Genomic DNA, 72,089 nt, shown 5'->3' with positions numbered 1-72,089 from the left:
ATTTTTTTTTAAAACTGATCCTCTATTAGAAATGACATGAGATTTGTTCTATGATTGATCACTAAAAAAAAAGTTGAAAAATACTAAGAATATTTTATTTGTGTTGATAACTGCTTGAAAAATCTGTTCTTTTTATAAAATTGCTTTAATCATTTGGTTCTATTTTAAAATTTGCATTTTAATTAAAAAAAATTTAGTCCATTGAAGAGATGCAAAAGTATTACCGTATTTTTCGGACTATAAGACGCACCGGACCATAAGACGTACCCTGGTTTTAGAGGAGGAAAAAAAGGAAAATAAAATTTTAAGCAAAAAATGTGGTCATGACACACTTATGGGACGAGGATCTGCTGCTGACACTGTTATGGGGTAATGTCCTGCTCATATACTCCCCAGCCTGCTCATATACTCCCCAGCCTGCTCATATACTCCCCAGCCTGCTCATATACTCCCCAGCCTGCTCATATACTCCCCCGCCTGCTCATATACTCCCCAGCCTGCTCATATACTCCCCAGCCTGCTCATATACTCCCCAGCCTGCTCATATACTCCCCATGGTGCTCATATACTGCCAATGCTGCTCATAATAAACCCATATCCTGCTCATATACTCCCCATCATCCTGGTGTATGGCCGCATCCTGTGGCACAGAAAAAAAAAATAAACGTTCATACTCACCTTACCTCACCTCACTCCCTGCAGCACCACTCTTCTTACAGTCTATGTCAGCGGCAGTGCCTCTGAGTGGAGCCGTCCCCGTTCCCCTGCAGCATCGCGATCTCCTCCTGTCTGTGCCGGCGACTGCGTGTGTACACGTGCGCACAGCGATGACGTCATCACTTAGCGTGCCGCTAGTCTCAACGCAAGTCAGCTGAAAGACAGGAGGAGATCGTGATGCTGCAGGGGAACGGTGAGTAATGTGTACTGATTCACTGCACCCCGCGCTGATGATGATGCGTGGGGGGCAGTGAATACTGCCGCACATGATCACTCCAGGCTGCAGTTGCCAGGGGTGATCATGCGGGCCGGCTGTTTATCCCTCGCCCATCATCCCACCCACCTGTCATCACCAGCTTCAACGCTGAGAGATGATGGGCGGGAGGATGGGCATGCATATTAAATGAGCGGGTCCACGTGGTCACGGCAGGCTGCTACAGCTTGCTCGTGCCCACAATGACCCGCTCCACCGCAGCACCCTCATTCCCCGCAGCCCTATATTCAGACCATAAGACGCACCCCCCACTTTCCCCCAACATTTGGGGGGAAAAAAGTGCGTCTTATGGTCCGAAAAATACGGTAATTTTGTTTATAGTTAATGTACCAGTTTAACATGTCTCTATTGGGCAAATTATTTTCTAAAAAAATCTGCAATTTTACAGTTTATTATGCAACATTTATGATTTAAAAAAGAGAGGTGTCCGTTTTGTCTTATTAGTTTTTCTTCTTCTGGGTTTGGCCTAAAAAACTTTCTCAAAAACAACCCTTGAAATTCAAGTCATGTTCTTGGTTATACACATACTTCTTGTAGTTTATCTGATAGGCAGATGTGGCCTTCAGAGTTGTCTAGAATTTAATTTCCTTTGGATTCAGGCTCTAGCTCGACAGTCAGTAGTCTATCTTTTGTGCTTTTTAAAGTCTCTATATAGCCTTGTTCCAAGACTAAGAGGACGGATGGTAAGCTCAAGTATGAATAGAAGAAAAAATTACAATAATTTATATATGCACAAAAAATAAAAGTGTGCCTTAGCCATACAATGTTCCTATCACCAAGCAAACATGAGAGGCAAATCTGCATATATAATATATATATATATATATATATATATATATATATATATATATATATATATACACCGTGTGCAGAATTATTAGGCAAGGTGTATTTTAGAGGATTTTTTTTAATATTGATCAACAACTATGTTCTCAATCAACCCAAAAGACTCATAAATATCAAAGCTTAATATTTTTGGAAGTTGGAGTGGGTGTTTTTTTTAGATTTGGCTATCTGAGGAGGATATCTGTTTGTACAGGTAACTATTATTGTGCAGAATAATTAGGCAACTTAATAAAAACCAAATATATTCCCATCTCACTTGTTTATTTTCACCAGGTAAACCAATACAACTGCACAAAATTTAGAAATAAACATTTCTGACATGCAAAAACAATACCCCCAAAAATTAGTGACCAATATAGCCACCTTTCTTTACGCTGACACTCAACAGCCTACCATCCATAGATTCTGTCAGTTGCTTGATCTGTTTACGATCAACATTGCATGCAGCAGTCACCACAGCATCCCAGACACTGTTCTGAGAGTTGTACTGTTTTCCCTCCGTGTAGATTTAACATTTTATGAGGGAACACAGGTTCTCTATGGGGTTCAGAACAGGTGAACAAGGGGGTCATGTCATTATTTTTTCATCTTTTAGACCTTTACTGGCCAGCCACGCTGTGGAGTAGTTGGATGCATGTGATGGAGCATTGTCCTGAATGAAAATCATGTTTTTGTTGAACGATACAGACTTTTTCCTGTACCACTGCTTGAAGAAGTTATCTTCCAGAAACTGGCAGTAGGTGTGGGAGTTGAGCTTCACTCCATCCTCAACCCGAAAAGGTCCCACAAGTTCATCTTTGATGATACCAGCCCATACCAGTACCCCACCTCCACCTTGCTGGCGTCTGAGTCGGAGTGGAGCTCTCTGCCCTTTACTGATCAGCCTCTGGCCCATCCATCTGGCCCATCAAGAGTCACTCTCATTTCATCAGTCCATAAATCCTTTGAAAAATCTGTCTTCAGATATTTCTTGGCCCAGTCGTGACGTTTTGTCTTATTTTTCTTGTTGAAAGGTGGTGGTTTTTCAGCCTTCCTTACCTTGGCCATGTCCCTGAGTATGGCATACCTTGTGCTTTTTGATACTCCAGTAAAGTTGCAGCTCTGAAATATGGCCAAACTGGACGCAAATGTCATCTTGGCAGCTTCACGCTTGATTTGACTCAATTCATGGGCAGTTATTTTGTGCCTTTTTTGCCCAACACGCTTCTTGCGACCCTGTTGGCTATTTGCCATGAAACGCTTGATTGTTCGGTGATCACGCTTCAAAAGTTTGGCAATTTCAAGACTGCTGCACCCCTCTGCAAGACATCTCACAATTTTGGACTTTTCAGATCCCGTCAAATCTGTCTTCTGACCCATTTTACCAAAGGAAAGGAAGTTGCCTAATAATTAAGCACACCTTATATAGGGTGTTGATGTCATTACACCACACCCCTCTTCATTACAGATGTGCACATCACCTGATTTACTTAATTGGTAGTTTGCTCTCAAGCCTATACAGCTTGGAGCAGGACAACATGTATAAAATGTATCATGTGATCAAAATACTCATATGCCTAATAATTCTGCACACAGTGTATATATATATATATATATGTATACAGTGTACAGTGTACAGTATACAGTATATATATATATATATATATATATATATGGGGGCGGGCCATTTATATGGATACACCTAAATAAAATGGGAATGATTCGTGATATCAACAGCCTGTTTGTTGCTCTTTAGTATATGGGAGTGGGGGGAACCTTTCAAGATGGGTGGTGACCATGGTGGACACTTTGCAGTCGGCCATTTTGTTTCCAACATTATTTTTTTCAATGGGAAGAAGGTCATGTAATACATCAAACTTATTGAGAATTTCACAAGAAAAACAATGGTATGCTTGGTTTTAACTTACTTTTTCTTGAGCAGAATATTTATTTATATATATATATATATATATATATCTTTTTATATATATATATATATTCTTAAAGTAAACATTTAAGCAAATTAAATAGTTGTGGTTCTGTTTGTCATCCTAAAAAACATTACTCCACATGTGATAATCTGTTTCCCCCTATTTAAATGCATATACAAATGTATTATCAAAAGATTTTACTAAAATATGTGATTAAATACACTTTTTTTATGAAATATTCATTTATTTTACCAAAAATGTTGATTTTGATCTACCTGTTTAGTATAATATACTGTAGTTTATGAAATATATTTTATATTAAAAATATAACGCCTTGTCCACTTACCTTTAAAATAACATCAGTGTTGATGTGACGTAGGATAATTTACCAGATGCAAAGAGGAGCAGTGTAGAAAATATATTCTATATTGAGACAATCATCGCCTGGCGATTAAACAGTTAAAATGACTCAATAGAGCCTACTATGCTGCCTATCACTGTTGTATTTTAAAATAATTTTTACCCTGATTTTTTAAAAACTATTTTTATTATTAGCATTTCATTTTTATAATATGTAATAAATAAATACATTTTAAATGAATAAGTAATTAAATATATTTCCTAAAAAAGCGCACTGTCTGTAATATCAGTTACATTTGTTAATACCATGACCATGTTATTTACCCTGCAAGAAAAAAATAGAAAAAAACATTTCTGTTCTCCCCTCTTCCTAATAAATGTTCTATAGGCTAAAGTGATATAACTGGAATCTATCGGTAACAAAACAAACAAATAATATAAAAAAAATATTTTTTTTTTAAGTGGAAATTAGCAAAACATAAACAATTGTGCAGAGAAAGAGAAAGATAAAATTACCCAGTAAAGATGAAAACCGACCCTACCAGTCTTGTGCACGACTATCCTACTATGATAGGGATAGTAAAAAAAATCATCTAAAATAAATATACAAAACATATAAGAAAGTTTTTCATGTTTTATTTTCTAAAATGGATAATCCTTTTATTTTACATAAAAAAATGTACATCTCAATGCTTGTATCAGTGGGATAAACTACTTCTTTTCCTCATTTGACAAATAGGAACAGCAGTAATTTTATTTTGAGGTTATGGAAAAACCAAGAAACCATGGAAGTGACCGTATAGGGAACATACATATTCATGGAAGATGTTCTTCTTATCACATGTAGAGCTGAATGAGATTTGATTTAGACAGATTCACCTAAGTTCTGGGAGTAGGGATAGAGGAAGATTCAATTCGAATCTAATACATTTGACACATATCAAATCTGCTGAGAAGGGATTTAAAAAAATATTAAGCCCTCATGCGCAAGATACAGCATAATCTACCCTGTCCTCTTAATGATTGTTCTTTGGTGAATCCCAATGATTAGACTGCACGTGGACATATGAGATGTGAAGCACATCATTCAACATCAATAGTATATTTATGGTAAGGCAAGTGCCACACTTGTGAGTGACTCAGTAAGTCTCACATTGGCATCACCCGAGCCTCTCTTGACAGGAGCAGGTTGGCTGCATGTATTTCTAAGCAGCTGAGCCACTCCTGTCCAGAGAGTGTGTGGCCATGCCAGGTGATGCCGATGCAAGACTCGCCAAGTCACTCGCAAGTGTGACTCCGACCTAAAACTTTCACTAGTCACATGTAGAGTTAAGTGAATCTCCTGAAATTGTATTCTGGTGTATATGTGCATTGTGCTGAGTCAGTAGTGGAGCCCGAAGTATGTGAATGATTATGAAGTGGTGAGTATAAGAGTTTATTATTATTTTTTCAGACACTCAGAATGCAGGAAAATGCCATCTATTTGCCCTCTGCATTGGTAAATTAAAGTAACATTGAATCGCCCAAAATTTCATTTGTTGGTATCCACATTTTTGAGGAAAATTCATATTGAATTAGATTTGATAAAAATTGATTAGCTTATCTATAGTCACTTGTTAGAAATTTAATCTTTATCATTGATATGTCAGCAAGACTACTTATCAAAAAGATCCTAGACAGATCATGAGAATTTTTGCAGACAATTGTCACCATTACCATTCTTGGTCACTCTTACTCTGTACATGTGGTTGTTATCAAACAGATACCTTTTCATTAGGGATGATCAAATACTTCGATTATTCGGCTTTGCGAATATTTTCCGATTACCCCGCAGCTATTCGACTATTCAATGCACAATGTAAGTCTATGGGAAGCCCATATAGTTCCGAATAGTTGTTATTTGGGTTTCCCATAGACTTATATTTCGCATCGAATAGTCTCAAATAGTCAAATATCAGTGAGGTATTCAGAAAATATTCGCGAAGCCGAATAATCGAAGTATTCGATCATCCCTACTTTTCATCTGATTACAGTGAGAATCCAGATGAGCCGCAATTCCTCCCCTCACTTCAATTTTCAATTCCTGATGTAGTTTCAGGTATCAACACGCCTTACCTCTGATGTTCAACAGCCATGGATCAATTACTCTGTATTGTCTGCAGGTCTTATATCTTGTTCAAAAACCACTGAATAGTCTAACACCTGATGTCTCTTTCTCTCCATGGACAATTACCGATAACTCTAGAATTTGTATTTTTAGATCTTTACTCCCATTGCAGTAATGTGATTTTTATTAAATTATATCCAAGGAGTCAATTATGCAATTTGTACACTTTACACATTTTAATTTGAAAAGAGAAGTTATAAACCATATAGTGTTGGCAAATTCCATATTAGGATTATTTTGGGGTGATGGTAATGGGGTATGTAATAGCTAGGCATGAATTTTTCTCCATGGAACATGGAACATTATACTTTGCTATACAAGTCAGGAGACATTTTTTCTTTTATTACCAGGATTTCTTACCCAACTACAACAATACTACAAAAACAAACATTGAAGTCACTTTTTAAATGCGGGTTGTAAAACTACTACAACTTCTAAAAATGAGTTGGAGAGATGAAGTCGTTAGATTAAACATGGGTGAGTCTTTGAAATTCAAATTCACCCGGTTCATCAAACTTTTCTATTTATTATCATACAGTATTTTTTGGTGAAATCTGGTGACAAATCGGCATTAAATATGGGATTCAGTTTTGGGCTCCGTATTCTAAAATGTTTTTTTGGAGAGCTAGAGAAAATTCAAAGGCAGGTTACTAAATTATTATAAATCCATGAAAGGATTAGGCTTGTTCAATTTAGAAAAAAATACAACAGGCTATAAATATTGTACAATTGACTGCAAAAAGTCAAACTTTAAAACCTTATATCTTGAAGTGACTAGCGAATATGAAGAAATTTGAATTAAAAAGTTCCCTTGAATTTAGGAAGGAAATCCGATATGTTTTTAACATATTTGATACAAATTGAGACTGTTTAAATTTCTCTCTGGTTTCTTTTTTTGAGTGTGATGACCAAGCCAATTTTGACCTTAATGACCAAGAAAAATTTTGGAAATTGACCAGCGTCACTTTATGTAGTAAAAACTCTGGAATGCTTCAAGAAAGCTAAGTAATTGTGAGAACATTTTTTCCCTACTGGTAATAGATTTAGGAGAATATTTTTTGGCGCTTATTTTTGAAAATAATAGAATTTTGGGAAAAGTTTTGAAAATTTTGCAATTTTCAAAATTTCAATTGTTCTATCCATAAACCAAAATCATACTGTATAAAATAATTAATAAACAACATTTCTCATATGTCTACTTTACATCTGCATCACTTTTCAAGTGTCATTTTATTAGGATGTTAGAAGGGTGAAAAGTTTAGCAGTAATTTGTATTTTTTCCAAGAAATTTACAAAACTGTTTTTTTTAGGGACCTATTCAGATTTAAATGGAATTTTATAGGCCGAAATATTGGAAATTCCACAAAAGTGATACCATTTTAAAAATTGCACCCCTCACATACTCCAAAACTGCTGTCAGGAAATGTTTTAACCCTTCCGGTGCTATACAGGAATTAATGCAAATTCTAATAAAAAAAATAATAATTTCTTCTCCAAAATGTTGCTTTAGCTGCAATTTTTTCGCTTTTACAAGAGATAAAACAAAAAGTGGACCCCTCAATTTTGTTACCCAGTTTCTTTCAAGCACGCGCTTACCCCACATGTGGTTTGAAACCTCTGTTTGGACAAACAGCCTGGCTCAGGAGGTGAGGAGCACCATTTCAATTTTGGAACCCAAATTTGACTGAAATAGATTATGGGCACTGTGTCACATTTGCAGAGCCCCTTAGGTACCTAAATAGCAGAAACCACTGATAAGACACCCCATTTTGGAGACTAGACCATTCATGGAATTCATCTAGACGTGTGCTCAGCATTTTGAACCGATAGGTGCTTCACAGAGCTTTCTAAAATGTGGATGTGACAACAAAAATTACAGTTTTTTGCCACTAAAATATAGTTTTAGCCCCAAATTAGTAATTTTCCCAATGCATAATAGGAGAAAAAAGACCCTATAATTTGTCAGGAAATGTCTCCCGAATGTCATGATTCCTTATATGTGGTTCAAAACTATAACATTTAGATGTGAAAACAATTTTTTTAAATTTTTTTTTGCTAAACTACTGTTTTAGCACCAAATTTATCATTATCAAGGGGTAGTAGGAGAGAATTGACCCAAAAATTTGTTATGCATTTTCTCTTGTACACAGTGATACGTTATAAACTAATTTTTTATCACATGCGAAACTCAGAAAGCAAAAAGTGCTATTTAATTTTTAGAAAGAAAATTTGACTACTTTATTGCATTTGTGGAGCCACTGAAGAGCCAAAAAAAGCAGAATTGTTGCAAGCTTGTGTTTCAGGAGAAAAATGTTAGATTAAAGTCACATGATCGTATAGCATCTGATGTGAGTGCACCCGATGTGATATGCTAATGACCCTCGACTCTCACTGTGCTGCCAGCATGAGCTCAGTGTTATACAACTGTGATCCCATCCTGCAATTGGATCACAGCTTTGGAGGAGAGGGCAAGAGTTGAGAAGAGGAAGGGATTGATGTCGCCATCTCCTCCTTTGCTATTTGGATTATTTAATTTTAGGAAAGGAAATTTGACAACTTTGATGCATTTGGGGAGCCACTGAGGTTCCAAAAGAGCAGAAAAACCCCCAAAGTGAGCCCAATGTACAAATTAAACCTCTTCAGTAAAATCATTTATGGCTGCAGTGACTATTTTGTAATATCCATGCCATATATTTTTTCTGGAAAGTTGCAAATATTTCAGCCTAGTGCCCATACATTGTGCCCAGCTTATGCTTTTGGAGGCATGCAACTCGCTAAATCCAGTGTCCTCAGTACAATAATGCCACACATATGGTTGCTTACTGCACAATGGGGTTCAGAAGGAGGCGTGATTTGGACTTAAGAACACTGATTTGATGGGATTTTATTTGGGGGTGGGAGCCATGTCACTTTTCTAGAGCCTTTGCTCTACCAGTAATATGGAAGCCTTCAATATTTTCAGCAACAGATGGCGGACCAGAGTGAGGGCTGTTTTTTTGTGGGATAAATTAAGGATTTTATTGGTAACATTCAGTATAAGGCTGGGATCACATTCTTTTGTTCTATGCTGAGCACTTACATTGGGGTTTCTGTGTAAATCCTCCAAAAATGTGATTCTAACAAAACCCCCGATAGAACCACTCACTATAATGAGGCATTTGGAGACACTTTGGACTTCATTTGGTATCTATTCTGGTGGTGTCCATAATTTTAGGCATACACAGAATGTGGTCGTACACACTTATGTGCTAAATAGTTGTCTAGAATGATGGGACAACCTTGAACAGACACCAGAAGGAGTCCAAAGTGTCTCTTTCTGCCTCATTGGAGTGAGTGGTTTCTTTGAGGCTTTTGTCTGAATTGCGATTTTTGGGACTCAGTGGAGAGTGGAGGATAAAAGTTATCTGAGCACTGTACTGGTTTTCGGAGGTACGATGATCAAATAGACAGCAGTACAAGTATAGTTCTTATTTCTATTTTTGTATGCTTCACCATGTGATATTGTGATAAAACTGCTTTATTCTTCTCGTCAGTGTGATTACATCGATACAAGATTAATATTGATTTTTTCGTATGCTAAGAAAAAATGCTTTTTTATAATAAAATGTTTTTTCCATATTCTAACTAGAGATGAGCGATGTTCAAGGTTCGAGGTTCACCAATTTCATGTTCGAGTGATTTTGGGGGATGCTTGAGATCAAACTCGAGCTTTTTGCTAAAAGCTCGACAGTTCGAGTTACGTTCAAGAACGGTTCGATCACCTTAAACGTGGCTTTTTACAGTAAGGGTTTGTGCACATGTTGCTATCTGCATGCGTCCTGCGTCCCAAGCACAATCCCTCTCCCTTTCCTACTCACCGATCACGGGCGTCTCGCTCCACGTCTGTCACAAATCTGCGGTGTCTTTTCCTCTTTAGAAAATGGCTGCCGCTTCATTAATCAATTAGTTATTCTGTGCTTTCCCAACCCACCGGCGCCTATGATTGGTTGCAGTCAGACACGACCCCAAGGTGAGTGACAGCTGCCTCACTGCAACCAATCACAGCCGCCGGCGGGCGGGTCTATATCGTGCAGTAAAATAAATAAATAATAATAAAAAAAAATGCGGTTTCACCCATATTTGATACTAGCCAGGATAAAGCCACACCGCTGGAGGCTGGTATTGTCAGGATGGAAAGCGCCACGGTATGGGGAGCCCTCCAGCCTAACAATATCACCCAGCAGCCGGCCGGAATAGCCACATCTATTAGATGCCACTGTCATGGGGGACTCTACCCTGCTTATCCCGAATTGCCCTCGTGCGGTAGCAATTGTGGTAATAATGAGTTTAATCATGCCAGGCGTCTCCCCGGGATACCGTCTATGATTAAACTTAAAGTGAAAGTAAAGAAACACACACACCAAAAAATCCTTTATTTGGAAAAAAAGACAAAAAAATCACCCTCTTTCACTCCTTTATTAACCCACAAATACCCCTCCAGGTCCGACGTAATCCACACGACACTGTCAGCTCTGCTACAGAACACGAGTGCTCTTAGTTATCAGCTCCACGTAACAATAAAGTGAATCACGTGGTCAGCTGACACTTCAGCAATCCAGACTTCAAGATTACCAAATTACTGCCTACCTTTATCATAAGAGGCAGTAGCTGAGGGGATAGAGTGCTTGCCTATGAAGCACGAGGGCACGAGTTCTAGTCCTGGTGAAAAATGTCTTTCTTTTTTTTTTGTTTTCATTTTAATTATATTTATATTATATTTATTATATATTTATAATTATAATTTAATTATGCACTGAGGGGAGGAGCTGGAGATCAGCTGTGAGCTCTCTCTCTCCTTTCTCTATTTCTCTCCTTTCTCTCTCCTTTCTTTCTTTCTCTCTTCTCATTTTTCTCTCTCTCCTTTCTTTCTCTCTCTCCTTTCTCTCTCTCCTTTCTTTCTCTCCTTTCACTCTCTCCTTTCTTTCTCTTCTTTCTCTTCTTTCTCCTCTCTCTCTTCTTTTCTCTTTCTCTTCTTTCTCCTCTTTCTCTCTCTTCTTTCTCTCTTTCTCTCTCTTTCTCTCTCTTCTTTCTCTTTTTCTCTCTCATCTTTCTCTCTCTCTTCTTTGTCTCTTTCTCTCTCTCTTTCTTTCTCTCTTCTTTCTCTCTTTCTATCTCTTCTTTCTCTCGTTCTCTCTTCTTTCTCTCTCTCTCTTTCTCTCTCTTCTTTCTTTCTCTCTCTTTCTCAGACCTGGCGATGATCAGCTGATGTGGTCACCTGACGGCATCACCTGACACTATAAATCAAGCGGTGAGGCCGGCTTTTTACTGCCCGGCCGGCTAAACTATCAGCTGATGCCGTCGGACAGGAGTCTGCACTGAAGTGTGTCATTTTTTTTTTTTGCACTGATGCATCAGCTGATTGTATAAAAGCAGTTTATACAATCAGCTGCTGTGTCATGTGATTCAGGCCCTTGAACCTGACACATCATCTGATCGCTTTGCCTTCCAGCAAACCGATCAGATGATATTGGATCTGGATTAGATGGTGCGGGACCCTTGACCCAAGATTACTGCAGAGGGGGGTTCTTTATTTCAATAAAGATGGAGTCACTAATTGTGTTGTGTTTTATTTATAATAAAAATATTTTTCTGTGTTGTGTTTTTTTTTATCGGTACTAGAAATTCATGGTGCTCATGTCTAATATTGGCATGAAACCATGAATTTCGGGCTTTGGGCCAGTTGATAATGTACAGCTAGCCCCAACCCCATTATTACCCAGCAAGCCACCAGTCACCAGAGCAGCTGGAAGAGTTGCATACAGCGCCATAAGATGGCGCTTCTATGAAAGCGCCCTTTTCTGGGGCGACTGCGGACTGCAATTGGCAGCAGAGGGGCCCAGAAAGCTCAGGCCATCCTGTGCTGTGGATTCCATTTCCCAGCTGCCTAGTTGTACCTGGCTAGACACAAAAATATGGCGAAGCCCATGTCATTTGTTTTTTAATTATTTCATGTAATAAGTGAAATAATTAAAAAAAATGGGCTTCCCTATAATTTTGGTTCCCAGACGGGTACAAATAGGCAGCTGGGGGTTGGGGACAGCCCGTAGGTGCCTGCTGTACCTGACTAGCATACAAAAATATGGCGAAGTCCACATAATTTTTTTGGGGGGCAAAAAACTCCTGCATAGAGTACTGGATGGAGTATGCTGAGCCTTGTAGTTCTGCAGCTGCTGTCTGTCTGTATGGAGGAGAGCAATTTTATTGAATCTTTTCATAATTTTTTAGACCATCACCAGAGACAACAAGTCTGACACATAGTCAACGGCTGGAGAGGATGATACAGGAGTATCTCCAAATGAACATCGATGCAATGACTTTGCAAATGGAGCCTTGCTCATTTTGGGCTTCAAATCTTGAAAAATGGCCAGAGCTCTCAACTTACGCCTTGGAGATTTTGTCATGTCCAGCTGCCAGCGTTGTCTCTGAACGTGTCTTCAGTGCAGCTGGGTGTGTGCTGACAGATAAGCGCACACGTCTGTCCAGTGACAATGTAGAGAGACTGACGTTCATCAAAATGAACAAGTCATGGATCCAGAAGGAATTTACTACCCCTGTGTCATCCTGGGGAGAGTAAATGCTTGTGGATTTGGAATGTGCTTGATGCAAATCAAAACATCCTGTTTGCAACTAGGGCACAAGTGCTGCCACTGATGGGGTGTCTGTGTGGCCCAATTTTTGGAAAAAAGGGAGACTCCACTTGGAGTAACCCTTGCTTGCTGTGTTTTTTAAAAGGAGCCAAGATGAACAAGTCATGGTTCAGCAAAGACTTTATCTACCTACCCCGGTGTCATGCTGGGGACGGTTAATTATGGCGTATTTTTGAATGTGCTTGATGCAAATCTAGCTGGGAAGTGTACAACTGGGGCACAACTGCTGCCACTGAAGGGGTGGGTGTGTGTGTGGCCCAATTTTTGGAAAAAAAGGGAGACTCCGCTTGGAGTAACCCTTGATTGCTGTGTTTTTTTAAAATGATCCAAGATGAACAGAGCTGGGATCAGGAAAGACTTTGCTACCTACCCTGGTGTCATCCTGGGGACGGTTAATTATGGCGTATTTTTGAATGTGCTTGATGCAAATCTAGCTGTGAAGTGTACAACTGGGGCACAACTGCTGCCACTGAATGGGTGGGTGTGTGTGGGGCCCAATTTTTGGAAAAAAAGGGAGACTCCGCTTGGAGTAAGCCTTGATTGCTGTGTTTTTTAAAAATGATCCAAGATGAACAGAGCTGGGATCAGGAAAGACTTTGCTACCTACCCCGGTGTCATCCTGGGGACGGTTAATTATGGCATAATTTTGAATGTGCTTGATGCAAATCTAGCTGTGAAGTGTACAACTGGGGCGCAACTGCTGCCACTGAAGGGGTGGGTGTGTGTGTGGCCCAATTTTTGGAAAAAAAGGGAGACTCCGCTTGGAGTAACTCTTGATTGCTGTGTTTTTTTAAAAGGAGCCAAGATGAACAGAGCTGGGATCAGGAAAGACTTTGCTACCTACCCCGGTGTCATCCTGGGGACGGTTAATTATGGCGTATTTTTGAATGTGCTTGATGCAAATCTAGCTGTGAAGTGTACAACTGGGGCACAACTGCTTCCACTGAAGGGGTGGGTGTGTGTGTGGCCCAATTTTTGTAAAAAAAGGGAGACTCCGCTTGGAGTAACCCTTGATTGCTGTGTTTTTTTAAAATAATCCAAGATGAACAGAGCTGGGATCAGGAAAGACTTTGCTACCTACCCAGGTGTCATCCTGGGGATGGTTAATTATGGCGTATTTTTAAATGTGCTTGATGCAAATCTAGCTGTGAAGTGTACAACTGGGGCACAACTGCTGCCACTGAATGGGTGGGTGTGTGTGGGGCCCAATTTTTGGAAAAAAGGGAGACTCCGCTTGGAGTAACCCTTGATTGCTGTGTTTTTTAAAAATGATCCAAGATGAACAGAGCTGGGATCAGGAAAGACTTAGCTACCTACCCCGGTGTCATCCTAAGGACGGTTAATTATGGCGTATTTTTGAATGTGCTTGATGCAAATCTAGCTGTGAAGTGTACAACTGGGGCACAACTGCTGCCACTGAAGGGGTGGGTGTGTGTGTGGCCCAATTTTTGGAAAAAAAGGGAGACTCCGCTTGCAGTAACCCTTGATTGCTGTTTTTTTTAAAATGATCCAAGATGAACAGAGCTGGGATCAGGAAAGACTTTGCTACCTACCCCGGTGTCATCCTGGGGACGGTTAATTATTGCGTTTTTTTTAATGTGCTTGATGCAAATCCAGCTGTGAAGTGTACAACTGGGGCACAACTGCTGCCACTGATTGGGTGTGTGTGTGTGGGGCCCAATTTTTGGAAAAAAGGGAGACTCCGCTTGGAGTCACCTTGCGGTGTTTTACATGATTTTAGAAGGGCGTGCCATGCCTATATCTGTGTGTCCTCCTCTTTTTCCTTGTCCTGCTCTTTTATTTTTGCATGAGTATATGTCCTTGTCACATTCCCATGTGTTTGTGTTGTGAGTTGTTTGTCACCTTTTGGACACCTTTGAGGGTGTTTTCTAGGTGTTTTTATGTGTTTGTGAATGCCTGCCATTGTTTCCTATGCGGTTCGAGTTCGGTTCGTCGAACGTTCGACGAACCGAACTCGAACGGGACCTCCGTTTGGCGAACCGACCTCGAGCCGAACCGGGACCGGTTCGCTCATCTCTACTCTTTACATCAACATCATTTTTTAAATGTCATTTTATTAGGATGTTAGAAGGGTTACAATTTTAGCAGCAATTTGTCATTTTTTCAAGAAATGTGCAAAACCTTTTTCTTTAGGGACCTATTCAGATTTAAAAGGAATTTGAGGGACCTGTATATTGTAAACTCCCCCAAAAATGATAATATTTTAAAAACTGCACCCCTCACATACCTCAAAACTGCTGTCAGGAAATGTTTTAAACTTTCAGGTGTTACACAGGAAGTAGTGCACAATAGAATAAAAAAATGATTTCTTCTCCAAAATGGGTTTTGGACAAATGGCCGGTCTTGGGAGGTAAGGCGCACCAGTTGAATTTTGAAAGACAAATTTGGCTGAAATAGATTACGGGATCCATGTTGCATTTGAAGAGACCCTAAGGTGCCTAAAACAGCAGAAACCACCAAGTGACCATAATTTTGAAGCTAGACCTATCAAGAAAGTAATTTTGGTGTATGTTCAGCATTTTGTACCCACAGAATGTTTTAAAATGTGGCTATAAAAACAAAACATATGGTTTTGCCAGTAAAATGTTGTTTCAGCCCAAATTATTAATTGTCACACTTCATAAGAGGAGAAAACAGACCCCAAATTTTGTTAGGAAATTTCTCCCGAACATGATAATACCTTATATGTGTTTGAAACTGCTATTTGGGTACATGGCAGGGCTCAGAATGGAAAATGAGCTATTTGATTTTTGAAGCCTAAATTTGTCTGGAATAGATTGTTAATGCTTTGTCACATTTGCCCCTCACATGCCAATACAGCAGAAACCCTCCATAAGTGACCCAAATTTTGAAACTAGGCCCCTCAAGGAATTCATGTAGGAGTGTAGTGAGTATTTTTATCCTACAGATGATTCACAAAAGTTTATAACATTTAGATGTGAAAACAAAAAAAATACATTTTTTCCCACTAAAATATTGTGTTAGCTCCAAAATTATAATTTACACATGGGGAAATAGAAGAAAATTGACCCCAAAATTTGTAATCCATTTTCTCCCATACACAGTGATACCTCATATGTGATCAAAAACTAATGTTTGTGCACATGCAAAACTCAGGAAGCAAAAAGTGCGATTTAATTTTTGGAAAGCAAATTTGACTACTGTGTTGTATTTGCGGAGCCACTGAAGTGCCAAAAAAGCAGAAAAACCCCAATGTGACCCCACTGTACAACTTACTCGTCTCACTAAATTTATCTACAGCCACAGTAAGTATTTTGTAATATCCGTGCCATGCCTTTTTTTCTGTAAAGCTGCAAATATGTCAGCCTAGTCCCCATACATTGTGCCTAGATTGTGCTTCTGGAGACAATCAACTGGTAAATTGTAAAGTGCGGTCTCCACTCTACAATAATTCCACACACATGGTTGGTTACTGTGGCTTATGCACAATGGGACAATTAAATGAGGGGGCATTTGGATTTGAGAATGCTGATTTCCTTGAATTTTTTTGAGGGGGTGGGAACCACATAACTTTTCTAGAGCCTTTGCTCTACCAGTAACGTGGTAGCCCTCAATATTTTCACTGACAGATGACGGACCCGAGTGAAGTCTGCTTTTTGTGATATAAATTAAGGGTTTTATTGGTGACATTTTGAGGTGCAGAACTTTTTTTATCACTTTCAGTATAAGGGTAAGTTCACACAGTGCGTTTTTCGCAGCGTTTTTGCGCAGTTTTCGGGTGCGTTTTTGCTCAGAAAACTGCATGACTTTGCTTCCCCAGCAAAGTCTATGAGTTTTCATTTTTGCTGTCTGCTCACAGCGTTTTTTTTCAGCTGCATTTTTGTGGTGCCACAAAAACGCAGCATGTCAATTATTCCCGCGTTTTTCACTGCGCTTTTCATCCATTGAGTGCAATGGGATGTTGAAAGACGCAGTGAGAAACGCAAATAGGTGCGTTTTGGTGCGTTTTAGTGCGTTTCTAAGACCAAAAACGCAGGTATAAATGCAGGAGGTGGGTAGTAAAGTGACATGTACAGGAAGAGGATTCCTTCTGTCAGTAAATACAGAAGCGTGAATCCTCCCGGTACAGTCACCGCCGCTTCCACCTCCCGTCCTGTGCATGTATGCTGCCGTGTGGCGCCATGTCTGGGCGGGAGGTGGAGGCAGCTGCGAAATCAAAAGTGAACAGTAGAAAAAAAAAAAAGTTATACTCACCTGTCTGCAGACTCCCGGTGCCATGCCCGCTCCCATCTCCCCCCAGTACCGCCGCTCAGGGTGTGTACAGTCTCCCCGGGTATGTGTGCCTGCAGGATGCAGGACCTGGCAATGGATCACGTGATGCAGTCACCTGACGCGTCAGCTGATCGTAAGTCTCGGGCTGACGCCAGCGCCCGGCCGGTTTAACCTATCAGCGGATGCGTCAGGATCAGGAGACTTCATCCCTGATTACCGGCAGCTGCTGCAGCGATCGGACGGGATCAGACTCCGCTGCAGGAGCTGCCAGTAATCAGCACATAAGTGAGTATTATTTTTTTTTTTTCTTTTGCACCGACGCATCTGCTGATTGTATAAATGGCTTTTATACATTCAGCTGATGTGTGATGTGATTCAGGCACTTGATCCTGATACATTATCTGATCGCTTTGCCTTCCAGCAAACCGATCAGATGATATTGGATCCGGATTGGACGGTGCGGGACTCTGCCCCAGGATTACTGCGGAGGGGGGGTTCTTTATTTCAATAAAGATGGAGTCACTAATTGTGTTGTGTTTTATTTCTAATAAAAATATTTTTCTGTGTGTTGTGTTTTTTTTATCTTTACTAGAACTTCACGGTGGCCATGTCTAATGTTGGCGTGACACCATGAATTCGGGCTTAGGGCCAGCTGATTATATACAGCTAGCCCTAACCCCATTATTACCCAGTGAGCCACCCGGCATCAGGGCAGCTGGAAGAGTTGGATACAGCGCCAGAAGATGGCGCTTCTATGAAAGCGCCATTTTCTGGGGTGGCTGCCGACTGCAATTCGCAGCGGGGGTGCCCAGAAAGCATGGGCATCCTGCACTGTGGATTCCAATCCCCAGCTGCCTAGTTGTACCCGGCTGGACACAAAAATTAGGCAAAGCTCACGTCATTTTTTTTTTAATTATTTCATGAAATTCATGACATAATTAAAAAAAAAGGGCTTCTCTATATTTTTGGTTCCCAGCCGGGTACAAATAGGCAGCTGGGGGTTGGGGGCAGCCCGTACCTGCATGCTGTACCCGGCTAGCATACAAAAATATGGCGAAGCCCACGTCATTTTTTTTGTTTGGGGGGGCAAAGAAATCCTACATACAGTCCTGGAAGGAGGATGCTGAGCCTTGTAGTTCGACAGCTGCTGTCTGCTCTCCTGCATACACTATTGGATGGAGGATGCTGAGCCTTGTAGTTCTGCAGCTGCTGTCTGCTCTCCTGCATACACTATTGGATGGAGGATGCTGAGCCTTGTAGTTCTGTAGCTGCTGTCTGCTCTCCTGCATACACTATTGGATGGAGTATGCTGAGCCTTGTAGTTCTGCAGCTGTCTGCTCTCCTGCATACACTAGTGGAGAATGAAGAACATATTGAAGAAGGAAATTACATCAGACCTTTTTTTTTTGTTCACTGATACAAAACGCATAAAGACGCAGTGAGCAAAAACGCAGCAAAACGCAGCACAAAAATGCACCAAATCACTGCAAAACGCGAGCGTTTTTTGCCGCGTTTTTGTGCGCTTTTTGCCGCAAAAAACGCACAAAAACGCAGCGTCAAAAAAACGCAGTGTGTGAACCTAGCCTAAGGCTGGGATCACATTCTTGTGTTCTACGCTGAGCACTTACTTCGGGGTTTCTGTGTAAATCCCGGGGTTTCAGTGTAAATCCCCCATTAGGCTATGTGCGCACAGTGCATTTTTCGCGGCGTTTTTGGCCTCAAAACTGCATGACTTTGCTTCCACAGCAAAGTCTATGAGTTTTCATTTTTGCTGTCCGTGTCATGCCTTCATAGAAATGCATATAATTATTTTATTATGCCATGTAATAAGATAACATTTAGTAATTGACATTGATACTGATGCTGTGATATCCAACAGCACCATCTGTTGACAATGTTGTCTTACTGCAGTTTGTTTAATGTTTCACTGGTTACTGTGCAATGAAAATTGTCCTACCAAGGCTTATGTAGTTACCCATCAGACCTTGCATAGGCTCTGCCCCTTCTTCTTCTTCAGCAGCCATTTCAGTTACATGGACATAGACATTTGCATGCTGATTATCTCTCCAGATCTCTGCTCCTTATGTTTGCCTCTACATAGCACAGTCAGTGAGTTATGATCCCCTGGTTAGGGCTCATCAAATTATAATGTAGTTGCTCTGTTCTGCAAGTATTATCCAGACATTATAGCTAATATGTATTCGCCATGTAGTGCATTTAACCTGCATGTCCTGTATCAAATAGAATGCTATGTATCTCAGATATGTTGTACTTAGTATTTTCATTTATTTCTTGTAGTTTTACACTGATCTCATTAATAAAAGTTGTAAAGGACCCCCAGCGTCCGAGTTAATGCATTGATGGGAAAGAGTTAAGCTGTCTGTCAACTCGTCTTCCAAAGCACAGATTGAGGGTGCCAGAACATTTTGCACACAACTGTTTTTTTAAGCTGCGTTTTTGAGCTTGAAAAAAAAATGGACATGTCAATTCTTTCCTGCGTTTTTCTGCGTTTTCCGCCCATGCAATGCATTGGAAAAACGCAGCAAAACGCAAAGATCAAAAACGCAGCAAAATGCAGCCAAAAACGCACCAAATCACGGTAAAAACGCATGCGTTTTTTGATGCGTTTTTTTGACACAGGTGCGTTTTTGGCGGCCAAAAACGCAGCGTCGAAAAAAACGCAGCGTGCGCACATAGCCTTAATGTAATTTTGACGAAACCCCCGATGGAACCAGTCATTATAATGAGGCAGATGGATACATTTTGGACTCCATTTGGCGTCTGTTCTCGTGGTGTCCATATTTTTAGGCATGCACAAAAGTGTGGTCATCCACACTTGTGCGCTAAATAGTTATCTAAAATGATGGGATACCGCCGGATCTGTGACCAGAAGGAGTCCAAAGTGTTTCTATCTGCCTAATTGGAGTGAGTGATTCCATCAAGGGTGTTGTCTGAATTGCATTTTTTGGGATTTACACGAAACACTGACATAAGTGCTCAGCGGAGAGTGCAGGATAAATGTTGTCCGAGCCCTATTCCAGTTTTTGGAAGGAACAACTATCAAATAGACAGCAGTGCAAGTATAGTTTTTATTTTTATGCAATTCACCATGTGATATTATTGATGAAACAGCTTCTTGTCAGTGTGATTACAGTGATACAAGATTAATATTATTTTTTCTCTTATGTTGTGCTATTATCACACAATAAAAATTATATTTTATAATAAATAATTTTTTGTCACCATATTCTGACAGCGGTAACTTATTTATTTTTTGGCGAACAAAGCTGTATGAGGACTTATTTTTTGCTCAACAAATAAAAGATTTTTTCAGTACCATTTTGGAGTATGCAACATTTTTTTATCGATTTTTATTCAGATTTTTCAGCTGCAGAATTAATAAAAACAAGCAATTCAGTTATTGTTCTTACTTTTTATTTTTGTGTGGTTTGCCGTGCAGTAAAAATGATAAAACCCATGTATTGTTTGGGTCAGTATGGTGACAGTGATACCTGACTTATCGCTTTTTTATGACTTGTTACTTTTAGACACTAAAAACAATATTTTTAAAATGTGTATTTAAAAATGTGTTTTCTTTTGTCTCGTCGTTTTCTGTGATCGATAACTTTTTTATTTTTTTTTGCCAAATGGGCCATTTTTGGGGTTATTTATTGTGGGATATTTTCAATTATTCAATTTTTTTTACATATAACGTTTTGATTGCCTTTTGTGTGTCAGTGATGAAATAGAGTGAGTTTTGATGTTTTTTTTTAACTATTTTTTTCTTACAGTGTTGGCCTTATAGATTAACCCCTTTAGCCCCCGGGCACTTTCCATTTTTGCGTTTTTGTTTTTTGCTCCCCTTCTTCCGAGAGGCGTAACTTTTTTATTTTTCCATCAATCTTGCCATATGAGGGCTTGTTTTTTGCGGGACGAGTTGTACTTTTAAATGAAACCATATGTTTTATCATATAGCGTACTGGAAAACGGTAAAAAAATTCCAAGTGCGGAAAAATTGCAAAAAAAGTGTGATCGTACAATAGTTTTTGGGATATTTTATTCACTGTGTTCACTATATGGTAAAACTGAGGTATCTATGTGATGCCTCAGGTTGGTTCGAGTTTGAACACACCAAACATGTATAGGTTTACTTGTATCTAGGGAGTTAAAAAAAATTCACAAGCTTGTCCAAAAAACGTTGCGCCATTTTCCAAAACCCGTAGCGTTCTCATATTTCAGGATCTGAGGCTCAGTGATGACTTATTTTTTGCGTCTTGACCTGACGTTTTTAACGGTACCATTTTTGCGCAGATGCTAAGTTTTGATCGCCTGTTATTGCATTTTGCGCAAAATTTGCGGTGACCAAAAACGTAATTTTGGCGTTTGGAATTGTTTTGCCGCTACGCCGTTTACTGATCAGATTCATTGATTTTATATTTTGCTAGATCGGGCATTTCTGAATGTGGCGATACCAAATATGTGTGTATTTTTTTATTTTTTTTTAACCCTTTAATTTTCAATGGGGTGAAAGGGGGGTGATTTGAACTTTTAGGTTTTTTTTATTTTTTTTTAATTTTTTAAAACTTTTTTTTTTACTTTTTTTTTATTTTACTAGTCCCCCTAGGGGGCTATAGCGATCAGCAATCCGATCGCTTTGCACTATCTGCAGATCTCAGCTACAGAGCTGAGAACTGCAGATTTGCTGCTTCACTTTCAATGCCGGCTGTATTCCGGCATTGAGAGGAAGTGAGTCATGTTACCTACAGGCGTCATCACATGACCCTGTGCTACCATGGCAACCACCGAAAGTCACATGATCATGTCCCGTGACTTCCGGTGGGGGCGGGGTAAGTGACTGTCACGGCGGCTCCCATATACATATTGCTGCCAGATTTTGGCAGCGAAATGTAAGGGGTTAATGGCCGCGGGTGGAAGCGATTCCACCCGCGGCTAGCAGGCACACATGTCAGCTGTTGTTAACAGCTGATATGTGCGCGGATCGCCGCCGCCTGCCGGCGGCAGGGGGCGGGGCTTACCTGCACACGATCCATGACGTACCCAGTACGTCATGGGTCGTTAAGGGGTTAAATATAATTTTTATTTTTTTAAAAAAAATCTTTTTTTACTTTTTGTATTTTACTAGTCCCTTTAGGAGACAATAAAGATCAGCAGTCTGATCGCTCATTCATTTTTGTTGATCACAGCTGAGATCACCAGAAATGCTCGTTTCTTGTAACAGGAAGTACTCGGCTGTCTGTTACAGGAAGTAAGTCATGTGAGCTACAGGAGTTATCCCATGACCTTGTGCTACCATAGCAACCATTAGCGCACAGTGATCACATCATGGCGCCGCCATTGGAGCCGAGTACAGTACAGACCAAAAGTTTGGACACACCTTCTCATTCAAAGAGTTTTCTTTATTTTCAGGACTCTGAAAATTGTAGATTCACATTGAAGGCATCAAAACTTGGAATTAAAACATGTGGAAATACTTAAAAAAGTGTGAAACAACTGAAAATATGTCTTATATTCTAGGTTCTTCAAAGTAGCCACCTTTTGCTTTCATTACTACTTTGCCCACTCTTGGCATTCTCTTGATGAGCTTCAAGAGGTAGTCACCGGAAATGGTTTTCCAACAGTCTTGAAGGAGTTCCCAGAGATGCTTAGCACTTGTTGGCCCTTTTGCCTTCACTCTGCAGTCCAGCTCACCCCAAACCATCTCGATTGGGTTCAGGTCTGATGACTGGAGACCAGGTCATCTGGCGTAGCACCACAACACTCTCCTTCTTAGTCAAATAGCACTTATACAGCCTAGAGGTGTGTTTGGGGTCATTGTCCTGTTGAAAAACAAATGATGGTCCAACTAAATGCAAACCAGATGGAATAGCATGCCACTGCAAGATGCTGTGATAGGCATGCTGGTTCTGTATGCCTTCAATTTTGAATAAATCCCCAGCAGTGTCACCAGCAAAGCACCCCCACACCATCACACCTCCTCCTCCTCCATGCTTCACGGTGGGAACCAGCCATGTAGAGTCCATCCGTTCACCTTTTCTACAAAGACATGGTGGTTGGATCCAAAGATCTCAAATTTGGACTCATCAGACCAAGCACAGATTTCCACTGGTCTAATGTCCATTCCTTGTGTTCTTTAGCCCAAACAAGTCTCTTCTGTTTGTTGCCTGCCCTTAGCAGTGGTGTCCTAGTAGCTATTTTAAGGCCTGCTGCACAAAGTCTCCTCTTAACAGTTGTTCTAGAGATGAGAAGGTGTGTCCAAGCTTTTGGTCTGTACTGTAAGTTAACGTTTACGGCAGGAGACATATAAATTGCAGCGTGATATTTTAACAGCATGATTTAGGGAGTTAACTGGTGTGGGTGGATCGCGGATCCACCTGCGCCTGTGAGACACACATTTCTGCTGTTGAAATCAGCAGACATGTTCTAGGATCACCTCAAGCTCATCGCAGCAGTCAGCGGTGATTACCCGGACATGACTTAGGATGTACCAGTCCTGCTCGCCGTCATTAAGGGGTTAATTATCCCACCAACTTCAACAATGCAGATTGTATGTTGGAATTCTGTATACTGTATATGATAGGATTTATTGTGGGGGTTACAGTGGCAAATACTACATTCAAGAAAGACTCAAGAATATCAGAGTAAGCTGGAATAAAATATTCTGCTACACCTGTCCCATAGTAGATGGAGATTATGGTGATGTGGGATGAGCAGGTGGAGAAGGCTTTTTTACGACTTTCTTTTGATTTCATTCTGAAGATGACTGAAAAAATGTTAAAGTATGAAATAAAAGTGCCAATCAATGGAATAAAACCAAATATCAAAATTTCCATGCCAGACACTACAAAAAACATTTGCATGGTAGTGCAACTAGTAATTGTTAGTGACTTAATATCACAGAAGAACTGGTGGATGACGTTGGAGTGACAGGAGGACATATGTAAAACTGAAATGACAACAATAAATGAGTTTAGAAAGGTGGTTGTCCAAAGCCCAATAATTATCATGAGGCAATTGCTCCGACTTAGGATATGATGATAATAAAAGGGAAGGCAGATAGCGACATATCGGTCATAAGCCATAATGAAAAGGAGAATGTCTTCTGCTGTTGCCGCAGATACAAAAAAATAGAACTGAGTATAACATTGAGAGAAGGAAACAATGTGATTTCTAGACAGTAACATGTGCAGTAATTTAGGAACCGTGACCGAAATATAAAATATGTCTACAATGGATAAATTACAGATAAAGAGATACATTGGCTTATGTAATTGAACTTCCAGACATATGACTGCGATAACAGAGGAATTGACAAGAACTCCAATTAAATAAATAATGAAAAATAAAGTAGAAATTAATGGTTTATTGCTTGATTCGCCAAAAGAAGGCAAAAGGTAAAAATCATTATCGGAAGTCTGATTTTTCATTAGTGTTAATATTCTAGAGTAAAATCAGAAATTTTGGTGTTCATCCACTGATCAGCGGAGGTGATCAGGTGATTATTGTTTTTGTTTTTTAAACTGACTCTCTATTAGAAATAACATGAGATTTTTTTCTGTATTTGATCACAAAAATATACAAAGTTGAAAAATTTTACGTTACTAAGAATATTCTACATGTATTTATTATTGTTTGAAAAATCATGCGTAAACATCTGATTTCTGAAGGTTTTTCATTTTGTTTTAGTCATTTGGTTCTATTTTAAAATTTGTATTTTTTAGAAAAAGCATTGACTCCAGTGAAGAGATGAGAAAGTATCAACTTTGCTTAAAGTTAATATAACAGTTTAACATTGCCCTAGTAGACAAATTAATTTCTAAAAAAAAAACCTTGCAACTATATTTACAGAGTTTTTGGGGCAAATTTTATGATTTAAAAAAGAGAGGTGTCTATTTTCTCTTATTACTTTTTCTTCTTTTCTACTTCTGGGTTTTGTCTTAAAACCTTCCTCAAAAACAACTCTGGGAATTCAAGTCGGTTATGCATAGACCTCTTGTAGTTTATCTCATAGGCAAATGTGGCCTCCAGAGTTGTCTAGAATTTAATTTTCTTTTGGACTCAGGCTCTAGCTTGACAGTCAGTAGTCATTCATTTGTGCTTTTACAAGTCTCTGTGTAGCCTTGAGCTAAGATTTGATGGATGGTAAGGTCAAGTGTAGATAGAAGAAAAAAATGACAAAAAAACATTAATTGAAGCTAAAAGATGCACAAAAATTAAAAGTGATCCTTAAACATGCAAAGCTCCTGTTGCCAATACAATGCTAAATTCAGATTAATTTGACTAATTTTCAGTGGATAAAATTTCTCCAGATCTGCAGATCAATTTTTCCTGAGAACAAAAAATATATATTATATTAAGTAAAATTAAACAAATGAAATATATATTTTCTAAATTATTCATTTTTTATTACAAAAAATGTTGATTTTTATCTGTAGCTCATAAAAGATAATATATATTAAAAAATGTAATTATTTTTTAACCTACCATTAAAGTAACACGAGGGTTGTCTTGATGTAGGATAAGTTACTAGATGTAAGGAGGAGCAGTGTAGAAAATATATTCCAAAAAATGTAATGACAGAAATGTAATCATTATCATTGGTATGTCAGCAAGAGTACTTAGCAAAAAGAGCTTAGACAGATCATGAGAATTTTTGAAGACAATTGTTACCATTAACATTCTTTGTAACTGTGGTAGAAATCATGGTTCTTATGGCTGTTATCAAACAGATATATTTTCATCTGATTACATTGAAAATCCAGATGAATCAAAATTCCTCAATTCAATTGTTAATTCCTGATGTAGTTGCAGTTACGCGTCTTACCGCTGACTTTCCACAGCCTAATGGATCAATTTCTCTGTGTTGTCTGCAGGTTTTATATCTTGTTCAAAAAAACACTGAATAGTCCAACACCTGATGTCTATTTCTCTCCATGGAAAATTACCAATAACTGTAGAATTAGTATTTTTAGATCTCTACTCCCATTGCAGTAATGGGATTTTTATCGAAGGAGCCAATTATGTGATTTGTATACTTTACAAATTTTAATTTGAAAATAAAAGTTGTAAATATTGGCATGTTTCATATTTGGATTATTTTGGGATGATGGTAATGGGGTATGTAATAGCTAGGCATGAACTTTTCTGTGTGGAATATGGAACATTGTAGTTTGCTCTACTAGTTAAGAAAAAAAGTTTTTTTCTTTAATCACCAGGATTTCTAGTTGAAATACAAACAATACTACAAAATCTGCGAACATTCAAGTCACTTTTTAAATGCGTGTTGTAAAACTACTACAACTTTTAAAAATGAGTTGGATAGATAAAGGCGTTAGTACAGAGATGAGTGAATCTTTTGAAATTGAAATTCACCAGGTTCACCAAACTCTTCACCAGGTTCACCAAACTCTAAATATATTATATTGTGAAATGTGGTGACAGATCCGCATTAAATATGGAATTCAGTCTTGGACTCTGTATTCTAAAAAGTTTTTTGGGAGACCTAGAGAAGGTTCAAAGGCAGGTTACTATATTACTATAAAATCGTGAAATAATTAGGTTTGTTCAACCTAGAAATAGAGCTGAGTGATGTTCGAGGTTCGTCAATTTCATGTTCGAGTGATTTTGGGGGGTGTTCGAGATCGAACTCGAACGCGAGCTTTTTGCTAAAAGCTCGACAGCTCGAGTTACGTTCGAGAACGGTTCGATCAGCAAAAAGCCTAGCTAGTTACTAGTTGGGTTTTCACTGTAATAGTGTGAGTCACTGTGATTCACGTATTATCAAATTTCAGCATATAGTGTGCGAGGAGGACGCAGTTTAGATCGGTGCTGCTGCTGACTGCTGACAGATGCCGATCACCATTTTTTTTTTATTCTTAACCGCGCGTGCAGTAGGGCCAGGATGTCAGCCAATCACAGACACACACACAGCTAAGTGGATTTTTGCCGGAAAAGCAAAAGCATGTGTCATAGGCTGTGCATGTCATATGACCTTGCCTTATAAAATACGTCCATTTTTCCTGTCGCCGCCATTATCTGCCTTCTGCGTGTGGGTGACAGTCACCGCTCACGCTGCTGCTGCTCCTGCTGTGTGCACTATAGACATAGTTCAAGCTACACAGCGCTGTAGGGATTAGGGACTGCTGGTTATTTCATCCCTTTTCAGGGCTGATTTACAGGCATTCATAGTCATAGCTGCTAGGCAGGTCCGTGCAAACGCTGTGTTTGGCTTTAGATAACAGCGTCTTGGTACCTCAGCTCAGGGAATTCCTTGCTGCATTTTTTCATAAGCAGAGATAGAAAGTGAGGCTTCCTTTCCTGTCCACTGACCGACAGAACCCGGGCACTGTACCCATCTGCCCAGTTTTTCCACACTATTTTATTTGCCCAAAGAGCTGACACTTTTTCTGCCATCCGAAAAGTGTCTGGAACATTAAGTCACTGTTCCTTTCCTGTCCTAATACCCACAGAACCCGGGCACTCTACATACCTGCCCAGTTTTGCAATGCTATTTTATTTGCCCAAAGAGCTGACACTTTTTCTGCCATCCGAAAAGGGTCTGGAACAGTAAGTTACTGTTCCTTTCCTGTCCACTGACCCACCAAACCCGGGCACTCTAACCACCTGCCCAGTTTTACCACACTATTTTATTTGCCCAAAGAGCTGACACTTTTTCTGCCATCCGAAAAGTGTCTGGAACATTAAGTCACTGTTCCTTTCCTGTCCTAATACCCACAGAACCCGGGCACTCTACATACCTGCCCAGTTTTGCAATGCTCTTTTATTTGCCCAAAGAGCTAACACTTTTTCTGCCATCCGAAAAGGGTCTGGAACATTAAGTTACTGTTCCTTTCCTGTCCACTGACCCACCAAACCCGGGCACTCTAACCACCTGCCCAGTTTTACCACACTATTTTATTTGCCCAAAGAGCTGACACTTTTTCTGCCATCTTAAAAGTGTCTGGAACATTAAGTTAGTGTTTTTTTCCTGTCCACTGACCCACTGAAACCGGACACTGTACCCACCTGCCCTGTTTAGCCACACTATTTTATTTGCCCAAAGAGCTGACACTTTTTCTGCCATCCGAAAAGTGTCTGGAACATTAAGTTAGGGTTCTTTTCCTGTCCACTGACCCACAGAAACCGGACACTGTACCCACCTGCCCTGTTTAGCCACACTATTTTATTTGCCCAAAGAGCTGACACTTTTTCTGCCATCTTAAAAGTGTCTGGAACATTAAGTTAGTGTTCTTTTCCTGTCCACTGACCCACAGAAACCGGACACTGTACCCACCTGCCCTGTTTAGCCACACTATTTTATTTGCCCAAAGAGCTGACACTTTTTCTGCCATCTTAAAAGTGTCTGGAACATTAAGTTAGTGTTCTTTTCCTGTCCACTGACCCACAGAAACCGGACACTGTACCCACCTGCCCTGTTTAGCCACACTATTTTATTTGTCCAAAGAGCTGACACTTTTTCTGCCATCTTAAAAATGTCTGGAACATTAAGTTAGTGTTCTTTTCCTGTCCACTGACCCACAGAAACCGGACACTGTACCCACCTGCCCTGTTTAGCCACACTATTTTATTTGCCCAAAGAGCTGACACTTTTTCTGCCATCTTAAAAGTGTCTGGAACATTAAGTTAGTGTTCTTTTCCTGTCCACTGACCCACAGAAACCGGACACTGTACCCACCTGTCCTGTTTAGCCACACTATTTTATTTGCCCAAAGAGCTGACACTTTTTCTGCCATCTTAAAAGTGTCTGGAACATTAAGTTAGTGTTCTTTTCCTGTCCACTGACCCACAGAAACCGGGCACTGTACCCACCTGCCCAGTTTTGCCACACTATGTTATTTGCCCAAAGAGCTGACACTTTTTCTGCCATCCGAAAAGTGTCTGGAACATTAAGTTACTGTTCCTTTCCTGTCCACTGACCCACAGAACCCGGGCACTCTATCCACCTGCCCTGTTTTGCCACGCTATTTTATTTGCCCAAAGAGCTGACAATTTTTCTGCCATCCTAAAAGTGTCAGGAACATTAAGTTAGTGTTCCTTTCTTGTCCACTGACCCACAGAACCCAGACACTGTACCCACCTGCCCAGTTTTGCTACGCAATTCTAATAGCAAACTGTGCTGTCACTGTTAGGGCCATCCTAAAATTGTCTGGGATAGTCAGTGTTGTTTCTTCAGCTGTCAATAAAGCTAGACCACCTCTGAATGTTACACAGCTGTCCATTTTTGATACGCAATTATAATTGCAAACTGTGCTGCCACTGTTAGGGCCATACTGCAATTGTCTAGGATAGTCAGTGCTGTTTCTTCAGCTGTCAATAAAGCTCGACCACCTCTGCAATCTACACCACCTCTCCATTTTTGCTACCACATTTTAAGTGTCCAATCTTGTCGCTAACAAAATGAATGGCAAAAGGACAGATGCTGGTGGAAAGGGGAACAGGCGTGTTGGAAAATGAAAAAAAGTTTGTGTCTGTGGGGAAGGTAGGAAAGCTACATTAACATTTGCTGAAGATAGGCTATTTCTACTACTTTCCGTGGACAATCCGATGTGCTCCCTTTTTTTACGGAACCGAAGAACTGAAACAAAGGTAGATGATGCACAAAAAAAGAACATGCTTGAATGGATCTCAAGTGCTCCAACAAGTGGCCTCTCCTCCACCTCAACTTCAACATCCAAAAACAACAGTCCTCTGAGTTGTCATCCCAATAACACTTGCTTTCTCCCAGCTCTCAAGTCTCCACCCGCCCTGCAAAGTATGGTGTAACAGAGATGGCTGAGTCTGCAGAGCTGTTCAGTCACACTATAGGCTGGGAATCAGAGGTCTGCTCCCAAGCTACAGTGAGTACAGACCAGGAAATGGTCTGCAGTAATGCCCAGAAGCTTTGTGAGTCAGATTCAGGCCCTGATGACCAAGTTTCTGAGTATAATGTAGACCCTCATTCACAAACTGTAAAGGGGGCTTTACACGCTGCGACATCGCTAATGCAGAGTCGTTGGCGTCACGGAATTTGTGACGCACATCCGGCCGCATTAGCGATGTTACTGCATGTGACACTGATGAGCGATTTTGTATCGTTGCAAAAACGTGCCAAATCGCTCATCGGTGACATGGGGGTCCATTCTTGATTATCGTTACTGCAGCAGTAACGATGTAGTTCGTCGCTCCTGCAGCAGCACACATCGCTATGTGTGATGCCGCAGGAACGAGGAACCTCTCCTTACCTGCCTCCCGGCCGCTATGCAGAAGGAAGGAGGTGGGCGGGATGTTCCGGCCACTCATCTCCGCCCCTCCGCTTCTATTGGGTGGCCGCTCAGTGACGTCACTGTGACGCCGCACGGACCGCCCCCTTAGAAAGGAGGCGGTTCGCCGGTCACAGCGACGTCGCCGGGCAGGTAAGTATGTGTGACGGGTCTGCGCGATGTTGTGTAGCACGGGCAGCAATTTGCCCGTGTCGCACAACAGATGGGGGCGGGTACCCACGCTAGCGATATCAGGACCGATATTGCAGTGTGTAAAGTAGCCTTTACACCTGTTGGTGGAGACAATGAGGAACATACTGATGACGATGAGATGCAGATACCAGATTGGGATGACAATTTAACAATTCAGTCAGGGCAGGAAGAGGTTAGGTCTGAAGGCGAGGGGAGTGCAAACACAACGCTTGATGATGAAGTTCTAGATCCCACATACTGTCAATCCTCAGTCGGGCACTCGTGGAGGTCACCAGAGGCGGTGGAGGAGGATGCTACTGACGACGAAGTAACCTTGCGCCTTCCTGGACAGAGTCGGAGTACTGGAAGCACGTCAACAAGTGCATCCTCAGCCACCACTCTGCCTCTGAGCACAAGTCGGGGTGGCTCTGCAGGTCGCATGTCCTCTAAGCCTTGCCTAGCCTGGTCCTTTTTTGACCTTGCAAAGGATCTCTCAAATCATGTGATCTGTAAAATTTGTCGGCAATCTATAAGTAGAGGCCAAAACCTCACCAGTTTGACAACTTCTTCCATAAATCATCACATGAATAACAAGCATAAGTCCCAGTGGGAAGCTCACCGTGCTGCAATGCGGCCTAGCAGAGCGGGCCAAACACCGTCTACCCTTTCAAGTTCCTCCGCGCGCTCTTCATCTTCTATGGTTTTTCCATGTAGACCTTCCACCTCTTTAGCTGCAACAGGCAGTTTGCTTTGCAGGTCGTCAGTTGGTTTGGAAGGGGAAACAAGTGCTGGTGTAGAGCTCTCTCAGACATCGAGAGCACCAACTTTGGATGAAGGCAACATCATGTCTCCGCCTGCACTTTCCTCACAGACCTGTATTTTTCCAGGGACACCCTACTCACCACTAGAGATGAGCGAACCGGCCGCAGTTCGGCTTGAGTTGGTTTGCCGAACGGAGGCCGCGTTCGAGTTCGGTTCGGCGAACCGTTCGACAAACCACTCGAACCCCATAGGAAACAATGGGAGGCAATCACAAACACAAAAAAACACATTATAAATGTACACATACAGTTAATAAACATTGCCATAACACTTACCTGTCCCCGTGATCCGTACTGCACTCTGTCTCCTGCAGCTTTTCCATCGGTAATCGCTGCGTCCTCCCGGTAACCAGCAGTGATGACAGGACCTATCGTGACGTCAAAATAGCCATGTGACCAGTCACGTGTCTATTATCTCATTGGCTACAGAGTGCTCACATGGCTAGACATCATTGCTAGGTTCTGTCAGTGCATCCCTCTGGTACACGGTGCACGTTTGTGTATCGCCGTGTACCGGCGACATGCTCTGGCACATGGTCGACTCCCCGCTCTGCTTCCCCGTTCCGTTATTGACCGGCTGACACAGCCGGTCTATAACGGAGATCACCATTGTCATAGCAACGCGCCTGTTAGCGGTGACGTCACCGCTAACAGCACGCTGCGGCACCGGGAATCACGTGATCGGAGCACCGTTGCTATGGTAACCCGTCTGTCAGCGGTAACGTTACCGCTAACAGCTAGCAGCACTGATCACTCACGGAGTTATTACACTGCACGGGAACAGCAGCGTCTTCCTCTCATGCAGTGCTGCTGATGGAGCAGAGCTGCATGGGCTGAAGGAGAAAGAAGACAGAAGAGCATGGATCGTGGAGGGCTGACAGGGAGTAATGAACATGGAGTCTCTAAGTGTGTCTGTGTATTTATTTCTATTAAAGTATTTTTTCTCTGTGTGGTGTCTTTTTTTTTAACCCTTTATTGGAGATTCTTAATGGCCGGGTCAAACTTGCCTGACATTAAGAATCTCTGACTTAATACTAGCTTTGTTTTACTAGCTAGTATTAACTCATTATTACCCAGCAAGCCACCGGCATCAGGGTAGCTGGTAGAGTTGGATACAGCGCCAGAAGATAGCGCTTCTATGAGAGCGCCATTTTCTGGGGCTGCTGCGGATTGCAATTCGCAGCGGAGGCGCCCAGAAACCTCGGGCTAACCTGTGCTGCGGATTCCAATCCCCAGCTGCCTAGTGGTACCCGGCTGGACACAAAAATGGGGCGAAGCCTACGTCGTTTTTTTTTAATTACTTCATGAAATTCATGAAATAATTAAAAAAAGGGCTTCCCTATATTTTTAGTTCCCAGCCAGGTACAAATAGGCAGATGGGGGTTGGGGGCAGCCCGTACATGCCTGCTGTACCTGGCTAGCATACAAAAATATGGCGAAGCTCACGTCATTTTTTTTTAGTTTTTTGGCAAAAAAAAAAAAATGCTTCCTTGGAATTTCCATTGCCAGTGAAGGTAACACCAGCAGTGGGGGTTAGCAGCCAGTAGCTGCTTGGATTACCCTTAGCAAGCAATACAAAAAATGCAGCGGGAGCCCATATATATTTTTTAAATTATTTATTTAAATAACTAAAAACAAAAAGGGCTTCCTTGTATTTTGATTGCCTGACATCACAGTGCTGTAAAAACAAATCTTTAAAAAAATGACGTAGTGCTCTGCGTTATTTTTGATTCTCAGCCCAGATAAAGCGGACAGATACGGGTTGCCACCCCCATCTGCCTGGCGTTACCTGGGCTGGCAATCAAAATACAGAGAAGCCCATTATTTTTTCTATTTAAAAAAATAGTTAAAAAAAAGTGACGTTGGGTCCCCCATTTTTGATAGCCAGCTAGGGTAAAGCAGATGGCTGTAGCCTGAAAACCACAGCTGGAAGCTTAACCGTGGTTGGGGATCCAATGTGGAGGTCACCCCAGGTTCATTTTTTATAATTATTTTATAAATATTAATAATTACAAAAAAAAGTAGGGACCCCCCAAATCGGATCACCAGCCAAGGTAAAGCGGACAGCTGTGGTCTGGTATTCTCAGGGTGGGAAGGTCCATAGTTATTGGCCCTTCACAGCCTAAAAATAGCAGGCCGCAGGCGCCCCATAAGTGGCGCATCCACTAGATGCGCCAATCCTGGCGCTTCACCCCAGCTCATCCTGTGCCCTGGTGCGGTGGCAAACGGGGTAATAAATGGGGTTGATACTAGCTGTAAGGTCACCTGACATCAAGCCCAGCAGTTTGTGATGTCATGGCAACTATCAGATACCTGACATCACAAACTTTCAGTACTAACAAATAAATAGACAAAAAAAATTTATTTGAAAAAACACTCCCCAAAACATTCCCTCTTTCACCAATTTATTGGGGGGTCCCATGATGACTCTGGACCATCTAGAATATGGGGGGACACGCTCAGGGAATGTATCCCTCATTTTCTATGAGTGCAGACTCTCCATGTGAGGAGTGTGGGTGCAATGAATCTGCACCCACTCTCCCCGGGTCCACAGCAGCAGAGTCCATGTCATAACTGTTGCTACCAAAACTGCAATGCCCTGCTCATGAGGTAAGGGCATGCCTAATCAGGAGAACTATTCTACATTTCTAAATACTGGTATTTGCTGATATTATTGCTATTCCACCTACTATATATTGGGGTTTGGATCTTGGAGATGGAATACCCCTTTAAGTCCAGTTGTCCAGCTGAATGAATACTAAACAACAGAGCTCGCTATTTAGATGTGGCATATAACGGACTCTCATGTTTGGTAGTCGTTCAGCAGGGCAACTATAAAATCAAATACCTCCATTTGGAAATGTAGTATAGCTCTCCTGATCAACTATGTTCTTTACCTCATGAGCAGGGCATTGCAGTAGCTTACAGATGCATGGTTATCACCACTCACTATGTCTGAATACAAGAAGCTGAGCTGACAGCCGCTCGGTGCATGCGGCAGCGTCTATTGTGAAGGAGGAGGCCGCGGGGGATCAACGCTGCACAGGTACCGTGGGACACCGGGGAACAACGGTGGGGTTATAGGGGGTGACCTGGCAGGGCCTGGGGAGGAGTTTTCTGTCGCATGTGTCATGGCACATGCGACAGAAATCAGAGGAGTAGGGTGAATGCGGCCGGCGCGCTGCTGTGCGGCGGCCATCTTGGATTTCCAGGAGGGGGTAATGGGGGGCACTTTGGCAACACCGGGGTACCGGAGGGGACCGGGGAGGAGATTTGTCATGTTTGTTCATGCCAGATGGGAGATAAATCATTTTTTAACTGCGCTGTCATTTACTGTAACGTGATCATCGGTGTACGGTGTATACCGGTGATCACGTGAGCGGGGACCGGAAAAATCGGCCTGAATCATGATCTCCAGGGTCTCAGCTACCCCCTGAAACCCCGGAGAGTTTCTGACACTGGGGGGCGCTATTCACTTATTTCTGCCTGCTGTTTATAAACGTTATAAATCAAGCAAAGTATTCCCAAATATCATTAATTTATTAAGTATATATAAAACCACACCTCAAGTGAAAATTCAATTTCATTTGTCACAGACAGACCAATTGGTCACCTCTAGCCTTGATACTAAGGATAGGGTTTACATAGTTATATCATAGTTATATCGGACAAACTGTTACATTCAGATGTCTAAAAAGCTCACGTAGGGAATATGGATAACACCGTACAAGCAACTTAACGTGAGGACTATATATATTCTTCCACAGAATGCTTATGACATAGGTCACTTGGGCGTGTAGTCCGGATGAATCCAAATAAGTCAGGGTGTATGATATCCAGTCCCAGTAATGTTAAAGTGAACTGCCAATCATCAAATCAGTTGGAATCAGTCTCCACCTCAACGCGTTTCCCCACATAAAACATCTGTGGTTCATCAGGAGGCTATGGAAGGTAAATGCAATCTATCAGAATTGGAGCATAATACCATATATATAGTTCATAGAAAAACACCAACATATGTGGAAAATAGATAGACAAAGCAAAGATAGCAGAAATATAATCTACTTGCCATGGGGGAAGATAGTTTAGACATGCAGGTCCATGGCGCCTTTCTTTGGTTGAATCAGCAGCAGCACAGAAGAATCCTGTAGCGATAAACAGCTACCGCCGTCCCTGGAAGCGTCATGGAGCTGCATGTCCAAATGAGGGTTTAAAAAGCCCGCATGAGTCAGATCAGCTGCAGGCCAATCATTCAAATGAGGTGAATGTCATGGCATTGATACCGCGCATGCGCGATACAGCGCCACCACCGCGGCCGCACAATACAGAAGCCCACGGACAAAAGACGTCATTACAGCGCTTATGCGCACGCGCGATCCATCATCGCCAGTGCGCGTGCACAAGACGGATACATATTAGGGACAAACCTGATAGCATTGCACATACGTGAGATCTCTGCTAATGCCTAACCAATCCCACAGACTGTGGTCACTTGATAATACTAGAGGAACGTAATGTCCTCAGTCCACGCAGGTGCATTAGGTACTCAGATACATAAAGCCCTATTTAGATTTACCCAGGCTTGCATATACGTACCGCGCTTGCGCAGATCGATCAGTAAGGTATCTAAAGGTAAATTGTTTAAGACATTTAGATAGTAAATGGCATAAGAAGCAGAGATCCCATGTCTACATAGGCGCTGATATATCAAAACCTGATCACATATGATAGATATATTATTTAACAGAATTATTATTATGATAGTTTAGTGAAGATTAGAGATGAGCGAACCGGTCGCGGTTCGGCTCGAGGTTGGTTCGCCGAACGGACCTCCCGTTCGAGTTCGGTTCGTCGAACGTTCGACGAACCGAACTCGAACTGCATAGGAAACAATGGCAGGCAATCACAAACACAGAAAAACACCTAGAAAACACCCTCAAAGGTGTCCTAAAGGTGACAAACAACTCAAACACATTGGAAAGTGACAAGGACATATACTCATGCGAAAACAAAACAGCTGGACAAGGAAAAAGAGGAGGACACACAGATATAGGCATGGCACGCCCTTCTAAAATCATGTAAAACACCGCAAGGTGACTCCAAGCGGAGTCTCCCTTTTTTCCAAAAATTGGGCCACACACACACCCACCCCTTCAGTGGCAGCACTTGTGCCCCAGTTGTACACTTCACAGCTACATTTGCATCAAGCACATTCAAAAATACGCCATTCTTATCCGTCCCCAGGATGACACCGGGGTAGGTAGCAAAGTCTTTCCTGATCCCAGCTCTGTTCATCTTGGCTTCTTTTAAAAACACAGCAAGCAAGGGTTACTCCAAGCGGAGTCTCCCTTTTTTCCAAAAATTGGGCCCACACACACCCACCCCTTCAGTGGCAGCAGTTGTGCCCCAGTTGTACACTTCACAGCTAGATTTGCATCAAGCACATTCAAAAATACGCCATTCTTATCCGTCCCCAGGATGACACCGGGGTACGTAGATAAAGTCTTTGCTGATCCATGACTTGTTCATCTTGGCTTCTTTTAAAAACAATGTAAGCAAGGGTTACTCCAAGCGGAGTCTCCCTTTTTTTCCAAAAATTGGGCCACACAGACACCCACCCCATCAGTGGCAGCACTTGGGCCCTAGTTGCAAACAGGATGTTTTGATTTGCATCAAGCACATTCAAAAATACGCCATTCTTATCCGTCCCCAGGATGACACCGGGGTACGTAGATAAAGTCTTTGCTGATCCATGACTTGTTCATCTTGGCTTCTTTTAAAAACAATGTAAGCAAGGGTTACTCCAAGCGGAGTCTCCCTTTTTTTCCAAAAATTGGGCCACACAGACACCCACCCCATCAGTGGCAGCACTTGGGCCCTAGTTGCAAACAGGATGTTTTGATTTGCATCAAGCACATTCAAAAATACGCCATTCTTATCCGTCCCCAGGATGACACCGGGGTAGGTAGCAAAGTCTTTCCTGATCCCAGCTCTGTTCATCTTGGCTTCTTTTAAAAACACAGCAAGCAAGGGTTACTCCAAGCGGAGTCTCCCTTTTTTCCAAAAATTGGGCCCACACACACCCACCCCTTCAGTGGCAGCAGTTGTGCCCCAGTTGTACACTTCACAGCTAGATTTGCATCAAGCACATTCAAAAATACGCCATTCTTATCCGTCCCCAGGATGACACCGGGGTAGGTAGCAAAGTCTTTCCTGATCCCAGCTCTGTTCATCTTGGCTTCTTTTAAAAACACAGCAAGCAAGGGTTACTCCAAGCGGAGTCTCCCTTTTTTTCCAAAAATTGGGCCACACAGACACCCACCCCATCAGTGGCAGCACTTGGGCCCTAGTTGCAAACAGGATGTTTTGATTTGCATCAAGCACATTCAAAAATACGCCATTCTTATCCGTCCCTAGGATGACACCGGGGTAGGTAGCAAAGTCTTTCCTGATCCCAGCTCTGCTCATCTTGGCTTCTTTTAAAAACACAGCAAGCAAGGGTTACTCCAAGCGGAGTCTCCCTTTTTTCCAAAAATTGGGCCCACACACACCCACCCCTTCAGTGGCAGCAGTTGTGCCCCAGTTGTACACTTCACAGCTAGATTTGCATCAAGCACATTCAAAAATACGCCATTCTTATCCGTCCCCAGGATGACACCGGGGTAGGTAGCAAAGTCTTTCCTGATCCCAGCTCTGTTCATCTTGGCTTCTTTTAAAAACACAGCAAGCAAGGGTTACTCCAAGCGGAGTCTCCCTTTTTTCCAAAAATTGGGCCACACAGACACCCACCCCATCAGTGGCAGCACTTGGGCCCTAGTTGCAAACAGGATGTTTTGATTTGCATCAAGCACATTCAAAAATACGCCATTCTTATCCGTCCCCAGGATGACACCGGGGTACGTAGATAAAGTCTTTGCTGATCCATGACTTGTTCATCTTGGCTTCTTTTAAAAACAATGTAAGCAAGGGTTACTCCAAGCGGAGTCTCCCTTTTTTTCCAAAAATTGGGCCACACAGACACCCACCCCATCAGTGGCAGCACTTGGGCCCTAGTTGCAAACAGGATGTTTTGATTTGCATCAAGCACATTCAAAAATACGCCATTCTTATCCGTCCCCAGGATGACACCGGGGTAGGTAGCAAAGTCTTTCCTGATCCCAGCTCTGTTCATCTTGGCTTCTTTTAAAAACACAGCAAGCAAGGGTTACTCCAAGCGGAGTCTCCCTTTTTTCCAAAAATTGGGCCCACACACACCCACCCCTTCAGTGGCAGCAGTTGTGCCCCAGTTGTACACTTCACAGCTAGATTTGCATCAAGCACATTCAAAAATACGCCATTCTTATCCGTCCCCAGGATGACACCGGGGTAGGTAGCAAAGTCTTTCCTGATCCCAGCTCTGTTCATCTTGGCTTCTTTTAAAAACACAGCAAGCAAGGGTTACTCCAAGCGGAGTCTCCCTTTTTTCCAAAAATTGGGCCACACAGACACCCACCCCATCAGTGGCAGCACTTGGGCCCTAGTTGCAAACAGGATGTTTTGATTTGCATCAAGCACATTCAAAAATACGCCATTCTTATCCGTCCCCAGGATGACACCGGGGTACGTAGATAAAGTCTTTGCTGATCCATGACTTGTTCATCTTGGCTTCTTTTAAAAACAATGTAAGCAAGGGTTACTCCAAGCGGAGTCTCCCTTTTTTTCCAAAAATTGGGCCACACAGACACCCACCCCATCAGTGGCAGCACTTGGGCCCTAGTTGCAAACAGGATGTTTTGATTTGCATCAAGCACATTCAAAAATACGCCATTCTTATCCGTCCCCAGGATGACACCGGGGTAGGTAGCAAAGTCTTTCCTGATCCCAGCTCTGTTCATCTTGGCTTCTTTTAAAAACACAGCAAGCAAGGGTTACTCCAAGCGGAGTCTCCCTTTTTTCCAAAAATTGGGCCCACACACACCCACCCCTTCAGTGGCAGCAGTTGTGCCCCAGTTGTACACTTCACAGCTAGATTTGCATCAAGCACATTCAAAAATACGCCATTCTTATCCGTCCCCAGGATGACACCGGGGTACGTAGATAAAGTCTTTGCTGATCCATGACTTGTTCATCTTGGCTTCTTTTAAAAACAATGTAAGCAAGGGTTACTCCAAGCGGAGTCTCCCTTTTTTTCCAAAAATTGGGCCACACAGACACCCACCCCATCAGTGGCAGCACTTGGGCCCTAGTTGCAAACAGGATGTTTTGATTTGCATCAAGCACATTCAAAAATACGCCATTCTTATCCGTCCCCAGGATGACACCGGGGTAGGTAGCAAAGTCTTTCCTGATCCCAGCTCTGTTCATCTTGGCTTCTTTTAAAAACACAGCAAGCAAGGGTTACTCCAAGCGGAGTCTCCCTTTTTTCCAAAAATTGGGCCACACAGACACCCACCCCATCAGTGGCAGCACTTGGGCCCTAGTTGCAAACAGGATGTTTTGATTTGCATCAAGCACATTCAAAAATACGCCATTCTTATCCGTCCCCAGGATGACACCGGGGTACGTAGATAAAGTCTTTGCTGATCCATGACTTGTTCATCTTGGCTTCTTTTAAAAACAATGTAAGCAAGGGTTACTCCAAGCGGAGTCTCCCTTTTTTTCCAAAAATTGGGCCACACAGACACCCACCCCATCAGTGGCAGCACTTGGGCCCTAGTTGCAAACAGGATGTTTTGATTTGCATCAAGCACATTCAAAAATACGCCATTCTTATCCGTCCCCAGGATGACACCGGGGTAGGTAGCAAAGTCTTTCCTGATCCCAGCTCTGTTCATCTTGGCTTCTTTTAAAAACACAGCAAGCAAGGGTTACTCCAAGCGGAGTCTCCCTTTTTTCCAAAAATTGGGCCCACACACACCCACCCCTTCAGTGGCAGCAGTTGTGCCCCAGTTGTACACTTCACAGCTAGATTTGCATCAAGCACATTCAAAAATACGCCATTCTTATCCGTCCCCAGGATGACACCGGGGTAGGTAGCAAAGTCTTTCCTGATCCCAGCTCTGTTCATCTTGGCTTCTTTTAAAAACACAGCAAGCAAGGGTTACTCCAAGCGGAGTCTCCCTTTTTTCCAAAAATTGGGCCACACAGACACCCACCCCATCAGTGGCAGCACTTGGGCCCTAGTTGCAAACAGGATGTTTTGATTTGCATCAAGCACATTCAAAAATACGCCATTCTTATCCGTCCCCAGGATGACACCGGGGTACGTAGATAAAGTCTTTGCTGATCCATGACTTGTTCATCTTGGCTTCTTTTAAAAACAATGTAAGCAAGTGTTACTCCAAGCGGAGTCTCCCTTTTTTTCCAAAAATTGGGCCACACAGACACCCACCCCATCAGTGGCAGCACTTGGGCCCTAGTTGCAAACAGGATGTTTTGATTTGCATCAAGCACATTCAAAAATACGCCATTCTTATCCGTCCCCAGGATGACACCGGGGTAGGTAGCAAAGTCTTTCCTGATCCCAGCTCTGTTCATCTTGGCTTCTTTTAAAAACACAGCAAGCAAGGGTTACTCCAAGCGGAGTCTCCCTTTTTTCCAAAAATTGGGCCCACACACACCCACCCCTTCAGTGGCAGCAGTTGTGCCCCAGTTGTACACTTCACAGCTAGATTTGCATCAAGCACATTCAAAAATACGCCATTCTTATCCGTCCCCAGGATGACACCGGGGTACGTAGATAAAGTCTTTGCTGATCCATGACTTGTTCATCTTGGCTTCTTTTAAAAACAATGTAAGCAAGGGTTACTCCAAGCGGAGTCTCCCTTTTTTTCCAAAAATTGGGCCACACAGACACCCACCCCATCAGTGGCAGCACTTGGGCCCTAGTTGCAAACAGGATGTTTTGATTTGCATCAAGCACATTCAAAAATACGCCATTCTTATCCGTCCCCAGGATGACACCGGGGTAGGTAGCAAAGTCTTTCCTGATCCCAGCTCTGTTCATCTTGGCTTCTTTTAAAAACACAGCAAGCAAGGGTTACTCCAAGCGGAGTCTCCCTTTTTTCCAAAAATTGGGCCACACAGACACCCACCCCATCAGTGGCAGCACTTGGGCCCTAGTTGCAAACAGGATGTTTTGATTTGCATCAAGCACATTCAAAAATACGCCATTCTTATCCGTCCCCAGGATGACACCGGGGTACGTAGATAAAGTCTTTGCTGATCCATGACTTGTTCATCTTGGCTTCTTTTAAAAACAATGTAAGCAAGGGTTACTCCAAGCGGAGTCTCCCTTTTTTTCCAAAAATTGGGCCACACAGACACCCACCCCATCAGTGGCAGCACTTGGGCCCTAGTTGCAAACAGGATGTTTTGATTTGCATCAAGCACATTCAAAAATACGCCATTCTTATCCGTCCCCAGGATGACACCGGGGTAGGTAGCAAAGTCTTTCCTGATCCCAGCTCTGTTCATCTTGGCTTCTTTTAAAAACACAGCAAGCAAGGGTTACTCCAAGCGGAGTCTCCCTTTTTTCCAAAAATTGGGCCCACACACACCCACCCCTTCAGTGGCAGCAGTTGTGCCCCAGTTGTACACTTCACAGCTAGATTTGCATCAAGCACATTCAAAAATACGCCATTCTTATCCGTCCCCAGGATGACACCGGGGTAGGTAGCAAAGTCTTTCCTGATCCCAGCTCTGTTCATCTTGGCTTCTTTTAAAAACACAGCAAGCAAGGGTTACTCCAAGCGGAGTCTCCCTTTTTTCCAAAAATTGGGCCACACAGACACCCACCCCATCAGTGGCAGCACTTGGGCCCTAGTTGCAAACAGGATGTTTTGATTTGCATCAAGCACATTCAAAAATACGCCATTCTTATCCGTCCCCAGGATGACACCGGGGTACGTAGATAAAGTCTTTGCTGATCCATGACTTGTTCATCTTGGCTTCTTTTAAAAACAATGTAAGCAAGGGTTACTCCAAGCGGAGTCTCCCTTTTTTTTCCAAAAATTGGGCCACACAGACACCCACCCCATCAGTGGCAGCACTTGGGCCCTAGTTGCAAACAGGATGTTTTGATTTGCATCAAGCACATTCAAAAATACGCCATTCTTATCCGTCCCCAGGATGACACCGGGGTAGGTAGCAAAGTCTTTCCTGATCCCAGCTCTGTTCATCTTGGCTTCTTTTAAAAACACAGCAAGCAAGGGTTACTCCAAGCGGAGTCTCCCTTTTTTCCAAAAATTGGGCCACACAGACACCCACCCCATCAGTGGCAGCACTTGGGCCCTAGTTGCAAACAGGATGTTTTGATTTGCATCAAGCACATTCCAAATCCACAAGCATTTACTCTCCCCAGGATGACACAGGGGTAGTAAATTCCTTCTGGATCCATGACTTGTTCATTTTGATGAACGTCAGTCTGTCCACATTGTCACTGGACAGACGCGTGCGCTTATCTGTCAGCACACACCCAGCAGCACTGAATACACGTTCAGAGACAACGCTGGCAGCTGGACACGACAAAATCTCCAAGGCGTAACTGGAGAGCTCTGGCCATTTTTCTATGTTTGAAGCCCAAAAGGAGCAAGGCTCCAGTTGCACAGTCATGGCATCGATGTTCATTTGGAGATACTCCTGTATCATCCTCTCCAGCCGTTGAGTATGTGTCAGACTTGTTGTCTCTGGTGGCCTTGCAAAAGAGGGTCTAAAAAAATTATGAAAAGATTCCATAAAATTGCTGTTACCGGCACCAGATACGGTCCTACTGGTACGGGTAGACTGGTGAAGATGACGAGACCGTCCCATGTTTGTCAAGTTACAACTGGGAGATTCCCTCCCTGCACCTGCACGGTTGTTTAGTGGAAAAGCCGAGCTAAGATCGAGTAACAGCTTCTGCTGATACTCCTGCATACGTGCGTCCCTTTCTATGGCTGGAATTATGTCACAAAATTTGGACTTGTACCGGGGATCTAATAGTGTGGCAATCCAGTAGTCATCATCACTTCTAATTTTGACAATACGACTGTCATGTTGGAGGTAGTGCAACAAGAAGGCACTCATGTGTCTTGCGCAGCCATGCGGACCAAGTCCACGCTGTGTTTGTGGCATAGAGGTGCTAACCGTTCTTTCTTCCTCTGACATCTCCCCCCAACCTCTTTCAACTGAAATTTGACCAAGGTCTCCCTCATCCGCTGAGTCTTCCATGTCCATGGACAGTTCGTCCTCCATTTCTTCATGTTCTCCTGCACCTTGCTCAACATTTCGCCTGCTACTATGCGCCCTTGTCGATCCCTGTTCCCCATGGTCCCATGCCTGCTGCGTTGGTGATGATGAACGTCTGGATCTTGGTGATGTTGTTGTCCCTTGCACATATGAATCCTCCTGTAGTTCCTCCCCTTCATGTTGTCCCACCCCCTGACTCCGAATAGTGTTTAGCGTGTGCTCCAGCATGTAAATGACTGGAATCGTCATGCTGATAATGGCATTGTCAGAGCTAAACATATTCGTCGCCATGTCGAAACTGTGCAGAAGGGTGCATAGGTCCTTGATCTGAGACCACTCCATCAGGGTGATCTGCCCCACCTCTGCATCTCGTTGGCCCAGGCTATACGTCATGACGTATTGCACCAGGGCTCTGCGGTGCTGCCACAGTCGCTGTAACATGTGTAGAGTTGAATTCCAGCGTGTCGCCACATCGCATTTCAGGCGATGAACCGGCAGGCCGAAAGACTTCTGGAGCGATGCAAGTCGCTCAGCTGCGGCGCTTGAACGCCGGAAGTGAGCAGACAGTTTTCGTGCCCTGTTCAGAAGGCCATCTAGGCCGGGATAGTGTGTTAAAAATTGCTGCACGACAAGGTTCAACACGTGAGCCATACAAGGTACGTGTGTCACCTTGCCCAGGCGAAGGGCCGCACCCAGGTTTGCAGCATTGTCGCACACGGCCTTACCAGGCTGCAGGTTGAGTGGAGACAACCATTTATTAAACTCGGACCGCAGAGCTGACCACAACTCCTCAGCTGTGTGACTCTTATTACCAAGACATGTCAAGCTAAAGACCGCCTGATGCCGTTGCGCTCGGCTGCCAGCATAGTAATGAGGCGTGCGTGATTCCTTCTGCGCAGTGAGAACGCTGGTGGCCTGACCAGGCAGGCTTGGGGCGGAGGTGGAGGACCCAGATGAGGTGGAGGATGCAGAAGCTGTGGCGGAACTTGGACAGACAGAGGATTGACACACAAGTCGTGGGGACGGCAAGACTTGTGCAGCAGACCCTTCACCATCTATCACCATAGTTACCCAGTGCCCAGTCAGCGACATGTAACGTCCCTGTCCATGCTTACTGGTCCAAGTATCGGTGGTGAAATGCACCCGTTCACACACAGAGTTTCTCAAGGAAGCGGTGATGTTGTGTGCGACATGCTGGTGTAGCGCGGGCACACCTTTCTTAGAGAAGTAGTGGCGACTAGGCATCTGGTACTGGGGCACAGCGACAGACATAAGGTCTCTAAAATCCTGTGTGTCCACTAGGCGGAAAGGCAGCATTTCGGTAGCCAACAGCTTACAGAGGGATAGAGTCAACCTCTTAGCTTTGTCATGGGTCGGAGGAAGTGGCCTTTTATTTGACCACATCTGAGGGACAGAGATCTGGCTGCTGTGTGTAGACGGTGTTGAGTAGGGTGTCCCTGGAAAAATGCAGGTTTGTGAGGAAAGTGCAGGCGGAGACATGATGTTGCCTTCATCCAACGTTGGTGCTATCGATGTCTGAGAGAGCTGTACACACTCACTTGTTTCCCCTTCCAAACCAACTGACGACCTTACAAGCAAACTGCCTGTTGCGGTTACAGTGGTGGAAGTTTTGCGTGGAAAAACAGGTGTGACAGCTGTCCCCACAGTCCTAGAAGATGAAGAGCGCGCGGATGCACTGGAAGGGGCGGGCGGTGGATGGTTCGCTCCGCTAGCCGGCATTGCAGCACGGTGAGCTTCCCACCGGGACTTATGATATTTATTCATGTGACGATTCATGGAAGAAGTTGTCAAACTGCTGAGGTTTTGACCTCTACTAACAGAATCATGACAAATGTTACATATCACATGAGTTGGGCGATCTTTTTCGATGTGAAAAAAGGCCCAGGCTAGGCAAGGCTTAGAGGCCATGCGACCTGTTGATCCACCCCGAATAATGCTCATAGGCAGAGTGGTGGCTGAGGATGCAGTTGTAGACGTGCTACCAGTGCTCCGACTCTGTCCAAGAAGGCGCAAGGTAACTTCGTCGTCGGTTGCATCCTCCTCCACCGCCTCTGTTGACCTCCTCGAGTGCCTGACTGGGGGTTGACAGTAGGTGGGATCTAGAACGTCATCATCAATTGTTGTGTTTGCACTCCCCTCCCCCTCAGACCGAGCCTCTTCTTGCCCTGACCGAATATTTAAGTTGTCATCCCAATCGGGTATCTGCGTCTCATCTTCATCAGTATGTTCCTCATTGTCTATAACCACAGGTGTTACAGTTTGTGACAAAGGGTCAACATTATGCTCAGAAACTTGGTCCTCACGGCCTGAATCTGAGTCACAAAGGTTCTGGGCATCACTGCAGACCATTTCCTGTTCTGTACTCACTGTAGCTTGGGAGCAGACCTCTGATTCCCAGGCTATAGTGTGACTGAACAGCTCTGCAGACTCAGCCATCTCAGTTCCACCATACTGTGCAGGGCTGATGGAGACTTCAGAGCTGGGAGAAATCAAGTGTGATTGGGATGACAACTCAGAGGAATGGTGTTTTTTGGATGCGGTACTTGAAGTGGCTGAGAGGGCACTTGTTGGACCACTTGAGATCCATTCAAGCATTTTCCTTTTTTGCCCATCATCTACCTTTGTTCCTCTTGTTCGTGTCCGTAAAAAAGGGAGCACATCGGATTGTCCACAATAAGTAGTAGACATCTTACTTTTGCTAGTAGATGGTCTATCTTCAGCAGATGATAATGGAGCTTTGCCACCTTCCCCACTGACAAAACATTTTTTGCCTTTTCCACCACGCCTCTTCCCCTTTCCACCAGCATCTGTCATTTTGCCACTCATGTTGATTGCGACAAGATTGTGGACTGAAAATGTGGTAGTAAAAATTGAGAGGTGGTGAAGATTGCAGTGGTGGTCTAGCTTTATTAACAGCAGAATAATAAAGAATAAATATCCCTGACAATGTAACTTAGTTATAATTCGTTGGAGTGTGCAACGCAGGCAGACGTGCTGCAAATGTCTTGGCACTAGTGGGACTATAGCAAAGTCCAATAGCCACGTATAGGATGCCACTAGGTACACTGAGTGTTTGCTAGTATAATGGCTTCGTTATAATTAGTTGGAGTGTGCAACGCAGGCAGATGTGCTCTGCAAATGTCTTGGCACTAGTGGGACTATAGCAAAGTCCAATAGCCACGTATAGGATGCCACTAGGTACACTGAGTGTTTGCTAGTATAATGGCTTCGTTATAATTAGTTGGAGTGTGCAACGCAGGCAGATGCGCTCTGCAAATGTCTTGGCACTAGTGGGACTATAGCAAAGTCCAATAGCCACGTATAGGATGCCACTAGGTACACTGTGTGTTTGCTAGTATAATGGCTGAGTTTAAAAAACTTGGAGTGTGCAATGCAGGCAGATGTGCTCTGCTAATGTCTTTGCACTAGTGGGACTATAGCAAAGTCCAATAGCCACGTATAGGATGCCACTAGGTACACTGAGTGTTTGCTAGTATAATGGCTTCGTTATAATTAGTTGGAGTGTGCAACGCAGGCAGATGCGCTCTGCAAATGTCTTGGCACTAGTGGGACTATAGCAAAGTCCAATAGCCACGTATAGGATGCCACTAGGTACACTGAGTGTTTGCTAGTATAATGGCTTCGTTATAATTTGTTGTAGTGTGCAACGCAGGCAGATGCGCTCTGCAAATGTCTTGGCACTAGTGGGACTATAGCAAAGTCCAATAGCCACGTATAGGATGCCACTAGGTACACTGAGTGTTTGCTAGTATAATGGCTTCGTTATAATTAGTTGGAGTGTGCAACGCAGGCAGATGCGCTCTGCAAATGTCTTGGCACTAGTGGGACTATAGCAAAGTCCAATAGCCACGTATAGGATGCCACTAGGTACACTGTGTGTTTGCTAGTATAATGGCTGAGTTTAAAAAACTTGGAGTGTGCAATGCAGGCAGATGTGCTCTGCTAATGTCTTTGCACTAGTGGGACTATAGCAAAGTCCAATAGCCACGTATAGGATGCCACTAGGTACACTGAGTGTTTGCTAGTAAAATTGCTTAGTTTAAAAAACTTGGAGTGTGCAATGCAGGCAGATGTGCTCTGCAAATGTCTTGGCCCTAGTGGGACTATAGCAAAGTCCAATAGCCACGTATAGGATGCCACTAGGTACACTGAGTGTGTGCTAGTATAATGGCTTCGTTATAATTAGTTGGAGTGTGCAACGCAGGCAGATGCGCTCTGCAAATGTCTTGGCACTAGTGGGACTATAGCAAAGTCCAATAGCCACGTATAGGATGCCACTAGGTACACTGAGTGTTTGCTAGTATAATGGCTTCGTTATAATTTGTTGTAGTGTGCAACGCAGGCAGATGCGCTCTGCAAATGTCTTGGCACTAGTGGGACTATAGCAAAGTCCAATAGCCACGTATAGGATGCCACTAGGTACACTGAGTGTTTGCTAGTATAATGGCTTCGTTATAATTAGTTGGAGTGTGCAACGCAGGCAGATGCGCTCTGCAAATGTCTTGGCACTAGTGGGACTATAGCAAAGTCCAATAGCCACGTATAGAATGCCACTAGGTACACTGTGTGTTTGCTAGTATAATGGCTGAGTTTAAAAAACTTGGAGTGTGCAATGCAGGCAGATGTGCTCTGCTAATGTCTTTGCACTAGTGGGACTATAGCAAAGTCCAATAGCCACGTATAGGATGCCACTAGGTACACTGAGTGTTTGGTAGTAAAATTGCTTAGTTTAAAAAACTTGGAGTGTGCAATGCAGGCAGATGTGCTCTGCAAATGTCTTGGCCCTAGTGGGACTATAGCAAAGTCCAATAGCCACGTATAGGATGCCACTAGGTACACTGAGTGTGTGCTAGTATAATGGCTTCGTTATAATTAGTTGTAGTGTGCAACGCAGGCAGATGCGCTCTGCAAATGTCTTGGCACTAGTGGGACTATAGCAAAGTCCAATAGCCACGTATAGGATGCCACTAGGTACACTGAGTGTTTGCTAGTATAATGGCTTCGTTATAATTTGTTGTAGTGTGCAACGCAGGCAGATGCGCTCTGCAAATGTCTTGGCACTAGTGGGACTATAGCAAAGTCCAATAGCCACGTATAGGATGCCACTAGGTACACTGAGTGTGTGCTAGTATAATGGCTTCGTTATAATTAGTTGGAGTGTGCAACGCAGGCAGATGCGCTCTGCAAATGTCTTGGCACTAGTGGGACTATAGCAAAGTCCAATAGCCACGTATAGGATGCTCTAGGTACACTGAGTGTTTGCTAGTATAATGGCTTCGTTATAATTTGTTGGAGTGTGCAACGCAGGCAGATGCGCTCTGCAAATGTCTTGGCACTAGTGGGACTATAGCAAAGTCCAATAGCCACGTATAGGATGCCACTAGGTACACTGAGTGTTTGCTAGTATAATGGCTGAGTTTAAAAAACTTGGAGTGTGCAATGCAGGCAGATGTGCTCTGCTAATGTCTTTGCACTAGTGGGACTATAGCAAAGTCCAATAGCCACGTATAGGATGCCACTAGGTACACTGAGTGTTTGCTAGTAAAATTGCTTAGTTTAAAAAACTTGGAGTGTGCAATGCAGGCAGATGTGCTCTGCAAATGTCTTGGCACTAGTGGGACTATAGCAAAGTCCAATAGCCACGTATAGGATGCCACTAGGTACACTGAGTGTTTGCTAGTATAATGGCTTCGTTATAATTTGTTGTAGTGTGCAACGCAGGCAGATGCGCTCTGCAAATGTCTTGGCACTAGTGGGACTATAGCAAAGTCCAATAGCCACGTATAGGATGCCACTAGGTACACTGAGTGTGTGCTAGTATAATGGCTTCGTTATAATTAGTTGGAGTGTGCAACGCAGGCAGATGCGCTCTGCAAATGTCTTGGCACTAGTGGGACTATAGCAAAGTCCAATAGCCACGTATAGGATGCCACTAGGTACACTGAGTGTTTGCTAGTATAATGGCTTCGTTATAATTAGTTGGAGTGTGCAACGCAGGCAGATGCGCTCTGCAAATGTCTTGGCACTAGTGGGACTATAGCAAAGTCCAATAGCCACGTATAGGATGCCACTAGGTACACTGTGTGTTTGCTAGTATAATGGCTGAGTTTAAAAAACTTGGAGTGTGCAATGCAGGCAGATGTGCTCTGCTAATGTCTTTGCACTAGTGGGACTATAGCAAAGTCCAATAGCCACGTATAGGATGCCACTAGGTACACTGAGTGTTTGCTAGTAAAATTGCTTAGTTTAAAAAACTTGGAGTGTGCAATGCAGGCAGATGTGCTCTGCAAATGTCTTGGCCCTAGTGGGACTATAGCAAAGTCCAATAGCCACGTATAGGATGCCACTAGGTACACTGAGTGTTTGCTAGTATAATGGCTTCGTTATAATTAGTTGGAGTGTGCAACGCAGGCAGATGCGCTCTGCAAATGTCTTGGCACTAGTGGGACTATAGCAAAGTCCAATAGCCACGTATAGGATGCCACTAGGTACACTGTGTGTTTGCTAGTATAATGGCTGAGTTTAAAAAACTTGGAGTGTGCAATGCAGGCAGATGTGCTCTACAAATGTCTTGGCACTAGTGGGACTATAGCAAAGTCCAATAGCCACGTATAGGATGCCACTAGGTACACTGAGTGTTTGCTAGTATAATGGCTTCGTTATAATTTGTTGGAGTGTGCAACGCAGGCAGATGCGCTCTGCAAATGTCTTGGCCCTAGTGGGACTATAGCAAAGTCCAATAGCCACGTATAGGATGCCACTAGGTACAGAGTGTTTGCTAGTATAATGGCTGAGTTTAAAAAACTTGGAGTGTGCAATGCAGGCAGATGTGCTCTGCTAATGTCTTTGCACTAGTGGGACTATAGCAAAGTCCAATAGCCACGTATAGGATGCCACTAGGTACACTGAGTGTTTGCTAGTAAAATTGCTTAGTTTAAAAAACTTGGAGTGTGCAATGCAGGCAGATGTGCTCTGCAAATGTCTTTGCACTAGTGGGACTATAGCAAAGTCCAATAGCCACAGATAGGATGCCACTAGGTACACTGAGTGTTTGCTAGTAAAATTGCTTAGTTTAAAAAACTTGGAGTGTGCAATGCAGGCAGATGTGCTCTGCAAATGTCTTGGCACTAGTGGGACTATAGCAAAGTCCAATAGCCACGTATAGGATGCCACTAGGTACACTGAGTGTTTGCTAGTATAATGGCTTCGTTATAATTTGTTGGAGTGTGCAACGCAGGCAGATGCGCTCTGCAAATGTCTTGGCCCTAGTGGGACTATAGCAAAGTCCAATAGCCACGTATAGGATGCCACTAGGTACAGAGTGTTTGCTAGTATAATGGCTGAGTTTAAAAAACTTGGAGTGTGCAATGCAGGCAGATGTGCTCTGCTAATGTCTTTGCACTAGTGGGACTATAGCAAAGTCCAATAGCCACGTATAGGATGCCACTAGGTACACTGAGTGTTTGCTAGTAAAATTGCTTAGTTTAAAAAACTTGGAGTGTGCAATGCAGGCAGATGTGCTCTGCAAATGTCTTTGCACTAGTGGGACTATAGCAAAGTCCAATAGCCACAGATAGGATGCCACTAGGTACACTGAGTGTTTGCTAGTATAATGGCTTAGTTAGAATGAGTTGGAGTGTGCAGAGGACAAGAGGGTACAGTGGCAGGATTGTGGTGCTCTGGGTAGAGGAATGGAAGCCTGCCTTTCTATTCCCTCCTAATGGTGAAATGCAGGGAGGAAATCCCTGACCTGGGCTACACAGACGCTGTTGCTGTTTGCAGGACCTGTCACCTATGGCTCTCTGACCCTGCCGGTACGAGCCCTTAAAAGGACTGCTAGAATGTGCTCTCCCTAAGCTGTCTAACGCTGTGTATGCAGCGCATACAGCTGTATCGGCGATAGGACAAAGGACGGAACTGCGACAGTGATGTCTGACACCAAAGACGCAGAAGGCAGATAATGGCGATCGTGAAGAAAATGTCCGGTTTTATAATGCAGGGACATGTGACATGCAGATCCTATCACACATGCCGTTGCTTCTCTGCCTCAAAGTCCACTTAGGTGTGTGTGTGTCTGTGATTGGCTGACATGCTGGCCAGCCCCACAAGACGCGCGCGCTTAGGGAAGGAAGACAAGAAAAAAAAAAAAAAAATGGCGATCGCCATTATAGAAACAGCAGTGATCTGAAGGCGCTGTTCACGCACACTATACACTGAAATGTGATAATAGTTTGATTCACAGAGTGACTTACACTATTACAGCAGAAACCAAGCTAAGATTTAGCTGTTTTTTGGCTGCTAGAACCGTTCTCGAACGTTTCTAGAACTATCGAGCTTTTGCAAAAAGCTCGAGTTCTAGTTCGATCTAGAACATGCCCCAAAATCACTCGAGCCGCGAACTGGAGAACCACGAACCACGAACCGCGCTCAACTCTAGTGAAGATAACCGGGTAGGGGTAGAAGATCCCTGTATCCCTGTATATAATATATCCATGAAACTCATGGAAAATACAAACAAAATCAATTCAGGCTCATCGTCGCATGGTCCCAGGATTTCCAAAGGCAAGTAAATAAAAGATAGAAGATATTCTCCATCAATATGGATAGTGCCATAAGGTACTTTATCTCTGAAATATATGGCATACAGGATACAAACAGTGAGGGTCCCTTAACTTCTAGGTAGGTAGAAAGCAGTTATAAGAGAGTAGCTCATTGAGTCCCCCCGGGGATAGGGAACCCATTTTAAAGATCCATGCGGATTCTTTTTGTAGAAGGACTCTATCAAAATCCCCCCCCCCCTTGGGCTACGTCTCACTACTTCAAGCACTGATAACAGAGAACAATTGTAGAAAAAAGGGTTTTCTATACCGCGCCGGTATAGAAAACCCTTTTTTCTACAATTAGGCGCGGTATAGAAAACCCTTTTTTCTACAATTGTTCTCTGTTATCAAGTCATCTTGGGTTGCCGCTGCCTGGATCTATTGTCTATGCGATTATAGTAGTTGTGACTGTCACAACTACAGTTGCTGAGTATATTTGCTCCCCTTGCCTATTGCCCTGTGCCTATAAGGGTAAGACCCTATTGCGCTTTATTTTCTCCACAGCTCCTCCTCTCTACTTCAAGCACTGAAAACCGGATATGCTTAATATCGCCATTATGTATAGAGTTAATGTGTCGGGAGATGGGGGTATCCCGTCCATTTCAGATGTCTGATAGGTGCTCGCCCACACGTCTCCGAAACTCTCGTAGGGTTTTTCCCACGTAGTCAAGGGGACATGTGCAGGTGGCCCTATAAACGACACCTGCAGTCTTACAGTTACTGAAATTCCGCAACGAGAAAATTTTGCCCATTTCTGCACTTCTAACCGTCTTACATGGATCCATAGAATCACAATAGCTGCAATTCCCACAGCGGAACAAGCCATATATCTGTCTATCTAGCCATGTCCCTAGTGGGTCCTTGATACATGCTATGCATGAGTCTGTCGCCTATAGTTCAACCTCGCCTGTAAGGGATGCATGGAGCTTTCGGAATAAATTTAGCCAGATCCGGATCCGCCCTCAAAATATTCCAATTTTTTTTATTGTTCCAAACACCTGTTCAGATTGAATGTCAAAGGTGCCAATAATATGTGTGATGTTGGGATCATCCTTTCTCACCTTTGAGGACATAAGCGTGTGTCTATCAATATCTCTAGCATAGCTGTTTATAAACGGCAGATCAGAATAAGACTACATTCACTTGACCGATCCGTTTTTGCGGTCCGCAAAAAACGGTCCATTTTTTTCACGGGTGCATCTGTGTGGCGTCCATTTCCGTTCTGTAGAGGGTCCGTATGTCATCCGTTTGTCATCCGTGTGCCTTCCGTTTTTTTTGTGTACCGCAAAAAAACTAAAGGAGGGGAAATACATAAATTTACCCAGGATCCATAGCTTCACCCTACATGAGGCGGTCACATGTTCACTCCAGTGCCATTTTCTATTGCGATTCACAGTGTAGAGCGTTCTGGTGATTTTCTTGTGCTTGTACACTTCATATCAGTCTTTTCTGTCATTATAATGGCAGAAAGACACATAATGCCCCACTCTCCTGTATTTTGTAATTTGCACCCTTTGGTGCCTTTCATGTGGCACTAAGGGGTGCTTAGCCTTGTATTTACCAAAATAAATAAATAAATAAAAAAAAAAATGACGTGGGGTTCCCCCTATTTTTGTAGCCAACTAGGGTAAAGCAGACGGCTGCAGCTTGCAGACCACAGCTGGTAGCTTCACCTTGGCTGGTAACCCAAAACTGAGGGCACCCCACGCTGTTATTTTAAATTAAATAAATTATTTAAAAAAAAAACAACATGTGGGGGTCCCCCCAAAATTGGATCACTAGCCAAGGTAAAGCGGACAGCTGGGGTCTGATATTCTCAGACTAGGGAGGTCCATGGTTATTGGACTCTCCCCAGCCTAAAAATAGTAGGCCGCAGTTGCCCCAGAAATGGCGCATCCATTAGATGCGCCAATCCTGGTGCTTCGCCCCAGCTCATCTTGTGCCCTGGTGCGGTGGCAAACGGGGTAATATATGGGGTTAATACCAGATGTGTAATAGCACCTGGCATCAAGACCTGGGGTTCGTGAGGTCAGGCGTCTATCAGATACCCGACATCACCAACCAAGTCAGTAATAAAAAAAAATAGACGACAAACACATTTTTATTTGAAAAAAACACTCCCCAAAACATTCCCTCTTTGACCAATTTATTAGAAAGAAAAACAAATCCAGGTCTGCTGTAATCCAAGCGGTTACCATGACGATCCATACCGTAGTCACTGTCCCAGTCAATGAAGAACAGAATGTTCCCCATTGACTGGGAGAGCAATGCAGTGACCTGAGCTAACATCAATAGGTCAGCCCAGGTAACTGCAGGGCATAACAAGTGCTGTTGTCAGCGAGGTACATTACCTGCGGTGACGATCTCCTCCACTGCTGACAGCAGAACTCTCACTGACTTCAATGACTTCCTTCACAGCCAAGTATCGCGGGAGCCCGTGACGTCACAGCTAGTCACAGTCTCGGGTCGGCAGCGAGATGAGATGTGAAGCGGCGGCCATGGAGGATAGTGACAGAGCTGAGGTCGGGAGGGCAGGACTTCATCACCGCAGGTAAGCCGAGTGGGGCCATGTGTGCGGGCGGCGGAGTGGGAAGTGGGTGGAGCCATGGCCAGATTAAGGTTGGTGGGGGCCCTTGGACAGAAAATCTGGTGAGGGCCCCATAACGTTAACATTTTTAGCCATTACAGTAGAGCACAACTGTAGCATTTAGATATAACTCCAATGAATATGTATCTTATCCTGTTCTGACACATTCAGATTTACAGTACTACAATACAGATACAGTCCAGGATCACTCACAGCCATCACTTATACACAGAAAGTAGAGTTAAGGCTGCTTTACACATTTCGATTACATGTGCGATCTCGTATGCGATCACACACGCCCCTATCGTATGTGCGGAACAGGCAATTTGTTGCCCGTGTCGCACAAACGATTAACCCCCGTCACACGTACTTATCTTCCAAACGACCTCGCTGTGGGCAGCGAACATCCACTTCCTGAAGTGGGAGGGACGTTCGGCATCACAGCAACGTCACACAGCGGCCGGCCAATAGAAGCGGAGGGGCGGAGATGAGCGGGACGTACACAACCCGCCCACCTTCTTCCTTCCGCATTGCCGGCGGGACACAGGTAAGCTGTGTTCATCGTTCCCGGGGTGTCACACGGTGCGATGTGTGCTGCCTCTAGAACGATGAACAACCAGACGTTCAATTTTTAGAAAATGAACGACGTGTATGCGATCAACGTTTTAACGCACAATTAGGGTCGCACGTAGCTGTCACACACTACAATATCACTAACGATGCCGGATGTGCGTCACTTACGACGTGACCCCTCCGACACATCGTTAGATATATTGTAGCGTGTAAAGCCCACTTTATTCACATATTTTGTATTGATCCCAATGTTAAGACAGCCAGGGCCGGCTCCAGGTTTTTGTGGCCTCTGGGTGAAAGAGTCTCAGTGGACCCCATCCACACACAGACACGCACACATACACATACAGGCATACGTACATATACATATTTAAAGACAAATTCAGAAAAATACATATAAACAGACAAATATATGCACGGACATATACACTAACATACATGCAGAAACAGATGCATTAGGGCTCGTGCGCACGTTGCAAAATTCCCTGCATTTACGCTGCGTATAGCACTGCAGTGTAAATGCATGCGTCCTGCGTCCCCTGCACAGTCTATGTAGATTGTGCATGAGACGTGCGCACGATGCTTTTATGAACGCAGCGATTTCGGTGCTAAAATGTTGACCCAAATCTGTGCGTTCATAAAAGGAGCATGTCAATTATTCCGTATGCTATGGATGCAGCTCCCACTTTGTCTATGGTGGAGGTAGCATCCCGAGCGCATGAAATCGGCTTTTTTTGTACAGAAAAACTGCATCCATTATGCACTGTTTTTGCAGCGATTTGACGCGCACATGTGTTGTCAAATCGCTGCAGAATATTCAGTTACGTGCACATGAGCCCTTACAGGTATTAATATGGGGAAGTCGCCAGCAGCCTCACTCACCTCTCCCGCTTGTTTCCGTCCAGCTCCTTCAGGACATGTGGCTGTTTCACGATGGCTGTCACTAGCACACATGACTGCACTGCTGTATATACATCACAGGAGGGGCTGGGGGCTACAATATATACATTACAGTAGGGGCAGGGGGCATAGATGTTACTGGAGTGGCAAACAGCTCTGGTGGTGTACTCATTACTGGGATGGGTGACATAGCGCTCTGGGGGACCCATATAGTTCTGGGGGGCGCACAGACTGCTCTAATTCATATATACACACACAGTACTGCTTCTTGCACACACAGCTCTGACACACACACACACACAGACACACTACAATGCACCCCCCATCACCCCCTACACACACAATGCACCCCACATCACCTCCTACACACACACACACACACACACACACACAATACAATGCACCCCCCATTACACCCTACACACACACACACAATGCACCCCACATCACCTCCTACACATACACACACACACACAATACAATGCACCCCCCATTACCCCCTACACACACAATGCACCACACATCACCTCCTACACACACACACACACACACAATACAATGCACCCCCATTACCCCTCACCCCACACACAATACAATGCACCCCCCATTACCCCTCCCCCCACACACAATACAATGCACCCTCCATTACCCCTCCCCCCACACACAATGCACCCTCCATTACCCCTCCACCCACACACAATGCACCCTCCATTACCCCTCCCCCCACACACAATGCACCCTCCATTACCCCTCCCCCACACACAATACAGTGCACCCCCCATTACCCCCTACACACAATGCACCCCACATCACCTCCTACACACACACACACACACACACACAATACAATGCACCCCCATTACCCCTCACCCCACACACAATACAATGCACCCCCCATTACCCCTCCCCCCACACACAATGCACCCTCCATTACCCTTCCCCCCACACACAATGCACCCTCCATTACCCCTCCCCCCACACACAATACAGTGCACCCTCCATTACCCCTCCCCCACACACAATACAGTGCACCCTCCATTACCCCTCCCCCACACACAATACAGTGCACCCTCCATTACCCCTCCCCCCACACAATACAGTGCACCCTCCATAACCCCTCCCCCCACACACAATACAATGCACCCTCCATTACCCCTCCCCCCACACACAATAAAGTGCACCCTCCATTACCCCTCCCCCCACACACAATACAATGCACCCTCCATTACCCCTCCCCCCACACACAATACAACCCTCATCAACCCCTACACACACAAATTACACTGCCCCATCCCTACACACTCCTGCCTCCCCCCTCCCTCAGAATACTGTACTCCTCCTCTGCCTGTCACAGAGCTGTGTTCCTTCACAAATGTTCCCTGTTATGTGTCCTCAGCCCCTCCTCACTCATCTCCATTAATTAAACCTGTCTCTATAGCTCCTTCATTGAGCGCTCGCTTCCTCATGTCCCCTGTGTGGCACCCGCAGCACTGTGATGATGTCAGCAAGGTGCTGATCTCATCACATTGCTGCACATCGGGGGCGGGGCCCAGTCCCGGCACGCTGTTCAAATGTATTTACGTCTGAAAGACGCAAATACATTTGAATAGGAACGGAAGGAGGAAGCTGCGGCGGTCAACGGCTCTGCTGCGCTCCTCTGCACTCGGTGCATGCTGAGCACAGCACACAGCAAAGCCGACACAGCACGCTGCCTCCTGCTCCTGCTAGTGTGCCCCTCGCTGGGTAAGGCCGCAGCACATAGCAGGGAGCATTAGCACACCTCTGACCCCGGAAGTGCAAGCGGCCGCTGGTACTTCAGGGGTCAATCAGCGTCCTGTGCCCGCAGTTTGTTTTTGCCTCTTAAAGACACAGATGCAAATAAATAGTGGTGCTCCAACACCCCGCTCCCCCCCAAAAACACAGCTGATTTATTAGACTGTCTTTACGGAGGGGGAGAGGGTGTGAAGAAAAAAAAAATGCTGACAGGTGCCTAGTGCCAAGTATGGTGGGGGCCCCCTTAGAAGCTCTTTTGGTGGGGGCCCCTTGGCTGGAGCCCTGCCTGCCCCGCCTATAATCCGGCCCTGGGTGGAGTCTAGCGTGGCCATGTGGCGCTGAGGACGTCAGTGCCGGGGATTGCATGGCTGTGGACAGGTGAGTGTGAGTGTGTGTGTGTGTGTGTGTGTGTACATGCCAAGTGCAGGAGGGGGCGGAGCCCAGCGGGAAAGTGTCGGCTCCCTGCACACATAACCAGGGTAAATATTGGGTTACCAAGCGAAGCGCTTTGCTTGGATACCCGATATTTATCTTTGTTAATAACTTACCACAGGCAGCCAGCGATGGCTACCTGCACACTGTAGCTGTAAAAAGCCCTGCTTTTGGTGATCGAGCCATTCTCGAACGTAACTCGAACTGTCGAGCTTTTAGCAAAAAGCTCGAGTTGGAGTTCGATCTCGAGCACCCCCCAAAATCACTCGAGCCGCGAACTGGCGAACCTCGAACATCGCTCATCTCTATTTATAAGATTTAGATTTTAGATGTGAAAACAAAAAAATTACATTGTTTCCCACTAAAATATTGTTTTAGCTCCAAAATTATAATTTACACAAGGGGAAATAGGAGAAAATTGACCCCAAAATTTGTTATCTATTTTCTCCCATACACAGTGATACCTCATATGTGATCAAAAACTAATGTTTGTGCACATGCAAAACTCAGACAGCAAAAAGTGCGATTTCATTTTTGGAAAGAAAATTTGACTACTGTGTTGCATTTGCGGAGCCACTGAAGTGCCAAAAAAGCAGAAAAACCCCAAAGTGACTCCACTGTACAGCTTAATTTATCTACAGCCGCAGTACGTATTTTGTAATATCCATGTCATGCCTTTTTTGTCTGGAAAGTTGCAAATATGTCAGCCTAGTCCCCGTACATTGTGCTAAGCTTATACTTCTGGAGACATTCAAACAGTAAATTGTAAAGTGCGGTCTCCACTCTACAATAATTCCACACACATGGTTGGTTACTGTGGCTTATGCACAATGAGGCCCTTGAATGAGGGGGCATTTGGATTTGGGAATGCTGATTTCACTCAATTTTTTTGAGGGGGTGGGAACCACATAACTTTTCTAGAGCCTTTGCTCTACCAGTAACGTGGTAGCCCTAAATATTTTCAGTGACAGATGACGGACCTGAGTGAAGTCTGTTTTTTGTGATATAAATTAAGGGTTTTATTGGTGACATTTTGAGGTGCAGAACTTTTTTTTTATCACTTTCAGTATAAGGCTGGGATCATATTATTGTGTTCTACACTGAGCACTTACTTCAGGGTTTCTGTGTAAATCCCCCATTATTGTAATATTGATGAACTCCCCTATGGAACCAGCTATTATAATGAGGCAGATGGAGACATTTTGGACTCCATTTGGCATCTGTTCTGGTGGGGTCCATATTTTTAGGCATGCACAAAAGTGTGGTCATCCACACTTGTGCGCTAAATAGTTATCTAAAATGATGGGACACCGCCGGATCAATGACCAGAAGGAGTCCAAAGTGTTTCCATCTGCCTCATTGGAGTGAGTGGTTCCGTCAAGAGTGTTGTCTAAATTGCGTTTTTTGGGATTTACACGGATACCCTGACATAAATGCTCAGTGCAGAGTGCAGAATAAATGTTGGCCGAGCCCTATTCTGGTTTTTGGAGGTACAACTTTCAAATAGACATCAGATCAAGTATATTTCTTATTTTTATTTTTGTGCAGTTCACCAATGCGATACTATTGATAAAACAGCTTTATACTACTCGTCAGTGTGATTACAGCGATGCAAGATTAATATTTGTTTTCTCTTATTTTGTGCTATCACACAGTAAATTATTTTTTATAATAAATAATTTTTTGTCGCCATATTCTGACAGCTGTAACTTTTTTTTTATCGAATAGGGTTGTATGAGGACTTATTTTTTGCACAACAAATAGAAGATTTTTTCAGTACCATTTTGGGGTATGCAACTTTTTTTTATCGATTTTTATTTAGATTTTCAGTTGGAGAATTAATAAAAACCAACAATTCAGTTCTTGCTTTTACTTTTTATTTTTGTGTGGTTCACCGTGCAGTAAAAGTGATAAAACCCATGTATTGTTTGGGTCAGTATGATGACAGTGATACCCGACTTATCGCTTTTTTATGACTTGTTACTTTTACACACTAAAAAACAATATTTTTACAATGTGTATTTAAAAATTTGTTTTCTTTTGTATCATTGTTTTCTGGGAGCGATAACTTTTTTATTTTTTTGCCAAATACAGTAGGCCATTTTCTTTTTTTTTATTGTGGGACATTTTTAACCCCTTAACGACCTTGGACGTACTGAGTACGTCATGGTGACATGGTGCTAAAGGACCCATGACGTACTCAGTACGTCCTGACGAAATCGCGGTCCCGGAGCCCCGGGGAGTGAAATTTATTTACTTAAACGGTGGATTCGGGAAGGAGGGGACCTCTGCCTGACGTCAGGAGGGGTGGTGCCTCCTCCCCGAACCTACAGAGGCTGTGATTGGCTGACGAACGCCGCTCAGCCAATTACAGCCACTGTAATGTTCCAGCCATTGAAAATGGCTGGAACATTGAAATCCAGCCCTGATCAGTGCTGCTGTAGCACTGGCCATTGGCTGGAGCTGGGTGATCGATGCTTCACCCGCCCCCAGCTCTGATTGGAGAGACCGGTCTTGTGACCGCTCTCTCCAATCAATGTGGATCTGCGGCCTGTGACCGTCCCTGGAAGCCGAAGCTCTGCGGGTGCCCATCGGTAAGTTGCTGCCCCCGCTCGCCCGCCCCTGTCCCAGCCGCTCGCCCGCCCGCCCGCCCGCCCCTGTCCCAGCCGCTCGCCCGCCCCTGTCCCAGCCGCTCGCCCGCCCCTGTCCCAGCCGCTCGCCCGCCCCTGTCCCAGCCGCTCGCCCGCCCCTGTCCCAGCCGCTCGCCCGCCCCTGTCCCAGCTGCTCGCCTCTGTCTCCGATCGCCCCGCCGCCACGCTCGATTTACCGCTGTCCCCGCCGCCGCTCCGATCCACCGCTGTCCCGGCCGCCGCTCCGATCCACCGCTGTCCCGGCCGCCGCTCCGATCCACCGCTGTCCCGGCCGCCGCTCCGATCCACCGCTGTCCTGGCCGCCGCTCCGATCCACCGCTGTCCTGGCCGCCGCTCCGATCCACCGCTGTCCCTGCCGCCGCTCCGATCCACCGCTGTCCCGGCCGCCGCTCCGATCCACCGCTGTCCCGGCCGCCGCTCCGATCCACCGCTGTCCCGGCCGCCGCTCCGATCCACCGCTGTCCCCGCCGCCGCTCCGATCCACCGCTGTCCCCGCCGCCGCTCCGATCCACCGCTGTCCCGGCCGCCGCTCCGATCCACCGCTGTCCCTGCCGCCGCTCCGATCCACCGCTGTCCCTGCCGCCGCTCCGATCCACCGCTGTCCCTGCCGCCGCTCCGATCCACCGCTGTCCCGGCCGCCGCTCCGATCCACCGCTGTCCCGGCCGCCGCTCCGATCCACCGCTGTCCCGGCCGCCGCTCCGATCCACCGCTGTCCCGGCCGCCGCTCCGATCCACCGCTGTCCCGGCCGCCGCTCCGATCCACCGCTGTCCCGGCCGCCGCTCCGATCCACATGTGGGGGGAGGGTGGCTTGCAGTGCTCCACATGTGGGGGGAGGGTGGCTTGCAGTGCTCCACATGTGGGGGGAGGGTGGCTTGCAGTGCTCCACATGTGGGGGGGAGGGTGGCTTGCAGTGCTCCACATGTGGGGGGAGGGTGGCTTGCAGTGCTCCACATGTGGGGGGGAGGGTGGCTTGCAGCACATGTGGGGGGGGAGGGTGGCTTGCAGCACATGTGGGGGGAGGGTGGCTTGCAGTGCTCCACATGTGGGGGGAGGATGGCTTGCAGTGCTCCACATGTGGGGGGAGGATGGCTTGCAGTGCTCCACATGTGGGGGGGAGGGTGGCTTGCAGTGCTCCACATGTGGGGGGGAGGGTGGCTTGCAGCACATGTGGGGGGGGAGGGTGGCTTGCAGCACATGTGGGGGGAGGGTGGCTTGCAGTGCTCCACATGTGGGGGGAGGATGGCTTGCAGTGCTCCACATGTGGGGGGGAGGGTGGCTTGCAGTGCTCCACATGTGGGGGGAGGGTGGCTTGCAGTGCTCCACATGTGGGGGGGAGGGTGGCTTGCAGCACATGTGGGGGGGGAGGGTGGCTTGCAGCACATGTGGGGGGAGGGTGGCTTGCAGTGCTCCACATGTGGGGGGAGGATGGCTTGCAGTGCTCCACATGTGGGGGGAGGATGGCTTGCAGTGCTCCACATGTGGGGGGGAGGGTGGCTTGCAGTGCTCCACATGTGGGGGGGAGGGTGGCTTGCAGCACATGTGGGGGGGGGAGGGTGGCTTGCAGCACATGTGGGGGGGGAGGGTGGCTTGCAGTGCTGCAAGCCACCCTCCCCCCACATGTGCTGCAAGCCACCCTCCCCCCCCACATGTGCTGCAAGCCACCCTCCCCCCTCCCCCCTCCATGTTCTGGGGCCCCCCCTCCTCCATGAGCCATCTCTCTCTCCCATCAGACTCTGCCCCACTCCCCGATCTGCTGCCTGCTCTCTCCCATCCTCTTCATCTACTGCCCCCTCTCACCCTCCTCAATCTGTTGCCTCCTTCATCTGCTGCCTCTTCTGTCTGCTGTGATCCTGCTGCCTAGATCCATCCTGTAAGGTAGGTATCCCCATCTCACCTCCCCCCCCCCCATCCTCTGCCGCTCCTCCACCCGCTGCGCCATTTCCCATCATCCATCCGTTGCGCCCTTTCCCATCCTCTGCCGCTCCTCCATCCGCTGCGCCATTTTCCATCTTCCATCCGCTGCGCCCTTTCCCATCCTCTGCCGCTCCTCCATCCGCTGCGCACTTTCCCATCTTCCATCCGCTGCGCCCTTTCTCATCTGCCGCCCCGCCCTCTCGCATCGCATTATCCAGCGCAGTTGCTTGCTTCCAGACTGGAGAGGATGATGCGATGCGAGACTCGTGCATTGCTCTCACGTTTGGCACTGGTCTTAGTGGCAGGCGCTCATATTTTTTTTTTTTTTTATTCATTTTTTTTTTTTTTTTACTGATGTCTGTATTTTTTATTTCGCCAAACTAATTTTTTTGTATGGGGGGGGGGGGGTCTAGTTTCCAAAATGGGATCACATGTGGGGGAGCTCCATTGTTTAGGCACCTCAGGGGGTCTCCAAATGCAACATGGCGTCTCCTAATAATTCCAACCAATTTTACTGTGAAATGGCGCTCCTTCTCTTCTGAGCCCCGCCGTATGCCCAAACAATTGATTTCCACCACATATGAGGTACCTGTGTACTCAGGAGAAATTGCACAATACATTTTATGGTGCATTTTTTCCTGATACCCTTGTGAAAAAAAAGCTACCTGTTTGAAAAAACAATTTTGTGGTAAAAAAAATAATAAAATATTTTCACGGCTGAACATTACAAACGTTTGTGAAGCCTCCAGGGGTTCAAAGTGCTCACTAAATAGCTAGATAAATTCCATGAGGGGTCTAGTTTCCAAAATGGGATCACATGTGGGGGAGCTCCATTGTTTAGGCACTTCAGGGGGGTCTCCAAATGCAACATGGCGTCCGCTAATAATTCCAACCAATTTTGCTGTGAAATGGCGCTCCTTGCCTGCCGAGTCCTGCTGTGTGCCCAAACATTTGATTTCCACCACATATGGGGTATCTGCGTACTCAGGAGAAAATGCACAATACATTTTATGGTGCATTTTTTCCTGATACCGTTGTGATAAAAAAAGCTACCTGGTTGAAGCAACAGTTTTGTGGTAAAAAAAATTTTTTTTCTTTTCACGGCTCAACGTTATAAACTTCTGTGAAGCCCCCAGGGGATCAAAGTGCACATCAAACATCTAGAAAAAATATTTGAGGGGTCTAGTTTCCAAAATGGGGTCACTTGTGGGGGAGGTCCATTGTTTAGGCACCTCAGGGAGTCTTCAAACCCGACATGGCGTCCGCTAATGAGTGCAGCTAATTTTGCACTCAAAAATTCAAATGGCGCTCCTTGCCTTCCGAGTCCTGCCGTGTGCCCAAACATTTGATTTCCACCACATATGGCGTATCTGCGTACTCAGGAGAAAATGCACAATACATTTTATGGTGCATTTTTTCCTGATACCGTTGTGATAAAAAAAGCTACCTGGTTGAAGCAACAGTTTTGTGGTAAAAAAAATTTTTTTTCTTTTCACGGCTCAACGTTATAAACTTCTGTGAAGCCCCCAGGGGTTCAAAGTGCACATCAAACATCTAGAAAAAATATTTGAGGGGTCTAGTTTCCAAAATGGGGTCACTTGTGGGGGAGCTACATTGTTTAGGCACCTCAGGGAGTCTTCAAACCCGACATGGCGTCCGCTAATGAGTGCAGCTAATTTTGCGTTCAAAAATTCAAATGGTGCTCCTTGCCTTCCGAGTCCTGCCGTGTGCCCAAACATTTGATTTCCACCACATATGAGGTATCTGCGTACTCAGGAGAAAATGCACAATACATTTTATGATGCATTTTTCCTGATACCCTTGTGAAAATACTAATTTTTATGGCTAAAGTAACATTTTTGTGTTAAAAAAGTAAAATTTTCATTTTTTCGTCTACATTGCTTTGGTTGCTGTGAAGCTCCTAAAGGGTTAATAAACTTCTTGGATGTGGTTTTGAGCAGAGTGAGGGGTGCAGATTTTAGAATGGGGTCACTTTTGGGTATTTTCTGTCGCCTAGGTTTCTCAAATCACTCCAAATGTGATGTGGTACCTAAAAATTTTTTTTATGTAAATTTTGTTGGAAAAATGAGAAATTGCTGATGAACTTTGAACCCTTCTAACTTCCTAACGGAATTTTTTTTTTTTTCAAAAATTGCGCTGGTGTAAAGCAGACAAGTGGGAAATGTTATTTAGTAACTATTTTGTGTGACCTATCTCTCAGATTTATGGGCATAAAATTTCAAATTTTGAAAATTGCGAAATTTTCAAAATTTTCGCCAAATTTCCGAAATTTTCACAAATTAACGCAAAACATATCGGCCTAAATTTACTACTGACATGAAGCACAATATGTCACGAAAAAACAATCTCAGAATCGCCAGGATCCGTTGAAGTGTTCCAGAGTTATAACCTGTCAAAGTGACACTGGTCAAAATTGCAAAAAATGGCCGGGTCTTTAAGGTGAAAACAGGCTGGGGGCTGAAGGGGTTAATCATGCAATTTTTTTTACAAATAACTTTTTGATTGCCTTTTGGGTGTCAGTATGATGAAATAGCGTGATTTTTGGTGTTTTTTTAAACTATTTTTTTTCTTACAGTGTTGGCCATATAGATTAAATATAATTTTTTGTTTTAAAACTTCTTTTTTACTTTATGTATTGTACTAGTCCCTTTAGGGGATTATAAGGATCAGCAGTCTGATCGCTCATTTATTTCTGTTGATCACAGCTGAGCTCTCCGGAAATGCTCGTCTTTTGTAACAGGAAGTACTCGGCCGTCTGATACAGGAAGTGAGTCAAGTGAGCTACAGGAGTTATCACATGACCCTGTGCTACGATGGCAACCATTGGCTCACAGTGATAACATCATGGGGCCGCCAATGGAGGCGAGTAAGTGCACTTTTACGGCCGCAGACATATAGATTGCAGTGTCACAATTTTAACAACGCGATTTAAGGGGTTAACTGGTGCGGATGGATTGTGGATCCACCTGCGCCTGTGAGGACCACATTTATGCTGTTGAAATCAGCAGACATGTGCGAGGATCACCTCAGGCTCACCACAGCAGGTGGCGGTGATTACCCGAACACAACTTAGGATGTACCAGCACTGGCCGCAGTCTTTAAGGGTTTAATTATCACACCAACTTCAACAATGCAGATTGTATGTTGGAATTCTGTATACTGTATATGATAGGATTTATTGTGGGGGTTACAGTGGCAAATACTAAATTCAAGAAAGACTCAAGAATATCAGAGTAAGCTGGAATAAAATATTCTGCTACACCTGTCCCATAGTAGATAGAGATTATGGTGACGTGGGATGAGCAGGTGGAGAAGGCTTTTTTTTTACTTTCTTTTGATTTCATTTGGAAGATGACTGAAAAAATATTATAGTAAGAAATAAAAGTGCCTATCAATGGAATAAAACCAAATATCAAAATTTCCATGCCAGACACTACAAAAAACATTTGCTTGGTTGTGCAACTAGTAATTGTTAGTGACTTAATATCACAGAAGAAGTGGTGGATGACGTTGGAGTGACAGGATGACATATATAAAACAGAAATGACAAGAATAAATGAGTTTATGAAAGCGGCTGTCCAAATCCCAATAATTATCATGAGGCAATTTCTCCGACTTAGGATCTGATGATAATGTAAGGGAAGGCAGATAGCGACATATCGGTCATAAGCCATAATGAATAGGAGAATGTCTTCCGCTGTTGCCGCAGAGACGAAAAAATAGAACTGAGTATAACATTGTGAGAAGGAAATAATGTGATTTCCAGACAGTAACATGTGCAGTAATTTAGGTACTGTGATTGATGTGTAAAATATGTCTACAATGGATAAATTACAGATAAACAAAAACATTGGCCTATGTAATTGAACTTCCAGACATATGACTGTGATAACAGAGGAATTGACAAGCACTCCAACCAAATATATTAGGAAAAATAAAGTAGAAATTAATGGTTTGTTGCTTGATTCGCCAAAAGAAGGCAAAAGGTAAAAAGAATTAACAGAAGTCTGATTTTTCATTATTGTTAAATTAATATTCTAGAAAAAAATTCTGAAATTTTGGTGTTTATTCACTGGTCATCGGAGGTGATCAGGTGATTATTCTTTTTGTTTTTTAAACTGACCCTCTATTAGAAATAACATGAGATTTTTTCTGTATTTGATCATAAAAAAATACAAGTTGAAAAATACTACGATACTTAGAATATGTTACATGTATTGATTACTGTTTGAAAAATCATGCATAAACATCTGATTTCTGAAGGTTTTTCATTTTGTTTTAATCATTTGGTTCTATTTTAAAATTTGTATTTTTTAGAAAAATAATTGACTCCATTGAAGAGATGAGAAAGTATCACCTTTGCTTCTAGTTAATATAACAGTTTAACATGATCCTATTAGACAAATTAATTTCTAGAAAACCCTGCAATTATATTAACTGAGTTTTTTGTGGCAACTTTTATGATTTTAAAAAGAGAGGTGTTCGTTTTGTCTTATTACTTTTCTTCTTTTTTGTTTCTATTTTCGGCTTTGGTCTTAAAAACTTCCTCAAAAACAACCCTTGGAATTCAAGTCAAGGGCATTGGTTATGCAGAGACCTCTTGTAGTTTATCTGATAGTTGGATGTGGCCTTCAGACTTGTCTAGAATTTAATTTCCTTTGGACTCAGGCTCTAGCTCTACAGCCAGTAGTCAATCATTTGTGCTTTTAAAGGTCTGTGCATAGCCTTGATCTAAGACATGATGCATGGTAAGGTCAATAATAAATAGCAGAAAAAAAATGACAAAAAAAGCATTAATTGAAGCTAATAGATGCCCAAAAATTAAAAGTGATCCTTAAACATTCAAGGCTTCTGTTGCCAATACAATGCTAAATTCAGATTAATGGGACTGATTTTCAGTCGATAAAATTTCTCCAGATATGCAGGTTAATTTTTCCTGAGAAGGAATAATATATATTATATTAAGGAAAAATAAACAAATACAATATATATTTTCTAAATTTTTCATCTTTTATTACCAAAAATGTTGATTTTAATATGTAGCGCATAAAAAATAATTTATATTAAAAAATGTAATTACTTTTTAACCTAACATTAAAGTAACACGAGGGTTGTCTTGATGTAGGATAATTTACTAGATGTAAGGAGGAGCGGTGTAGAAAATATATTCCTTACTGAGACACTCATGACCTGGCGATTAAACATTTAAAATTACTTATGAGGAAAGCTAAGCAAGACTAAATATGGTTAATATTTTGCCTGTCAGTTCTGTGTTTTATAGAAAGTTTTATCCTATTTTGTTTTAAATATTTTTATTAGTAACATTGCGTATTTATAATGTATAATACATAAATGAAACAACAAGAAATAATCCAGCTTCCAGATTGTTTTTCCTTTATAATAAAACAATCACCTTTATTGTCAATTTCTTTAAAATAATCCAAGAAAATATCACATGATTCATGAGTAATATAGCAGGTACACAGGAGATGTAAGGCTCCCACCAGGCCTTACATTTCCTATGAACCTGCTATATTACTCATGAATCATGCAATATTTTTTTGGATGATTTTAAAGAAATTTCCAATTGTCATGCTGTACAAAGGGTTGGTAGGACGTAGTACAGCGTATTCCCCACTAGGTGGCAGCAAAGTAGTGAAGGAGAGTCAAAGTAACACTGTAACAGAAGGAAGGCTGAAGAACAGCAGAGTAACTTCAGCAGGCAGTTCACAGGAGAACCACCAGGGGGCAATAGAGTAGTCAAACAGTCAGAGTCTTAAGTCAGGAAAGTCGAGTCACTGCAAAGGGAGGAACAAAACCAAGTTAGAAAACAGAACCGAGTAGGAAGCCAAGAGATCAGGTATGCAGAGGGAAACACAAACAACAGACAGAAGTGGGAAGTCAGGGACTAGGACAGGCAGACGAACGGGGAAGGGTAAAAGTCAGGGCACAGTAACAAAGAGTCAGATCAAGCAGGAATTCTCACCAGAGCCACTCACAGGCTGCAGAGCAAAACTATAACCAGCGCTGGAATGCAATTGAAGAGACCAGATATAGTGTATTCTGAAACCAGAATGAGGCTGATTGGAGTTAACCCCTGACATGACCAGGCCGGGTCTGTGAAACTCTGGAGCGGAGAAGCCCGACCCTGGATCATGACACTAATAAAGGTGATTTTTATTATTAAAGAAAAAAAAATCTGGAAGCTGGATCATTTCTTCTTCTTTCACTTGTACCTGACACTGAAGCAGCTGCGGGATCATTTGCTTTCTATTACCGACAGAACTGAGTGGTCTCCGGGGTGAGCGGGATTCTTTATCTTCAAACTATAATACATAAATAAAATGATTAAATAATTATATAAATATTCCTCAAAAAAGTGCGCTGTCTGTAATGTCAGTTACTACATTTGTTAATACCATGACTATGTTATTTATACTTCAAGAAAAAAACACTAGCAAAAAATGTTTTTGTTCTTCCCTTTTCCCAATAAATGTTCTGTAGGGAAAGGTGGTGAAATTGAAAACTACTGGTAACCAAAGAAGCAAACAAATAATTAAATAATTTAGATATTTTTGGAGGCCGGAGAAGTAACAAAACACGAAAAAAAAACAATGTGCAGAGAGAGAGAAAGAGAAATAGAAAGAGAGAAAGATCTGATATGTATGCTGCAATTACCCAGTGAAGATGGAAACCGACCCTGCAAACCGCCAGTCTTGTTCCCGACTGTTCTACTCTGATAGGAATAGTAAAAAAATAATCTAAAATAAATACACAAAACATATAAGAAAGTTGTTTATGTTTGATTTTCTCCAATGGATATCCCATTTATTTTACATTAAAAAAAAAAATCTATATCTCAATGCTATAGCGAACAAACATATTCAAGAAAGAAGTTCTTCTCACGTGTAGAGCTGATCGAGATTTGATTCAGATAAATTCAAGTTCTGGGAGTAGGGGTAGAGGGAGAATCAATTTGAATCTAATAAATTTGACACAAATCAAATCTGATAAAAAGGGATTTAAAAAAATATTAAGCCTTCATACTTAATATACAGCATAATCTACCCAGCCCTCTTAATAATTGTTCTTTAGTGTATCAACGATGATTAGACTTCACTCGGACACATGAGATATGAAGCACATCATTCAACATGGAAGGGACCATACATAGATCGTACATATTCATGGTAAAACTTTCACTAGTCACATGTGGAGTTAAGTGAATCTAATGAAACTGTATTCGGGTGTACATGTGCATCATGCCGAGTCAGTAGAGGTGCTCGATGTATGTGGAGTGCTATGAAAAGATGAGTATAAAAGCTTAGTATTATTTTTCCAGATCATCAGAATGCCATCTATCTGCTCTCAATTTCGCAGATTAAAGTAAATTAAATCCTCAAAATTCCCATTTGTTAGTATCCAAATTGTGGGAGAAATTCATTTTGAATTGTATAAGAATTGATTAGGTCAGTCTAGTCACTTGTTAGAAATGTAATCATTATCATTGATATGTCAGCAAGATTACTTATCAAAAAGATCTTAGACAGACCATGACAATTGTTTTAGACAGTTGTCACCATTAACACTCTTTGTAGCTTTGATAGAAATCATGGTACGTGTAGTTGTTATCAAATATACTATTTCAACTGATTACAATGAAAATCCAGATGAATCAAAATTCCTCACTTCAATTTTTAATTCTTGATGTAGTTGCAGATATCAACTGACTTTCGGCAGCCTAATGGCTCAATTCCTCTGTGTTGTCTGCAGGTTTTATATATTGTTCAAAAAACACTGAATCGTCTAACACCTGATATCTCTTTCTCTCCATGGACAATTACCAATAACTGTACAATTTGTATTTTTAGATTTCTACTCCCATTGCAGTAATGGGATTTTTATTGAAATATATCCTAGGAGCCAATTATGTGATTTGTATGATTTGTACACTTTACAAATTTTAATTTGAAAATAAAAGCTATAAACTGTATAGTGTTGGCATGTTCCATATTTGGATTCTTTTGGGGTGATGGTAATGGGGCATGTAATAGCTAGGCATTAAGTTTTCTGTGTGGAATATGGAACCCTGTATTTTTCTATACAAGTCAAGAAAAAAAGGTTTTTTCTTTGATCACCAAAATTTGTAGTTGAACTACAACAATACTACAAAAACTACTAACATTCAAATCATTTTTTAAATGCTTGTAAAACTACTACAACTTTTAAAAATGAGTTGGATAGATAAAGGCTTTGTATAGAGATGAGTGAATCTTTTGAAATTCAAATTCACCAGGTTCACCAAACTTTTGTATTCAATATTATACAATTTATATTGTGAAATTTTGTAACAGATTGACATTAAATATGGGATTCAGTCTTGGACTCTGTATTTTGAAAAGTTTTTTGGGGGGGCTAGAGAAGGTTCAAAGGCAGGTTACTATATTACTATAAAATGTAAAAGAATTAGTTGTGAAAGAAATTAACTGTGAAAGAATTAGGCTTGTTCAACCTAGAAACAGATGCAACAAAGGCAATAAATATTGTATAATTGACTGAAAAGGTCAAACTTTAAAACCCTTTATTTTGAGGTGATTCGTGAATATGAAGAAATTTGAATGAAAAAGTTAACTTGAATTTGGGCAGGAAATCCAATATTTTTTTAACATATTTAATGCAACTTGAGACTGTTTTATTGTTGCTCGGGTTTCTCCTTTTCTTTATGTGTAATGACCAAACCAATTTTGACCTTAATCACCAAGCTAAAGGGTGCTTTACATGCTGCAACATTGCTAGCGATTGCTAGCGATGTCGCGAGCGATAGCACCCGCCCCCGTCGTTGGTGCGATATGTGGTGATCGCTGTCGTAGTGAACATTATCGC

Source organism: Anomaloglossus baeobatrachus, chromosome 7, assembly GCF_048569485.1.
Source record: "Anomaloglossus baeobatrachus isolate aAnoBae1 chromosome 7, aAnoBae1.hap1, whole genome shotgun sequence".
Lineage (NCBI taxonomy): Eukaryota > Metazoa > Chordata > Amphibia > Anura > Aromobatidae > Anomaloglossus > Anomaloglossus baeobatrachus.
Note: the sequence above shows the minus strand (reverse complement) of the source record.